Source organism: Phasianus colchicus, chromosome 16 (assembly GCF_987193195.1).
Source record: "Phasianus colchicus chromosome 16, bPhaCol1.hap1.1, whole genome shotgun sequence".
Taxonomy (NCBI): domain Eukaryota; kingdom Metazoa; phylum Chordata; class Aves; order Galliformes; family Phasianidae; genus Phasianus; species Phasianus colchicus.
Genome location: NC_143451.1, coordinates 9356620 through 9427650, shown reverse-complemented (window position 1 = coordinate 9427650; position 71031 = coordinate 9356620). Strand labels below are relative to the sequence as shown.

General features: G+C 50.7%; 1 protein-coding gene across 1 annotated transcript; it reads left to right on the top strand.

Annotated features, from left to right (window-relative positions):
* The first annotated feature begins 24918 nt into the window (after nucleotides 1–24918).
* On the top strand, nucleotides 24919–70133 carry HS3ST4 (heparan sulfate-glucosamine 3-sulfotransferase 4). Its single transcript, XM_031606902.2, has 2 exons — nucleotides 24919–25619; nucleotides 67050–70133. The coding sequence occupies exons 1-2, from the start codon at nucleotides 25006–25008 to the stop codon at nucleotides 67684–67686; spliced, it is 1251 nt and encodes a 416-aa protein (XP_031462762.1). The 5' UTR covers nucleotides 24919–25005; the 3' UTR covers nucleotides 67687–70133.
* The last annotated feature ends 898 nt before the right edge of the window (nucleotides 70134–71031 follow it).

The window sequence follows — 71031 nt, the reverse complement described above, 5'->3', positions numbered from 1 at the left end:
AGGTGGGGAATAAAGGGGGAGGAAGCTTTGGTGCTGCGGCAGCTCCAGCTGAACGCAGAGGGGAAGGCTGGAAGGAAGGCATCTCAGAAAGCAGCAGGGCTGCAGAGCAGCCAGTGCACTAAAACACTGTGGATTCAGACTCCTGATGTTTTAATTGCCAGGTGGGATGGGCACACCTATTTTTAGCCATTATCTCCATAGCTGCCAACATAAAAGCTTTGGAAAATTAATAGTTTTTGCTCAAATATTTGTGTAGTGACATGGTGCTTACTGCACTGGTCCACGAGGAGCAGGGTGCACAGGGATGGGAGGGCAGTGCTGAATCCCCTCCTGCAGCCACACCACAGGGAGTGAGCACAGTGATATGGGCAGGCTGTGCCACAGGTACCCTGGGGATGGTCCTTGGTGAGGAGCCCCTGCAGCCTGCTGCCATCTCTCTGCAGAGCCTCTGCAGGGGGCTGAGCTCCAGTGCAGGCACAGGGCATGGGGTGTCCCTGTGGGTCTCAATGGAGACACATGACTGAGCATCATTCCCAGAGCAGTTCCAGCTCTCTGTCGAGGGCTTAAAGATATCTTTAACGTTTGTATTCAGGTCGGCTCTCACTGCCCCTTCTCACATACAGCAAAAGAGGTGATTTAGAATTTATCAGCAAGTGTCAAGATAACCTATGCAATTCAGAATCAAAGTGCAAAGACCGGCGCAAAATGACAGCTGCAGCATCCATGGAGTCACATGTTTTATACAAGTAAGTACATGAAAATTGCAGTGTGCTTTTCTGCTATTCAGGCTGAAGGGCTCCTTTAACACAGACCATCTCCTGATATCAGAGTGAATGATTTCTTTCATTATTCCTGGTTATGAAACCTATTTTCATGTTATTTGTCATTTGTGAAGCAATTTGGTTTAAAGATGGCTCAAAGCTTTTGTACTGAGCAATCAGAGAGAAAGTAGGGAAGGAATAACTAAGAGGAAGATTGGGATTCTTCATCTGCTCTTGCATAACCAAATGCAGGAGAGCTGCCCTGTTGCAGAGCAGGGATCCATTCCTCACCAGTTGCATTACGTGAGCACTCCTGGCTCCAGTGATTTGCAGGCACACAGGAGAGGGGACTCAGCTGCATGGATCTCAACTTGCTGAGAACTAACAGTGCCTCTGGGAGACGTGGGGGAATTTAAGTGACTTTGGCACCAGCAACTTTCTGTAGCTCACAAAGTTGGACTTGAGAGCCAATCAATTGCGTGGTTGTTTTCACGCCATGAGAAATGGAGCATGGATCTGTCAGAGGAATGTTAGAGGGACTTTTCATCCTCCCCTCTGTGGCTGTTCCTCACGCTGAAAGCCGTCCTGGAGCCCAGCCCTGTGCTGCCACTGGGCTGATATATCGCTCACCAAGGAGCAATACCATGGCACCAACCAGGGGTAGAATCAATTCTCCAGCAAGTGTTCTTTGATTTTGTCATAAAAAACTAATATTCTATATTCCATATATGTTCAGCCTTGAGATGAAAGCAGTGGCACCAAGATGCCACGGAGGGAACCTGCAGGCAGCGAGTGCTGGTCCCTGGGTGCTGCCAAGAAGGCAGGAGCCACATGCAGCACACAGTGCCCTGGCACACAGATGGCACCTCCTCACCTTCCACCTGCAAAACATCACAGCATCACATTGGGTTCTGAGCCCATCTGCCCAAAGGGTCCATGCAGCCAGACCTGGGTTTTGCCCATACATTTTGGCACCAAAGAGCCAGAGGCATTTTGCACCCAACACAGCAGCATGCTCCAGATACAGAAGAAAGGGCTGCGTGGTTTCCAGAAGGATATTTTTGCTGGCCACTTGCAGGAAAGTAGCACTGTGAGTCTAAAATAGCTGCTGATGTAAGAGTGACTGTAGGAAGTTTGCCTGCAGAGGCACCTCCTGGCAGAAACACGGAGCCCATCTGCTCCAGCACCAAACGTGTTTCAGAAGTCTCAGTCCACTTTCAAGGATTTTGTTCTTCTGTACCTCATATTTCCTGACTGCAACAAGACAGGGTGGTATGAGCAGGGCTTTAACATGCTGGGGCAGGGTCAGGCTGAGCCCTGTGCCCAGAGTGCAGCCCTACTGATGCACTCAGTGGGGCCGTGCTCCCAAGCACCCTGGCTGTACCTCATCCCTGAGGGGGCCCATGAGCAGCTATGGGGAGCATGGAGCTATGGGGCTGACCCAGTGCCTTCCCCATCCCAACCTGCAGCCATGGCAGCTGCAGGCAGAGGGGCCCCTCTGCTCCTGATGTGGCTCTCTGCAGCCCCATCTCTCCCCTGACCCTTCACTGTCTGTCCCAACCCCACCTGCAACATTTGCTGAGAGCAACACAAACTTTACGGCCCCTTAGAAATTTGTCAAACTCAGCCTTTTCCCAGCAAATCTGCAATTAATTCTGTGCTGATTAGAAGTCACTGTTAATGAAGGAAGCTGGTGGAGGTGGGCTGGGCTCAGCAGGCAATAGCTGCACCGGAGCGCTCCACAATTAATTGTAAAGGGAGTAGAAAGGTAAAAGAGCTGCAGTAAGCATAACAAGCCAGAGAGCAAAGCACCAGCTCCAGTGCTGCCCCAGTGTTCCCAGTGTGTCCCAGCCTCAACTCCCCAGCACTCACTAGAACCCTGCTGGCCTTGTGGCACCCTGCACCTTGGCACATGTGCTCAATGTTTCCCTTCACATTGGGTCCTTATAACAGCCAAGAGACAGAAAGAAAATCCCATCTGTAGCTGAAAAATAAAGGCACTATTTCCTGATCGTCATAAAATTGACTTCTGGAATAAGATACTTAATTAAATGCATCCATTCTTCTGATACTGCTCAAAAGAGTTAAGTCCAGAAGAGATGCAGAGATACCATGGGATAATATATTCGTGTGGATGGTTATCTGTCTCATAAAGGCATTATGAAAGTAGCAAAAGTAATTGCATTATATTTATGTCAATTCTCTTATTTAACTTGGCTGCAAATGAAGTATTCTGTATTGAACCACAACCCATTTTAATTTACCAAACCAGCCCCGCTTTGCTCAGTAGTATTGCAACTAATGAAAAATGACTCAAAGGAACAGATCTTTTCCATATGAATGCTGGAACGGACCTCCAGCAGGCAGACAGACAGAGGGACCAGGTTCCAAAGGCTGAGGAACAGACCCACACCGAGGGGACACTGCAGTGCCAACCCACTGTGCTCTGTGCTTTGCACCCCACACGTGTGCTGATCCATGCCATGACAGTGAGAGGTGCCATGCCAGCTCCATGCAGCAGCACTAATCCAGCCTGATGTTCCTGCAGCATTTCGCAGTGTGCTCAAACACGGTAATTTCTTGTTATTTGTTTACAAGAGGCAGAAAGCCTTCTGACCTTTGGGTCCCTGCTGGGCTGGCTCTGGAGCAGCTGCTCTAATATCTTCTTGCACATCCAATGAATGCAGAAAGCACCGTCCTGACCACATCCTGCTGGCACCCAAGGGCTGCTGTGTTTGCTGTAGCCAAGTGCAGCGCTCGCCACATGGCCACAGGCAGCTGCTCTCACCCACTACAGGGAATGCTCCACCAATCCAGGCAGCCCTGCTCTCCCCCTACCCAGCTCCTGAGTGCTCCATCCCATCCCTCCATCCCTGGGGTCTCCTCAACCAGCAGTCCCCATGTTTTGATCAATTTCACAGCACTTGGCGTGAGCTGGTGGAGAGCAAACGGCCCTGCGTGCAGCATGGGCTCCCTCTGCCTCAGCCTCTCCAGCACCTGAAATACCTCCCCCCTGAGCAGCTCCATTCCTCATACTGCATCACTTGGTCCTACCCTCCCACAGAAGCAGAGGAAGTGGGTGCACATGTCTCTGGCTCCCTGCAGACTCAGTGCCTTCATCCTCCTCCTTCCCTGTCCTTGTGTGCTCTGCTGATTCCTGACACCTCAGGGATGCTCTGCCATGCTCAGTGCCTTCATTTTGGTGGAGCAGATCATGGTGTGTGGGTGGTATGGGATGGGGCTCTTTGCTCTTGAGCAGCCTTTGCTCAGGTAACCCCAGGACTGCAGCTCAGAGCCTCAAGTAGCTGTGGGTGCTGTGCCAGCTCCCTGCACCCTGCCCAGCCCCATGGGGGTGGCACAGGTAATCCCCATGCATCTCAAGGCACCATATCCCCATCCTGCATGGGATCCTTCTCTCCTGCTCTCGTTGCAGCACAGGATCCTGGGTGCTTATTAAGCACAATTTGAAGGCCACCATTTGCAGACAGATGCACAGATTTTCATTGCCAGTGACAGTATTAATGCTGTGTGATTTACAGTCTCCTAAGTGCCTGCGATTCTGGCAGCAAAGTACCTGTTCCAGACCCGGTTTGGGTGTTTTAGATCTGTCCTTGAGGATGTAATAGAGTTATTGAGAGGGCACAAACACTGATAGATTTGTATTGACTCGTTCGGCAGACAGCCCTGCATGGCTGTGCAGTGGGGAGCAGCTGAACCTGAGCTGGCTGGTTGCTGCCCCACATTCCCACACACAGCAGAGCTGGGGCAGGCAGGGAGCTGGTGGCTGCAGGGCCAGTGTGGGTGTGTGCACTGTCAGCCAGCAGGGAAGGACAACAACTTCCTCCTTCCCTGGGGCAGCCACGTTTTTCCACTCCCTGTCTCTGTGCTCCTCTGGCTACCTAACACTCTGGAGACACTTGGATGAATAGAGATGAGGAGAGGAAAGAGATGTCCACAACAATTCATCCAGCTCAATAAGCTGAAGCAGAGAGACACTGAAATCCATCATCTCACAAAGCCATCTCTATTTTAAACCTCGCAGCATCTTCAGGTATCAAGGCCTGTGGGATGCTGCGCACACTGGGAAGCGGGGCAGGAGGCTTTCAGATGAAAAATTCGTGCAAATCCAGCCAGCCAGCAGGCAGCAGACAGTGAGAAAACCCCTCAGACCAGCCCTGTGCAGACACGTCTCAGAGCTGTGCTGGCACCCTGGGTTGGTCAGCGGGCAATGCCCACACTGTGGGGGTGGGCACTGCACTCCAGGCAGCCCCAGTGCCCATGGTTCTGGGACAGAGTCAGCTCCACCACTTTGCACCCCTGGGCTGACCCCACTCACCCCTGTCCCCACTCTGTGGTGGCTGTCACACCAACCACCCCCTGATTTAGCAGGCTCTGGAGCCACGACTTCTGCCATCCTGGAGGCTCCCTCCAGCCAGGGCTTCTTGGGGAGATTAATGGCCAGGCCCTATTCATTAGGTGTCCCTCCTGTGAACTCTGACAGCCAATCCATCCCCATTTTAATGGCATGCTTTCCATTGTTCCAGCCAGACATCCAAGGCAATTATGGATAAGCCTCCGGTGTGCGAGCTGCAAGGGGCAGCGCTGGAGGAGAGGGAAAGTTGTGAACATATTTCCTGCCAGCACGACTGACTGAATGACAGATGCACCACACATCCTGTTCTCCTGCCAAACAGCCCTAATAACCTCATGCACGCAATGCTGTGGTCGGTGCAGAGCAGCAAAATGGGGGTCGGGGGGCTTCAGTGTTGGAGTTGGCTGCTTGCAGGGGCCCAGTACTGAGCATTGCTGCCCCCAGGGGCCATTGCCCCATGACCCCACTGGGCCCCCCCCCAGCACCTCCACCTGCCTGCCTCCCCTGGGGACCAGGGCCTCGCGGGGCCAGCAGCCAGCCATGCCTCTCCATAGCCCACGCTGGGCACAGCTCTGTGACCCCCCCAGCCCGCAGCTCCACTCCCCTCCTGCCTACCAGTGGCTGCACGCACTGCAGCACCCGGAGACGTAATTGAATTCACACTCTCGGATTTAACTTGTTATCCTGTCAAGATTTTGGCATTTCGAATGATTCACAATTGCTTCGATTACAAGAATTGGGGTGTTGAGACAATCCTGCCTGTCCTGCCTCCCACCCCTCCCTGTGTCTGTTCCAGGCTGACAGCAGTGCCATGCAGGGCTGCCGACAGCTCCCAGCACAGCTCAGCCCCACGGCCGTGGCCCTCTCTGGCCCCACATGGGCACAGTGCAGCGGAGCAATGAGGGCCCCCAGCCCATGCGATGCATCTCACTGCCTGTTCTGAAATGGGTAAAATTTACTTAAGGCAGCATCCATTCTGCCAGCGCCCTGCAGACTCGCAAGGAAATTAATAGCTCTGTTTCCTGCCTTTGTGGTGCAGAATTGTAATTCTTCACGGCGCTGTAAAGAGCTGCTGAGAGTGGCACAGGGAGGGATAAACAGGAGCAAGCCCTGCAAGGGAAATGCAGACCTGACCTCGGAAAAGTGTTTGTTATCACAGTGGGACTGGGCAGAGCAAGGGGCAGCGTGCTGCAGGCACAGGAGCTGTGTGGGGGCAGCGGATGGAAGTGCTCCAGTGATGCTGAGTGCAGAGCCCTCCTTTGCAATAACATCTTCAGACATCCCATATCCGATGAGTACCCAGGTCTGGCTGCCCCAAATAGACATTGAATTGTACCTCTGAAGGCAGTTTTTATGCTAAGGTCTTTTGTTTGGTTCTTTCTTTTCCCTTCTTTTGCATGTTGGCCCTTCCTTTTTGTGCTCTGAAAACATAAAACAGCATTGCAACAGTTGAGTTGTACTCAAAAAATCATCAGTCAAAAGTATGTAAAATTTGTGACAGGAACACCGAATTCATCATATAGCGTGCATTAATATTTCCTATTTTGAGATCCGTGACAAAGCGTGTATCAAGATACATTATGCAAAATGGGCAAGTTAAATCCAATTGGATCCGTGTTAACATGGGCATTACAAACTGAAATTTTGCCTTTTCTAACTTTCTCACATTTCCAATCCATAATTTCACCGTCGAGCTAAGGTTGAAGAGATTGCTTTTGATGCTTGTGTTCCCCGACCACCGCTCAGATCATGCTGAACCATTGCATCAAACGCGTTGCACATCGGCGCCCAGCACTCCCAGCTGTCTGCTTAATGGCACACGCCGCTGTTCTCCATAGGATGCATTTGTTTGGATGTCCCCAGTGGTCGGATACAATGGGGAAGCTTGTGTGGGGCAGGGTGTAGGGGCACAGCGCTGCGTGTGCTGCTTGGAAGGTGCAGCTTTGGGGCGCTGGGGAGGCACAGTGCTGCGAGCACCAAGGACAAATATGTACAATGCAGAGGCAGAGCGTGGCATTCATTTGCTGGGAAGCATGCATTAACTATTAGCTGTATACACACCGTCTCCGCAGAGTTCACTTCAAAGAGTCACGCTCAAGAGAATTGCTCGGAGGCTGTGTGGCCTGTTGGCTTGTGTATAATGTAAGAATCTCTTACGTGCTTATAAATATTTCACTTACTTCCTCATTCTCAGCCCCTTCCCAAAACAGAACAGCACTACAACTGCCTGCTGCCTCACCTGTCCCGCCCCAGGGGGCTCAGCACCCATTTGCAGGTTGGCATCTTGTGCAGAGGGGTCAGCAGAGCCAGGGCACTGTGCCTCCAACCCCCCCAGCCCAGAGCAGCCCTGGCTGTGCCCCTTATGCCCGGCGCCCACGGCTGCCTGCATGCAAGCAGTGCAGAGCTGCACCTGGGCACAGTGTGTGTGCGCCCCTGGGGACTGCAGGGAGGGACCTTCCTCCAGCAGTAAAGCTGCTAACAGATCACAGCTGGGTAATTTGCTCAGAGGTTCCCACAGCTACCAGCTCCTAACCCCTGTCTGTGCCCAGCAGAAATCTGTTTATACCCATGTCTGCTCCTCTGTTCCACCAGCCAGGCTGCTGTTGTATCCTGGGGGGTTTCCAAACGCCGGTCTGCTGAGGACAATGCTCACATACGCCTGCTCATCATTAATGTTCTGCAGGTTCTTTTAAATCACAACTGCAATTGTGGCACAGTGTTGTTTTTCCCCAGCCCCATTCTGGAACACATTGCCTGCAGCATGTTCCATGCAGGAGCACTCAGTGCAGGCCAGCTGCATGCTCACAAGTAGTCTGCAAGGAGGGGCTCCTGAGCAAGTGTCCCTCTGAGTATCTCTGCCAGAGAGCAAAGGGATGGGCAACTATGCAACTCTTCCTATGACCTTCTTCAGATATTTCAATTATCAGCACAAGAACCCAATATCAGTGCCACAGCTCATTACACCAAAGGAAAGAGAAGGCAGATGGTGATCATCTGCAGTTCCTATTCCACAGGCAGCACTTGGATCTTCTGACACTGAGATTCCCCTGCAGCCCGCTGTGCCCAGGGCTGACCCCAAAGAAGCACCCCAAGGCATCAGCTGCTCACAGCAAGATCTCACTGCTGCCCTGCAGAGGAATGCCCACAGGCCTGGCCAACCTTTGTCCTTTTCCATGGCACAAAACATTGGGTTTGTTTTGTTAACCCATGCCAGGGAGTTGTTCTGGGGTTGGGGAATGGCCCTGTTTGCTTTCGGCAGTACCAGGCACTAATTTGCAGCCTATTATTCAGAGGCTTATTCAGTTTGTTTCTCCTGCTAATGAGTCCAGAAATGTGTGCACCTGCAAAGAGCTTTTTCTGCATCAGCTGAAGGACCCCAGGGTCAATGGACGCTTCCCTCCACAGGTCATGTTCTGATGGAGCCATTTGCTTTCCCTCTGCAGCCACGGAGCACCACAGCCACAGAGTAGCAGGAGGTGGCAGGAGAGGGCAGAGAGGGGCAATGTGAGCAGGGCAGGCAGTGGGCACGAGGCCACTGCTGTGTTGGAAGGTCCAAACCCTGGGTTGGGACAGCAGTGCTCCCTGGGCATGGGCCACCCCTGCAGAGTCCATGGCTCAGCCTTTCCGTGGAACCAGCAGATCCTTTGGGTGGTGGGTCTGGCTTTGTGCTGCTTCTGTGACCACTGCAGGTCCCCTCATGTCTGAGGCAGCACACTCTCCCTCCTTCACTAACAGAGAGTGGAGGCTGCTGCAATACATCCCGCTTTACCAGGGAACAGCAGCATCTTAGGAAGTGACTTCCCCAGTCACAAAGGAAAGCTTTCACCTGGAGAATGTTAGCTCAGAGCCCCTGATGTAAGTTTGGTCATTGAAATCCATCTCGACTCTTTAATAGAAAAGGTGGAATTTCCTCCACTATTCATGCCCAGAATTTATATAACTAACCCTGGAGCTGAGGTACTCTCTGAGTACTGATCTCAAACAAATGCTTATTCACGACTAGAGCCTTCATCATTACTTCTGAAAACATAATTGTTATTTTTCTTATTCATATTCCAGAGGTAGAGGCAGAGGCAGTGCAGCAGGTTTCTCAGCCAGACCTGGACCTGTGGCTGTGCCCAGCTGTGCTGCAGGACCCAGGGCTGCCACTGCCACCAGCACCCAGCCCTGCACCCACTGCCAAAGCAATGGGGCACTGTAGCAGTTTCTATTTATTAGGCCTTAAATTGTACCACAGCGCAGACAGGAGCATCACTTGTTTGTTTTTAAACAGGGCACATGTCACTGTAAATGCCAGCAGTCCCAGTGCTTGGAATAATAAATGTGCAAATAGCAATTAACAGTTGCATCTTCTGCTCAAATGCAAAAGACATAATTAGCTGGTTCCATCTGTTAATTATACCTACCACAGTTCAGATATTCATAGGAGGAAGGTGAGCCTGTGCAAGCAAAACTCCTGTATCCAAACACTGGCACCCAGGAGCTGTTTGTCTCCTCTCAGTGTGCTGCAAGGTGCAGAGCAGAGCCTCTCTGCCCCTGTGCCCACAGAGACCCCTGTGCCCTCCCACCGGCACCCCACCAGTGTGGGAATCCCCAGCAATAGGTGCTCACTGGCAACACCAGGAGAGGTCCCAGGAGCAGAGCAGGAGGGATGTTCCCAGGTGAGGACTGACAGCCCTGCCCTGACCCCCGTCCAGAGCCCCCACCCACAGCTGTAGGATTCCTGCACCCCAACCCCACACGATAAACGCATTTAATGGATTCACTGTTAACTTTATTTTACTGCCCCAAGCAGGAGGGCTGTTGCTCTGCAGAGCAGCTGTAAACTTCAGTGCCGGCAGCAGCATTTTTACATCCAATTCCACTGCCCCGATTTGCACTCCTGATGCACAGCCCAGCTCCTAGCACATCTTTTCCCTGTGCTTCCCCAGCCCCAAGGCTTCATTCTTCCATGCCCATCACCACCCACTAGCACCCAGAGACAGCCCCAAGAGAGCCCCTCTGCTAATGGAGCACTGAGCAGCTGCTGTGCCATGAAGGAGTAACTAAATTCAGGCGTGGAAAGTGAGGAATGGAGCCCTGGCGCAGCAGACGTATTGCTGTATGCTAATTTCAAACAGACTTTCAGGATGTGCTCTCCTGGATCTAAGCAAGCAACAGAATCTTAACGATCAGAGTTCCTCGCTGGCTGATAAAATATGGATAAAGGAGCCATCACTTCGTAACAGCGGGAAGAAAAATAATTGCCAAGGTTGGCTCTCATTTGAATATTGTTTAAAATCCTTCTAGCGTGGCTGTTGCAGTCTGGCTCTCCCCGTGTGAGTACCGCTGCCGCACAGCATCCCTGCTCAGTGCAGCACAGTGGGTAACAGGGGGCTCGGTCACAGCCCCGTGTGGGTTGTGGCAATGCTGGCATGGGACAGCCCCAGGGAACTCATAGGAGCTGCATCCCGGCATGGTTGGGTTTGGGGTAACGTGATGTTTTATTTTTTTTCAACACGAGACGCTGCAGAGGCTCGCAAGGACAGTAAAGTGACACTGACTAATTGAATTCTGAACTAGCAGGAGCAATGCAAATATCTGACAAATTGATTTAATTGCGTTCACATACAATAAAGCTGAGATCTAAAAGGTCAGCGAGAAAATGGAAAGGGTCCCCGGAGTGCTAACAGGAGGAAGCTGACTTTAATACACATTCATCACATTTTATCATCTAATTAGTTCACACAATGCCAGACTGATAGACAGAGGCCTAAACAAAAGTATTGATTGATTATTAGCCACATATCTATCATATTGCCTTCAGCTGCTGTCAGAGCGCGCTGGCAACTTCTGCTCCGTGCATCAGCAGAATGGGAGGGCAGCGTGATAAATAGGTTTTCCATAGCAGAATTTGGACTCTGGAAAGTGTTTTACACAGACACTGAATGATAAAGCTCCTGGTGTGAGCTCCCACATGGTCGCAGGCAGAGCCCCAGCAGCCCTGCCTGCACTTGGAATATTGATGGCCCTGTGGGCACCCAGCTCTGCTCTGCAGCCACCATGGGGGGCTGTGCCCCACTGCTCCGTGCCCCATTGCACTGTGCCCCACTGCACCACCCAGGCACAGCTCCCATCCGTGCATCGATGGAGCGAGGTGGGCAGAAGGAAGCCTCCTTGCCAGCCCTCCTGCTAACTGCTGTGCACAGCACCAGTACCAGGGCCCAGCAGCAGAGGTGCAACTCCCCTGAGAAGTGAATCTTAGCAATCCATTGCCTCTGTGCACAGAAAGTTGTGAACCTGCTGTGAGGCTCCTCCTGCAGATGGAGCAGGCTCATGGCACAGCAGCACCAGCCCCACTTGTCCTCAACAAAAGCATTAGCCAAGCTCCTCAGAAAGGCTCCGTGTTTGTTTGGTATCGATTTGTAGGGCAGCAAATGTTATGAACGGGAATTTCATTAAGCACGGAGTGGCTGTGGCTCCCGGCAGCTGTGGGGTGACTGATGCCCAGGGTCAGCCTGCAGTGGGCAGGGAGGGCTGGGGCTGTGGGTACAGCCACAGCGTGCAGCGGGTGCCTGGCACACAGGGAGAAGCTGACTGCTGCCATCTGGCCCTTGCAGTCTCACTGGGTTGGCCACTTCCCATGTGTATTTGCACAGGACTGGGACTGCATCCTTGTTGTGCCTGTATTCAGCCCAGTGCTCAGAGGTTCCTCACACTCTGGAGTTTACCCTGACTCCAATTATCTCTCTGAACAGACTACCACAGCTAATTTATTTTGAACAAAGCTAGAAATAAAGGATAATCAGGTTATCCCAAATGACAGCTGCAACATCTGTATTTTCTGGTACACTGGGCACATTTGATGTACTGAATATTGTAATGAGGCTGAAAAATTTGTCAATGATATTTCCTTTGTCCCTTTCTCAGAGGAGCAGTGGTTAGCTCTCCAAAAGAATATTAATTGCTGCAAAGTGTGAGAAACAGTACTTTCCTGCAGCAGTGTTTGCCGTTTGCTTGTGACTCTGTGCATGGAACCCTCCCACGGCAGCATGCTCCATCCCACACTGGGCTCCCACCCATCGCTGTGCTGCAGGGCACCCTGCATCCCACGAGAGTTTTTGGAAGGCCCCCAGGGCAGCAGAGCCTGCTGAACAATTGCTCATTTTCTGCTCATGCTCATTCTTGCTCGCAGCTTTTTAGCTGTGCTTATTCTGCAGGGGGATTATATGCTGCTCACCATCATGTTATTTAGATTTCTTTTTGAGCTCTCAGCCCCTTTCCTTCTCTCTCCCAGAGAAGGCTGTAGCTAGCACAGGTGCTGCACAGTGCACCAGGCTGCAGTCAGCTCCCATCCCCTCCCTACAGCCTGGACAGGAGGGGTCAAAGCCCTCACAAGGGGATGGTTCTGCCAGGCTGGGGGGTACTCTGCCTGAAACCCAAGGATAAAACCAAGGGCAGAGCTGCCCATCACGTTCTCCTATAACAGCTTTTCTCTTTCCCAAAATTGTTGTTGCTCACACCAAACATTTTAGCACAGGTTTGGCTGCACCTCCTATTAACGCCGGAACCTTTACGGAAGCAAACATGCACTAGGAAATATTTATAGCCACAAGAACTGAGCTGCAATCCTAACAGACAGCCCTAAACAGACCCAGCGCTCCAGCAGCAGAGACACCATCCCAAACTGCACAGGGTGCTGCAGGGAAGGACCTGGCACAGTGCAACCCTGCTTCCCTCTGCCACCCAAACACAGAAACACAGCCAAAGGGAGCATTGCTGTGCTCTTTCTTTCATACTAATTAGCAGTTATTGCTTTCTCTCTGTGCCCAGCTGCTGCTCCTTGGCCTTGATCTAAACTAAAAGCAGGTGGGGAGCGGGATCTCCACTGGTTTTGTGCTGGGAACCGCTGTTCCCCTGGGAGAGGTCTTCCTTGTAGGTTCATATTTTATAGCTATTAAAGGTATTCTGGGACTGCCTGCTGATGTGCATTACCTCTGTGCCAACTGGGGAGATCCCAGATCCAAGGAACTGAAGTGGGAGTGGGCTCCCATAACAGACCATAATTTCCTCATTTTCATTTAAATTGGGCTTTGTGCTGTTTTGATGAAGGGACGTATTAAAGCCACTGTGGCTGACGTTTTTAAAATAAATTCCAAGATGAATTCCATGCATATCCTGCATTAATGTGTAAGGTGGAGATAGAGGCTGGGGTGAGTTGAAGCAGAAAGTATCCTGTAAATTGAAGCTTGGCATTGAATATAAATGGCAAAGGTTGCTGGCTGCCAATAACAGTAAATCAGGTTCGAACACCACAAGGCGATAAGGCTATGAGATGAATTGCGCTTTGCCTGGGGTTTGGGGAATCGCTCAGCGCCCGATGGGCTGCGGTGGCCGTCAGTCACTTGCATATGTTGTCACACCACAGACAGCAAGGCTGGGGCAGCTGAGCCCAGGGTCAGCCCTGAGCAGGAAGGGGCGGTGATGGGCATGGGGCAGTGATGGGGATGGGGCAGTGACAGGAGCAGGGATGCAGCAGTGTCCAAGTCCACCCCACCAGACAGCAGGTGGAGGGGGTAGGTATGGGGCTGCTCCACCCCACAGAGTGGAGCCAGCTGAGATGCCCACCCTGCAACATGGATTCAAGCCCTCTCCTGTTGCTGGAGAGTTCATAATTTTTTGCATGATGCATTGGGTAATTTCTTGAGAGACAACAAAGATAATTAATATTTCCTTCATGCCTGAGACATAACTATGCTGTCAGAGGGATTCCCAGAGCTGCAAGGGAACATGCTGGGAATTTTCCCTATGGGGCAGCAGCCCGCACCTGGAGAGGGCATGGATCATCCAAAATCACTCCCGGGCTGCAGAGCTGTCAGTGCAGTGCTGCAGCAGCTCCTGAACACAGCAGCATGGCTGACAGCTGAAGGGATCTGCAGTTCCAGAGACTGGATGATAATCTATGAGTGAGGGCCTCTCCACACGGCTGGGTTTGCAGTGGGATTGCACAGGCGTTCTTGCAGTGAGCACATCAAATGCACTGGAAGACTTCAAAGCTCCGCAGCTGGGCTTTGTGAGGACAAAACCTAGCGGTGAGCAGAGCAAGGCAGAGAAAGCTCTGAGCCTGCTGGGTGAGGGCGGACGGAACCAAAGGGGCTGTGGGCATCTCACCCCCCCAGTGCCCACCTGCAGGGGCTGTGAGGAGGGGGTGGGGGCTGGGAGCTGCTCACCCCTCCCTGCTGGGAACTGCCCCCCCTGCTGCTGTGACCCCTGTGCCTGGTGGCACGCAGGAGCTGTGGGGATCCCCATGGGCCATGCCGTGCGGAAAGGAGGTGCTGCAGTTTGGAAGCTTCTGAGGCTCTTGGTCAGCAGACCTGCGTGTGAAGGGAAGGTAATTTGTATAAGCAGCGTGAAGTGAGTGGGGAGAAGAAAAGAGATGACCACAGAGAGACAGTTTGAGAAATGAGAAGACAGACCGGAATGTTTTTATAATGAAGAAGGAACTTGTGCTAAATTGTTTTCGATTAATCTGCAGCTAACTGAGCTCATTAAATTGAAATTATTTCATACAGGGCCACGAGAGAGCACCTGAGAACAGCTCTTCTGGAGAACAAGGAGGTACTAAAACCCCGCATTGCTGCCAAAGTTTGGCCTCACGTCCACTCAAGCAGGAGGTGGAGCGAAATCAGCCCCAAGCCCTACCATGGGCGGGTGGGGGACCAGCTGCCTGTTCCTGCCAGCACCACCCATCCCTTCACCACGGCTGAGCACTGGTGCATGCAGTGCAGGTCTCCATGCAGGCAGGAATCTGCCCAGGATGTGCCCAGAGTGGCTCTGGCAGCCCGAGGCAGGGCTGGGATGGATGGCAGCAGGGCAGAATGGCAGTGGGGTGGGATGCAGCTCTGTCAGACAGACCCAGGATCTGAGCTAGCCTCAGGTTCCCCTTGCAGCAGCAACCAGACTGGGGGCTGTGAGAGGCTCCTGCTGCAGCACGCCATCCTTTCAAGCAAAGCAGCTTCAAGGTTACACAGAAGTCTGTGTGTCTCTGTGTAAGTACTAATCCCACATCTGCTGCTCAGGAGCACGCCCTGATTTTGTAAAAGTATCCCCCACGTTGTTGTTGTCTGCACTCTCCTCCCTAACCAGGCTTTGCTCTGACAGCAGCCTGGTGGCTCTGACCTGCAGGATGGTTCCACACTTGTGCTGGGATGTGAGAAAACCAGGACTGAGCAGACCTGGTGGGAACAGCAGAAGGCAAATCCCAGCTGTCTTCCTAACATGTCCCTAATAATTAAAACCTTTTAACATGATAATTTTGCAAATGGATTTATCTCAGAGGGTTCTGACAACCCATCTGCACATGGATTGAGCCTCCCAGCCCCAGTATGGAAGAACCCAAAGCCAGGGAGCTATTACTGCAGGCAGGGTAAGCTCATTGGTGCGGTGGACAGAGCAGCAGGAGGATGTGAGCTGCATTCCTGGGGTGCTGGGAGTGCAGAAGAGCATTTTGGGATGGGAGCCCCAGGCCCACAGCAGGTGGCAGTTCCCCCAGGGAAACGCTGAGCTCCTTGGAAGTACCATTGCCTCTTCTCCTTGAGGATCAATTTCCACTCTTATCACCACAGTAATGCTCTCTGCGAGGCAATATGATTTTCTTCTATGTAAACAGCAATAACTTCGGAATTACTTAGGAAAGACAGAGACCTCAAGAGATGTTTAAATTACTGGCTATCTCATTAATCAAACACAAATGCAAGACTAGCAAAGGCTCTAGTTGCTGAGCTGGAAAATGCTTAAATTCGTTTATCGAGGCAGCAGGGAAAACAAGAGCCCTGCCAGAGGTGGGGGGTCTGAGGGCGGGAGCTGGCTGCTGATGTGCAGCTGCTGCTGTGGATCTTTGTGGGACTCCTGGGGCTGAGCTGGATTGGCATGGCGTTGCCCTGGGCTGGGCTTGGCCCTCAGGGCTGGGTGCAGGCAGCTGCACGGAGCCGTGCCCTGCACTGTCCTGGGTGCAGGTGGGGATTTCAAGCCATGGTTGGGAGCAGCAGGAGCAGAGGAGCCGGGCTGAGCAGCCGACCACACCACACTGCATGCAGATGGGACGAGAGCCACAAGAGCTGCAGCAAGGCTGTGCCGTCTATCCTCCTGGGTTGCCATGCCAACGGAGAGGAGACAAGAACAGATTTAATTTGCAGAATCACCCTCTTGACACAAAATCCAAGCAGCTTGTGAGGAGTAGGGTGAGAGATGTCAAGGGAGCAGGGAGAGATCCCCTGTGCTGCTCTGCATCCAGCACACGACTGTGCCACTGCTCCCGAAGGTCTCTGATGCCTCTGCTTGCAGAGCTGGAAACATGGGAGCCAGGTGCAGCCCGGGGGGAGGTCCCCCCTCTGGGAAGTACTTGGGAACCTCTGGCAATGGCAGCACCAAGCACAACAGAAGCTGAGCACGTGGCCTTGATACGGCGTGGCTACACGACAATTAGGAAGCAATGTCCAAGGCAAGGAGATGTCTTCACCTCAGATTCTGCTTCCCCCTTTCCTCAGACAGAGCCATGTGATGGGCAGAGGGGCTGTCCTGTGCTGCCTGCTCCTCCTGCTCCATCCTGCACTGCCAATGGGCCTGTTCTGTGGCACTGCGAAGTACAAGGGCTTTGTTCTGAAGCACCAGTGGGGATGAAGATGTAAAAAAGAAAAATCTCTTCCTTGAACATCATATAGTGATGCTCTGTCTTCCTCTGCTGTAGCTCCACGCTGCCCTTCCCCCCCCCGTGCATTCAGTCACGCTGTGCCCTGACCCACTGACTGCTCTGACCCACTCCACAAACCCATCAGAAGGACCTCAGCACCAGGTGTGTCCATGAAGAGGCTGAGATCCATCCCATGGTTCTTCCATGCTGATGTGATGGATGTAACCAACAGGAGTAACAGCGGACATAGTGTCCTTAACAGCACAGCTCTTAATTCTGTGTTCCTGACTCTGCTGTGAGATCTGAAGAAATAAGCTTTCCTCTGGGAGGGGCTTTGGAGCTCCCACTGCTATCTCGAGCACCTGGGATCCCTGGAGCTACTGGTATTATCTCAGCATTGCACCATCTTCGTCAGTCAATATCCCAAATCATCTCGTCATATAGAAGGTGCTTTGCTAATTCTCATGGATCCCAGGTGCTTCATGCCCTTGGTGTCCTGTCATGCACTGATAGTTTTAGTCCACAAGCTACAGTGCAATATGCTTATGAGTAATAGCATCTTATTGGAGTGTAAAGATCTTCCTATTTCACTGATTTATCCTGCATTTAAACTAATACAAAATTCACTTACTTCAAAAAGTACAGGAAGCAAAATGCTCTCTGTAAATAGCCTGGCTTTTCTAAACTGATAGCGCTGGAAGGGGAGATGGAATAACTTGCACTATCTATTTTCTCTTGGAGGTAGCATCGCTGTGTTATTTTGACTGTTTTCCATAACGAGGGCCATAGTTAATTCTTTTCTGTGTGAGAGGCTTATGGGCTGGCAAGGACTGTCTGACCTTTATGCCTGAGTCTTTAGAAACCCAGCACAGATTAATGTGAAGTTGGTTTAAGTGGGCAGTGAGGCAGTCCCTTTGCTTTCAGTTCACTGCCTGGTGGATTTCTGGCTCGTGAAATGCCAAACACTGAACCCTATCCCCTCTTATTCATTTTGTGGGGTCTTTTTTGCTCTCCTTTTCCCAATACATTTCAGATACTTTCTCAAGTTTATGAGCTGTCACTGCTCACATCACAGAAGAAAAACGGAACGCAGCCAGGACCGCCCGCATTGCTCAGCTGTGGCAGAAAGCTGCAAAGCCAGAAGTGTGGGAATGGAGCAGGAAACAGTCATGGGAAGATGAGCACCAGAGTGGTCAGGAGGGCCATTCCTGTGACCTGTGGGGTGGTGGGAGGAAAGCAGGGTGGGAAATCCTCACTAGAAGAGTCACAGTGCTGTGGGCCTGCCTGCCTGCCCTCCTGGCCCCAGCCTCTATCCCTCCATCAGTTCCTCCCCAGGTGCTGAGCCCACGTTGGCAGTAAGTTGGTGGCCCGATAATGATGGAGCAACAGACAGGTTTGTGAAACACCATATCACAATGATATTTCTAACCAGAGAGAACAAGCTTTCTGAGAGAGAAGAAGTGACTTCAGACTTTGGTAAATGCCATCCCAGCAATTTTAGCTGCTGCCTCACTCAGAGACTGCTGTCTGGTTGGTCAGATCAGGCTTGGAGGATAGCTCAGGTCCCCACTTGCAATTAGGCATTATTTGTCACACTGGGTTGGGGATACCTCAGCACAAGTTTCTTCTTCTAGACTATGAAACATACCTGACCCAAGGAAGGCAAATATGGTAGCAAAACCCAATAAATGAAGAGTCCTAATCATTTACTGATGCTATTTCAAGCCCAAGAAAGATTATTCAAAATCTTATAAAAGAGTCCCTGAGCATCCAGGAGAGCAGAGCCCATGCGGGAGGTGGCATGGGTGTTTCTGAAGAATAAATCTTAGCAGAACACTCTGGGTACCTCGTTACCAGGCAGAGAGTGATAAATTAGGCAGCTCACGGAAGAGCTACAGAAATGATGAAGGAGGTGGAGGATCCATCTAATGAGCAAAGATTAAATTACTGAAATTGGCAGGGTTTGACTGAGTGGCAAGTGAGGAGAGGAGGAACCGTGCAGGGGAAGGAACGTGTGAGGAAGAACAGAGATGATTTAGGGATTCCCACTGGGCATCGCTCCTGCTGACGAAGAGCAGCGGATCGTGGGCTGCTCAGGGAAGCCTCGTGCATGGGGCCCTGCAGCACCCAATGCTTATTCTGTGGGGGCAGCTTTGCACCCAGCAGCAGTGTCACTGCACCCAGCCGGGCACCTGGCAGCTCCTGGCACCACAAAGAGAGAAGCAGTGGGAGCTGTGCTGGAGGGCACGTGGCTCTCCTCACTGCAAGAGCACAGGTGCCAGGAGCTGAGCTTTGTGCAGGGCAGAGCAGCATCAGGAATGCTGGGGAAGGGGAAGAGTACACAGCCTGGTAGGGAGCAGTGCTGCTTTGAAGCAGAAATCTTTTAAATAGCCTCGGGCAGCTGTGAGCACACCATGCAGCAGCTCCATAGCGGTCACTGAGCATGCACACGGCTCTCACAGTGCTCAAACCCACAGGTCCCTCTGGGGCCTCTTCCTTCAGAGCCATGCTGCAGCTGTGTAAGCCTCACACTGATACTGGGCAGTGCACGTGGGTGGGAGCCATTCTGGCTCCTACGGGCTGCTGAGCTGTGCAAGTACCAAGGATGCTGGCCCTGACTGAAGGTGCCCCGAGCCAGTTCCCTGAAATGAGCTCTGCTCTTCTCTGCTCTGTGCCTCCTCTGGCACTCAGTGCCCTCTGCTCTGTTTTGGTCTGCAGCTCATTAGGGATGAATAAATTATGATTTTTAAAGAAGTGGAGAAGAAGCAGAGCTTCTTGTTTTACGACTGAGATGCAGCCTTCCCAGCTCTAACTGAAGAAATGTTTGAGCTGGCAGCACTGCTGACACCAGAAGTTCTTCTGTGGGGAGGGGATGAGGAAGGTAGGGGACAGACCTTTGCTCTGCGCACCTCAGTAGGTACAGCGCTGGAACAGGGCTCTGGGGGAGCTGCTCCCCGGCACACTGCAAGGACAGACTGCTCATCTCCCCTCCCTGCCTGCCTGATAGCTATGGTACCACAGCCTCACAATGAGAACCTCAGAGCAGTGTGAGCTAAAGCACCTGGGACAGAGCCAGGAAGACAGTGATGATTCAATGGCATCCTGCTTTGGGCAAACATCTCTGGCCATGGGCACGCACCATAGACGTCATGCATTAAAGGAGTGAAGCCGTGAGAGGCTGCAGCCCAGCACACACCTCAGCAGCCAAATCACATTGTTTTCCTGAAGGGAAAGGTGCCACAGGTGAGGGGTGTGCTGAGAAAGCAGAGCGTATGCTGGGGGCAGGCAGGTAACGCCTGTATTCAGCATGGCTTTGCTGTGTCATCCCATGGTGTGATCAGCAAAGGGCTTCCTGTGCAAACCCTGCCCTAATTCTGCAAGAGCCAGGCTTAGAACAGGAGATTATCTTCTGATCGCGTGCAGATAATGCCACTCACCCACTTACTCTGAGTAAGTACATGCCAGATGGGATGGTCCCGCAATGACCTTCCGAAAAAAGCTCCTGCACTGCTGAGTGAGAGCCACGGGGTGATGTGGGGCCTTCAGCCCTGAGCCATGGCCGGGCTGCATCCCTGAATGATGGGCCTTCATGGGGCTAGTGGGGCCCTGGGGGCCATCGAGCTGTGTGTGTGTCACCTTGTGCCTGCCCCTTGTCCAACCTTGTCTGTTTCCTCCTGCCAGCATTCACCTCTCCGACAAAACGGCTTTCCCTCTGGCTACAATGTTTGCAGAACTATTTGCTGTATAAATCATAGACCGCAACGTATTCATTGCACATACACGCTTCCAAGCCTGAGAGATCCAAAGTGTTCCCTCTTTTATAGCAACCGTAACGAGGCACCAGTAAAACCGGGGATTTGGCTTGCCTGGAGATGCTCGTCCTCCACCTTTTGTTAATTTTAGGCAACAAAGACGGATGTAGGCTCCTCAGATTCACAGGAGCCACTGCTAAAAGCCATCAGAATAAACACTCATTTTAAACCTGAAGCTGTCTCCATGAATGGGGAAACGCTTTGACATTGTGGAACGCCACTGAAAAACATTTTGAGTGCCTTCTTGGATGAGAGTTTAAATGACATTGCATTTTTACTGTTTATTTTCTATTCAGCTTATATTTACAGACTTCATTCATTCCCTGGAGGAGGCAGAGCACCGAATGAATTAATCTCCCTCATTTCAAGGTGTTTCACTGCTTCTGCTGACAAGTAAATAATGAAGAAGAATTAAGGGAATTTTGAAGTTTTCTGAAAAAAATATATATTTCCAGGAATGATTATATTTAATGCGTGTTTGTAAACACTGGGAAATAAAGATGACAATCTGTAGAAGTGGTAATTGGGATAGCAGCATGCAGAGATTCACAGGGCAGAGACTTCTGTAGGAATCCTGCCCCACTTTGCAGCTTGGCCCAGTTCAACCATTTCCTGTAAGAGTTCCTGGGCTGCTGTGTAAAGCCTTCAAAGATGGGTAACTGGCATAACACTTCACAAATTATTAAGAGTAAATTATTGTCCCTATTAAAAATGCACACTTTTCCTTTCATTCGTGTCTAATTCCAGTTTGCTATCAAGGAGTCTTGTTTATCCAATAGGTTAAAGACCCCTTTCCATTCACAGGTCTTCTCACTCTGTGAACCACACCAGAAAAATGGAACTGGGAAGGCCAGCGTGGGCCATCGTGTCCCATTCCTTCCCATTGCTGCCAGCCATGCTATCAAGTCCGTTCTGAACTGAATCTTAAATCTAATAGCATGTCTTGCCCTGTGTTCCTCTCAGGAATCTATTCCAGAACAACATTTATTCCAGTTAGGAACAATCTCATTTCCAGCCAAAAACCATTGGTGCCAACTGATACCTATTTGTTTCTGTGCCAGCACTGCCTGCTATCGAGGGTCATCTTCTTCCTTCTCAGTGTTCTCCTGCTCGTGTGCTGGGACAGGCAGGCAGCTCCAAGCCATACTGAGTAGTCGGGGCTGGGAGGGACTGCAGTGAGCAGTGGCTGCACTGCATGCAGGGCTCAATCCATGCCACAGCAGTGAGGGTGAATCTGACAGACTCCAGTTTGATCTGGTAATTCCTGCATGGGGCTGATGGCACCTCGTTGGGTTGGGCACTTCCTGAAGGTCTGGGAAATGCTTCTGCTGCTAATTAATGTGAATCGAAGTGTGTGGGTATGCAGTGTAAATACATGAGCCTTTAAAAGCAGAACTGTCAAATAAAGTGTTACACTCCATCGGCTCCCGCTGCATCCGCTCACCAAACAGCAGCAGCCGCTTGGATAACACTCGGATCTGCTCATGGATGCGTTTGACATCCATACTGGAAAAATACACATTTTATGATGAATAAAAAGAGCCCGAGCCCAGGCAGCAGGTACTGAAGGCTAAACCACTTGTTTTAGAGGGCTTTACATTCCGGTTGTAAAATTTCCTCTGGCTGGAAGCTGGTGCCCAAGAAGAAATATTCTTTCTGTTATGTATGATTTGCCTGCAAATCCTATTAGTCTTCTGCACAGCACATCACAGGAGAAGAGGCACGGGAATGTCAGAGCAGGGCATTTTGCTAAGCGCTGTGGTTTAGATGTGCGCTTGGTACAAGGAAGACCAAAGCACTGTCACTTCAATGAATGGTGCCTATTTTGAGGTTTATATTCTATTTTTGGATTTGAAAACTCCAAACTATTTTAGTTTTTTTTTTTTCTGTGTGGAGGGGGAGGAAGGGAAGTCTTTCATAGTGAGAATGGTGCATCCATTGAACTGAATGTTGGTGCTGACTTTCAGCCAGTGTTGCTCGGTGTGTTCTTCATAACACACCGTAAGAAAGCAGAGCTCTGAACCTGCAGGGCTATTGGCATTGGCATGGGACTGTGAAAATGAGAGCAGCCCTACTGACTTCAGTAAATGCTCAGTGGCTTCTCCAGTTTAGAATGGAGGTGACTGTGCATGAGGAGGACTCATCTCTTGCCAGGAAGACCCACACATACCATAGCACAGATGTGACATTTAGGATAAGGACATACATATGAGCTCAGCAGAGTGCAGAGCAAACCCATGCTGCTCAGGGCTTCCCATCCCAGCTCAGCACCATCTGCTCCTCTCCCCAGTGACCCAAACTTGGGGATCTGGTTTCAGGTCCAGGTCTGACCTCCAGCCTTGCAGAGACCTTTCTGAGGGCTCAGGCTGCCCATGGCAGGAGCTGCACCAGCACACAGAGCCCTTGGGCAACCCAGCACTTGGATGTGCCCCCCAGCTGCTCCTGCTCCCAGTGCTGGGGTGGGAAACAGGCTGAAGGATGCACGACTTTGCTTCTGTCAGTTCAGGTTAGTCCCTCAGCATTCACATTACTGTAATGCAGTTGAAAAGGAATCCACTAGTTACAGGAAATGATTTACAGGACACGAGGCGCAGCATTTCAGAAGTCTCATGTGTACCATAAAAAATATATTATAAAGAAATAATCTCTATCGGAACTGGAGCTGCACAGAGAGAACACATGTCCAGCTGAGAGCAGCATTGAGCTTTTGTTCATTATAGGAAAAGTCTGTGCTCTTCATCTTATTTGATGAATAATTTTTCTCAGAGCTCAGTATCTGGTTAATATTGGCAATCAATATTTTTTTCAATTGTTGCTTTTGCCATGAGATCCAGCTCAGCTGAGATTCCAATGGCATTTGCTCAGAGGTGCTCCCAGTTGAGCATCACAAAGTAACAGTGAGATTCAGTGCTGGGCTGGAGCTCCATGCAGGATGTAACCATGAATGAAGCTCCCAGTGCTGTGGCCACACGGGGCTCGGCATGTGCTCTGTGCTTCTCCAGCATATTCTCAGCAGCTGGAGGTGACCCCGGCGTTGAGTCCATGTGCAGCTCCTCTGTAGTGTATGTCACTAATTTCAGGTGCTGGCTCTGCTAGCAATGTGCAGCACTCAGTCCCAGCTGGAGGTTGGGGACAGCAGGTCAGGTAGTGCTCATTCACCTGTGAGGGCTTTGGCAAAGGACTGAGCGCCTCGGCCACTGTGCATCGCAGCAAGAGCAGAGCTGCACAACTGGGGAGGCATGGAGAGCATGGTGATGTGCCCCAGTGACACAGGGCAATGCCTCTGGGAGAGATACCCAGGAAACACAAGAATGAAAGGCAGGAGCAGCTGAGAAACAGTAAAGCAAAAAATCTTTGCTGAAGCCATAGCTGAGATCTGGAGGTGAGACGTGCTGGGACGTGAGGCTGGGAAGAGATGGTGGGTGCTCTGGAGAGTTGCCATGGGAGGTTTTTGGCCACTGCTCTTTGAGCAGCATGAGGTGCACCCAACCTCAGCTCTTGGTCCCCACGCTGCAAATCCAATACATTGAGAGAGACCCTCAGATCTATTCCACCAGCACAAGAGTTGCCAACAGCCCCTGCTCAGGGGCTGCAGCCTATCTCTCAAACTCCATTGATGGAATCTGCACACTCCACTCCTCATCTGCAGAGGAACAGAGCTGGGGGTCTCTGCCCCCTCTGCACACTGCAGCAGGAGCAGAGATTCCCGGGGGATCTCTTTGGTGTGCTCGTCGGTGGAGGGCTGGAAGACTTGGACAGGAACAGTAGGCTGGGGGCACCGGGGAGTCTGACAATACAGGACGCATTTTGGGGCACCCAAAGGGCAGTAAGCGGTGCTAACGCGTGAAGCAGCTGCCGCACGGCGATTTCTGCCGAGGAACAGAGCAGGCGGTGCAGAGGGCATCGGGCGCGGGGGGGGCAGACGGGGCGGGCGGGGCGCGGGGCCGCGGACCCCAGAGGCGGCCCCGGCCGGGGCGCGCGCTGCCGAGCGCTGCCCGCGGTGAGCTCCTCCCGGCGCCGTCCCCGGTGCTCGCCGCGCTGTCCCCGGTGCTCCCGGCGCTGCCGGCGCGGCGTTCGGCGGGGCCCGGCGCGCTCCCCGCGCTCTGCACCGCGGCCGGGGGCGGGCCCTCCCCGCGCCGGGAGCGCGCTCCCGCCTCCCACCCGGCACAAAGTTTCGCGGCAGGAACTCGGGAGGCAACAGTGCGGAGCCGGCGGCGCTGAGCCCAGGCGCGCCCCGGTGCCCGGCGGGGGCCGGCGCCGAGCGTGCCATGCGGGGCTCCCCCCCGGCGGCGGCGGGGCGGGGGGGCGGCGGCGCCCCATGCGGCCGGGGCGGCCGGGAGGCGGCTGACACCATGTGCGCCCGCTGCCCTGGGCGAGGAGCGGGGAGCAGCCATGGCCCCCCCCGCGCAGCCGGGGGTGCCGGGCGGGCGCGGCTCTAAGGTGCCCCCGGCGCGGAAGCTGCTCTGCATGTGCAGTCTCTCGCTCTGCCTCACCTACCTGTGCTACAGCCTGATGGGGGGCGCGGGCCCGGCCGCCCTGCGCTCCCCGGCCGCGCTCCCCGCCACGGCGGCCCCCGGCGCCCCGCGTTCCCCGGCCGCGCTCCCGGGCACGGCGGCCCCGCGCTCCCCTCCCGGCCCGCCCGGCAGCGCCGCTGCCCCCACCGCCTCCGCGGCTCCGCCGCGGGCCTCCAACGGCAGCCGGGACGCGGGCGCCTGGACGCGGACGCCGCTGGCCCCCGGGGAGGCGATCGCGGCGCAGAGCGGAGCCTTCGAGAGGGACCCGCAGGAGTCCAGCACCACGGACGAGGAGCTGAGCCGCGCCGGGAGCCGCGGCACCACGCCGGACTACGGCGAGAAGCGGCTGCCGCAGGCGCTCATCATCGGGGTGAAGAAGGGCGGGACGCGGGCTCTGCTGGAGGCCATCCGCGCTCACCCCGACGTGAGGGCTGTGGGCACCGAGCCCCACTTCTTCGACCGCAACTACGAGAAGGGGCTGCAGTGGTACAGGTGAGCGCGCGGAGCCGCGCCGGGAGGGGCTGAGTGGGCTCAGAGGTCCCGGCGGGGCGGGAGGTGCCGGGGGGGGCCTCTCCTGCAGCCGCGGTGGTTTAACGCGGTGCACCGATGGCGTGCGGAACCGTCCCCGGCTGCCGCTGGGCGCTGAGCACAGCGCGGCAGTTGAGCTGCACGGCGCCCAAATGGGTCAGAAATGAACAACTGCGGAAAGAAGGAAGGGAGCGCGTTGTTCCAGGTGATGCTGTGGGTTTTCAAGTGGAGAAGGATGCTTCTGTCGCACCGGCTGCAGAGGATTCACCCCACAATTAAGATTTACTCTTTATTCAACAAGTTCCACGTCCGAAAGTTTTTAAAGGTTTCTTTTTTTTCGTTGCAAGATTTAATTAGAAATCTCAAAATGCGTTTGACATCGCGTAACACTTTAAGAGACTCTTATAGTGAGAGTTCTGATTATTAGAAAATGCTGGACCGCAGCGAGGAAGGCTGAGTGCCTCGGCAGGTGTAGCAGAGCAACGAGTTGTGCTGGCTCAGGGGTTGGCGGTGGTGTTTTTTCCCCTTGGTTTCTGCCTTCCTTCCTTTTTCTATCTTTGATCTCAAAGCAAAAAGCATGTAGTGTGTTAAGTGTAGCTTGCAAGTTACTGTGGCTCTTTAGCTCACAGTTACAAGAAACCCGTACTTGTTTCGTTCCAAGAAGCAGTGGCTAAGCAGATGGGTTCTGCATTTTTGTTACACATGTGCTCTGAAAATCAAGGAAAAACAGGGGCAGCAAGTTGGTTACTGCATGCCTCAGCCAGGCACTCTTTATTGAAATAGCACTCAGTGTTTCTATGATAGCAGTGTGTAAATCTGAGGAACTCTAGGCAACTTTGTGTGGATATTGTAAAAGCAGAGTCTTCGCAGCACCCATTCAGTGTGGTCCAATTGGCCTTGTCAAAATGCTGAGGGATTTTCTTGGGGGACTCCAATAAAGTGGAGATCGGTGCTGTGAAAGTATATTTGTCTCTTTTTGGAATGCTGTTGCAACTCAGAGAAGGAATAAAGGATTGGATGCCATTATTTTATTTATACACTTAAGCAAAATAATTTCAGATATGGTCTGTTTTTTAAGATTTTTTTTTTCCCTGTAGGAAAGCTTTGCCACAATAAATAAGTTCAGCACATTTGTTGGAAGAGGCTGGAGAACAGCACAGAAATAAATGGGTTTGGTTTTATTCAAAAAGGGTAAAGAAGATCAAGCACAGGATATGACAAGCTGCTTTTTCATCTCGAAAATCACGCTGCACAAAAAAGGGTTGGAGAGGGGATGGAACTGCTCTCCTGGAGCAAACAGCACACGCGGGTTTTCATTTGCAGAAAGTGCTGTGAAATTTTTCATCCCTGCGGTAGCTCGGTGGCCAGCCCAGCTGGTTCCTGGTGCTGGTGATATGCTGTGCTGGCAGGAGGTGTGAGATGAGAAGATTGGGTCAGAGCTGATTTGTGAGGTCCTGGGCAGAGTAGGATGGAGGATGGATTCTCTGGTCATGGGGTAAATAAATTATTTCACTGTTTAATTAACACTGTGGCCCTGAGCGTTTGCCCCGATGGTTTAACCTAAACCATCTTCCACCTGCCCACCCCAAGCACCATTCTTCTCCTTCCTCTGAGAAGCTTTGCAGCCGTGTAGGAGCGGGGCAGGGGGTCGCACAGCATGCAGTGGGGGACAGCACCATGTGCACCTGTAGGGATCACATCCTGCCCTGCGCTCAGATGAACTGAGATGAACTGACTGCTCCCTGCACGAGTAACTGAGTTTTCCTATCAGCAGATATTTCTGTTTTCTTTTTATTAAAGGAAAAAAAAAAGGCAACCACTGAAGTGTTTATAGCAGCATCTCCTTACAGTGACTTTTATCACTTGTTTACATCTTGCACATAACACTTCCTTTTACAAATGATAAGCTGTTAGTTTTTAATGTGGTCAAGTTTATTTTTTTTCTTCTGCAATGAAATAAGGAAATAGCAGTCTGAGCTCCTTGCTTTGTCACTGACTGCTGAGCACATCTCCCATCGCCCCGTGGGGAGGAGCAGCTCCTCCACGTGCACTGGTGTGAGCTGGGTGTCAGGCCACTCTGGTCTGTACTGCCAGGGTTGCTCTGTGCCTGTGATGTGCTCCTGGCTGCCTGAAGGATGGACTCGGTGATGGAGCTCTCTTAAGCTGCACCCAACACACCATGGTGTGCATTAGCTTCTGTTGATAATTTCCTAGGGATTTTTTCTTTTTCCTCAGTGTTGAATGTAACTCCACTACTGTGAAACATTGTGTTAGAGGGGTAATTGGAAGTGAATTTTAACCTTTTGTTTTGTTAGCAGTGTGGCATTACTTATATCTCACCTTGAGATCTGGGGCCATGATACCCGGCAGCAGGCATTACCTTGGGCAGTGCACCCTTAACCAGTGCTCTGTCTCACCATGGAACAGGTTGTTCTGGCAAGGAACAGGTGTTTGCCTTTCCTTTGGAAGCCACTGGTGACTCTTTCTCATTTTACATTCCTTCCTCAATCACGGGATGTGCTGTTGTTCTCCATTGGAATCATTGCAGTCAGGCAGGCACAGCGTGGCTGCTGCCCTGCAACAGTCGAAGCAGCTTCACACCAGGGCTGGGGGAATCTGGGGGCAGAACTGGGGCTCAACACCTGGGTAAGGAGGAAGAACCTGAACAGAGGACACTCAGCTGGGTTGCTCTGCTCATGAGAGTGACCAGAGCTGTAGGTTTGAGCACTTCCAGCATCTCAGCCACTCTCTGGGCCGAGCGGGACAGCCCAGTGCTATGAGAAGCTGCCTGCGGGCTCAGGAAGGGGAAGTGGTTCCATTCTGTACATTCATGCTTTGAAGGCTGTCTTGACATCTGGTGTTTTAGCAGAAAATTGACGACATGTACCTATATTTTGAAAGCAAATGTATAGTTTTAACAAAAATATCATCTCCATAATGCAAGGAGAGCACCGAATGGAGATTTGAAGTTCACAGGTTTGAAGATTATTCCAAAACCTCACTCCTGGAGTTAAGCTCCATGTACACATGCCAGTTGTTGGCCAAGCCTTCATCTGTAGCAATGTCTCTGCAATCAGACCATGCTGCTGATGCTCTGCCCCAGACCCCCAGGTGCTGAGCAGTTACACGGGCGTAGCGTGATGCACGCAGTGTCCTGCTGCAGGCACTGCAGGGAGCACTCACCATGACAAGCAATGAAACGGTTTGCATGTCTAATGCTATTTTCATGGCCTGTCTGGTTTGTATTTTCTTTCTTTTTTTTTTTTCTTCTTTTTTTTTTTTTTTTTTTTGAGACCTGCATGTTGCTCTGTGAGCCACTGCCTTGGTACAAATAATGCGTACTGCGACCAGGAGCAAAGGCTATTCAGAAAACCAAACCACTTCCGTCAGCTCTGCACTGATGGGCACTATAGGAACACCTACAGTGGAAGGACAGATGGATTTTTTTCCTAACAACAGGCACCACTGCCTGGTAACTGCTGTATTTCTCTGTAAAATGCCTTCCTAGTGGGCTGTGCCCTCTGCACTTCTGGTAACTTGGGAAAAGGGTATTGATTTTTTTCCTGGACCTGCTGTGAGTTGGCTTTTGCTGAAATGTAGTGACTCAGCTGCCCTCCCACCTCTGTGGATCCAATATATTGGGATTTATCTGGTTTGAAGGCTGCAGGAGCATTTCCATGTAACGCAGCTCTTCCAACATCACCTTTCCCAAACCTTGAGGTATGGATCAGGTCCTACCTTTGCATTACTTTTCCTAGCCCAACTCTTCCACGCAATGCAAGCACTCCCATGCACCACTGACCTTCTGCCAGCGCCTGCATCCAGCTGCAGCAAGGCCAGCATGGGTCCTGTGGATGGCTTGCATGGCTGTGAGCACAGGACCAGGCTCTCCTGAGTCTGTGGCTGCGTTTGCCCTTCTGGAGGTTAAGAAGAGGCCACTGAAGCATCAGGTGTGGAATTTCTTTCACACTCAGAGCTGCCATGTGCCAGACCCACAGCCCTACCCCTTCCCTGTGTGCAGAGCCAGGGGAACCCCATCAGCCTCCCTGGCCAGCAGTTTTCTCCAAGCCTTTTCACTCCGTTTCAGATCAAGGATTGGGATGCAGGAATGAATCAGGCCTCTTTGCAGTGTTTTATCACCTGATGATGGTTAACCACAGGCTACTTGACTGTAGCCATGGGAATGGCAGCAGCTTTCAGCACCCCGTGCCTCTTCACGCTGTGCTCGCTCGTTCTTGCAAAGAGTGTGAGATGAGTGTGAGGACAACACGCAGGCAGGGGATTGCTGCAGGAGCCCAGCCTGCAGAGCCCTGTGTGGCCACAGCTTCCTGCTGCTGGGCAAGGCAGCAGTGGGGCTCGGTGGCTTTTGGAGCATCACTTAGAGCACACAGGGAGCCTGCAATAATCTCACTATTACACCATGTCTTCAAGCACATACTTTCTGTAGGATTTTGCTCGATAATCCACTTAAGTAAATGCTACAGTGCTTTGCCTCTAATGGTTTAAGTGTTATTTGTAGTGTCAAAGTTGGTGAGCTTCGCTCTGTGTGTGAATGCAGTATCACTCAAGCATGTAGACACTACAGAAAATCCAAAAATAGGCCTTGGGAAAAACAGCCGCCTTGGAAAAGAGAAAGGCGAAGAGTCAGTTGGTTGTATTCATGGGTTTAAATGATGAGTCTGACCCCGGCTCATTTTTTTGATTTACTGAGGCTTGTTCTGCTCTGCTAGAAGCACCGACTGGCGGCGAAGGAACAACAGGTTCTCAGAGAAAGTTGTGAACAAAGCCTTTTGATTTTCAAAGTAAAAATTCCAGTACAAATTGGTGACACCTTGTATTGAGAGAGGTTTGAGTCCTTTGCTTTTCATGGATTTCTCTTACCTCTTGTTGTCATGGGGACTTCTTTTCCCTGAGTTATTATATCATGCACTTCAGCAGAAATTTTATTGCTTTGGGGGCTGGAGAGGCTCGTGTGGGACATTTCTCACTGCTCATGGTGTAATACACAGAGGTAATTTCTTTCAAATGATTTTTGCTTGAAGTGGTTTCAATGAATTGAGAAGGGTAAGAGTGTGAATGAATGGCTGAAATGTTAGTGCTGAGTTCAGGTAAAGAACATACACCATCAAACTTTCCAGAGCATTAAATGTGGGTATTATAATTTCACTGTGGTATGTAAGTAGGCAGCAGTCCATTTTATCCTTTTATTCACTTTAAAATATATATATATTAGTTAGGATTTGAAGTGGGTTTAAATTGGTTTCCAATCCCTTTAAAAAAGTTTAGATAAAACCCTAAATAAAAGAGTCATCTCAGCTTCAGGGAGGAACTGGGGACCTCGAGAGGCTGGGGCTCTGCTGCCTGCGTGGCCATATGGGGCTGGTGCAGCCATTGTGTGTTGGTTGGCTGGGTGGCCAGTTGGGTGAGTGGATGGGTGGCTGGTTGGGTCGTTGGTTGGGTTGTTAGGTGGTTGTGTGGTTGGGTGGGTGGTTGAGTGGTGGGTTGTGTGGTTGGTTAGGTGTTGGTTGTGAGATTGGCTGAGTGGTTGGTTGGGTGATTGGTTTGCTTGTTTGGGTAGCTGCTGATTCCAGGCTGAGCAAGAGTATTCAAAAGCCATGTGTCTTGAGGCTGTGGGAAGGATTCCTATTTATGGAAAAACTACCAGTATTTTCAGATCTCCCATTTCCATCCCCAGAGTCAACACACCAATTTAGTAAATGTTGCAAGGCGCACTATTTTCCCCCTTGTCATATTATACATCCAAGCATCAAGGATGGATCATAAACTTGCTCTTTATGGCTTTAACATTTCAATTGCTAGTCACATTTTATGTAAATGAAGGTATTTACCTTGACAAGCTCTCCTGTGAAGTACAGTACTTCTTTAAAGAATTTATTTGGCAATATAAACAGGCCAAACGCTGAGGGTGGATGCAAAATTCGCAATTGATTTCCCAGCTACGTACTGCAGGGTCCTCCCAGCTATCCCAGAGACTGCCTGGCCCGATCCCATCAGCACCATGGAGAAACTGAGGAAGGGCAGCTGAGGTCAGAGGAAATAGTGAAGGGACGTCAGTTGGAGCCACCAACTTACTGAACAGCACTGATTTCAGATAAAAATAGCTCCATCTGCCAGACTTTATTTTGTATTATAGTGATCGCTGTGTCACATTTCGGGCAAAAATCTGATTTCCTTTCCCTTCAGAGCCAGACTGGAGTAGGCTTGGCCTCTTCCTTTATTAGCAGGCAATCATTTTGGTTATGAGTAGCTCTGGTAGCCTGAATTTGTAGCTCTCCTTTGTTTTAGAGAATATATCCTTTCATCTTGCATTGAGATGGGTGCAGTAATATAATATACTTTCTATTAGTGTTCATCCACATCTGCAACTAACTTTATTTTAGCCTTAGTTCTGCCCTTTCTGTATTTGTTCTTGATGGACGTTCATATAATTAAGCTGAGCAAGCGAGCACGCTCATGGAGAGCTAACGTCAGAGTCAGGAGCGTGTGTTAAATTCGCATTCGGATTCAGCAGCTGACAGCACAAGCTGAGATCACCCAGTCAAGAAGAAGACAAACACATCTGTGTGAGCTGGGGGAAGGGGCTCCAAGAGGGGACAGTGCTCCTCTGGCCAGCTGCCCCCCAGATCTGGGAGCTCCTGGGTAAAGGAAGGGGATGGAGGAGGCTGGTAGTGGGTACAGGGCTGCACGGCTTGGGCAAGCCGTTAATGAGGAATTTCTCAGCTCCAGTCCCACTTGTTTAAAGATACACCAAGCCTTTTCCATCCAAAGCGCTGACTCATGAGGGGCCGATGACAGACCATGGATCCTGAAGTCGTTGCTGCTGGAGGTCTTTAATTGGCCTTTGGTTCCTCCTCCTTGGTGCTTCCCCCAAGGAGCACAAGCATTGATTCCGCTGCTGCTTGCCTGCACTGTCAGCACTCCACCTCCCGGCTCATTTCTCAGCTATTCATTTGGAGTGCACAAATCCCAGATCAGCAGCTCCCACGGCCGTGTGGGGGCCAGGGGGCTGCACTGGGCTATGGGCCCGGGGGCTCTGAGAGTGAGCAGACACTAAACTGGGGGCCTGGAAATCCTCAGGCAGCATTTTGGGCCACCTCCCGAAAACAGCACCCACTCTGCAGCGTCCTGACCGAGGGTCTGGGTCTGACCCTTTCCTGTGGCTGCTCTTGGGCTGCTCCTCCCCTTTTCTGCTCCTTGGTGGCTGCTGTGTGTGGATCAGCATGGGAAGAGGGAGTGCTGCTGGGTGTGCTGCACATGCCTACATCAAGAACAATAAAGGTTCCTTACTCAGCTCCAAATCCTCTAGAAACCCCCCCAGAAATCAAAGCACAGTGGAAAAACGCCTGAGGCAATAACTTCATTGGTAAACTAACACATTTAGCTGAAAATTTCTAAGACCCAGCAAATCGTAATGAAATTTCCTATGCAAAAAGGGTTTATCTCTATCTAAATATTATTCTGCATCGTTACTCATTGTAGGAAAGCTATTGCTCTCCTAGGTTAACTGATTGAACTTTGGAAATAAAGCAGCAAGCTTATCGTACTGGCGGTAGCTTGACTTTTATTGCTCCTAAATTGTGGTGATATTGTTCGATGTGAGTAAACGCATACTCCATTAGAAAATATTAAAGTTTGGTACTACTTTAGAATTAAAGAGATTAAAAGAGGCATTTCTGCAATCTAGTCCACCATGAAATTGGAGTCTACTCGGTATGTAAAGTGTGTAATACAAATAACCGAACAATTAATGACAAAGGAAGACTGGCATGGATTTAAGGCTCCAACTACCCTGGATTTCTTGAGGCTGGAATGGCAGCAGGGGAAATGTGTTATTAGATCATTACAGGCTGTTCTGCTTGAGCCACTGCTGGTGAAGGTACCTCAAGGTGCTTTATTATTACCCCATTCCCACGTAATATTCCAAAACCCAGGCTGTGGTCGTGTCTGCAGGAGATCATCCACGTCTCTTCCATGGTCTGGATCTGAACAGGTTTCTTTGGGATGCAGATCTGTGTCCTGCAATTGCAGTGATGCCCTACGAATGAACACAAATTGCATTACTAACCCAGCCCTTCTCCAGCACGTTGTGTAGCAGTCATTTTGCATGTTGGTGCCCCTGTGCTTAAACGTACAGCGCAGACTGCATAGTTCCTTCTTCATTAACAGGATTTATATCCTTGGTGTTTCTTGCTGCCTGACTTAGTGTTGTAATGAAGAACACGAATGCTGCCTTAATTAAAATGCAAAACCCCTGCATTTATATATATGTCGCCACTGAAAATTAAGGTTCACTAAAAATTAAGGTTTGCTGAAAACAGTGAGTTTAAAAGCTTGTGGCAGGTTTAGCTGCTGCCTGTGAAATGGGTGGTTTGGGAGGAGCAGCCTCTGAGGCAGGCTCAGCAATCAGCCTGTTTGTCCCCAGGCAGTGGAATGGGGTCATGGGGCTGGGACTTGGTGTGGGCATGTGGGGCTGGGACGTGTGTAGGAATGTGGGGCTGGGACCCAGTATGGAGACACAACGTTTGGATGTGGTGTGGGGTACAGGGGTGCTGGCTCCAGCCCAGTTGCACATTGGCCAAGGATGAGCACTGGTCCTGGCCTGCAGTGCTCGCCGTCAGCCTGCTGTTTTACCAGGGAGGTGCAAAGCAGTTTAATGAACCAGAGAAATTCTTCTATAATATTAATACAGAAAAAGTGAAAATTGTAAATGCAAACATTCCAGACTTTCTCTCTCCGAGCACTGTGCGTGCATTGCCTGTGGCAGTATTATCAGTTATGAAGATATTTTGCATTCAAGGATTTGCAGTTTCCAGGCCCATGAATATTCAGACCCCAATTCGCCCTTTCTGTCTGTGCACTGGACCTATCCTTTCCTTCTCTCCATTTTTTTTTTCCAGCAGATTCAATTAGTTCTATTTGCTGCTTTAGCAATAAAACAATTCCCTTTGTGGCATTAAAATGAGTTTGTTTCATTATTTCATTTGGCTTCTTGTTATATGTTGGAGGAAAGGAGGGGGCCGTGCTCACCGCCTGCCCCTCTGCGGGGGGAGGGCTGCCAAGTGAGGACGCTGGATGCACTTGGGGCAGCATTAAGAATTAATGAAGGGCATTTGCTCGTGTGAGGCGTGGGATCCTCGCTGTCGGAGTCAGTCTCAAAGCTACGGGTAAAATTGGACCAGTCCCAGAGATTTTCAAGATGACTTTGGCATCTGGCTTGCCCAAGAAGCTTTGGGCAGGCTGGTCTGTTGAAAACATTGGAGGAGCTGTTTGTGCTCAGTTCCTAAGCACGCAGACCCTTTGCTTTGGCTGTTAGTAATGAAATGCAAAGGCTGTACCCACGTTTATTTTAGCTAAGGCACAAGTTAATCTGAGCTGAAACATCAATTTAAATCCAGCGTCCCAGTTTATTGAACTGTCGCTCCGTGGTGGCTGGGTGCGCGCTGTGCTGGGGCTGGGGCCAAGGATGCTAGTGGCATTTTCTCCCCAAAATGCACAACACGGCGTAAGGAAAGCACACAAGTGTTGGGAGAGTCGGAATAGCGGTGATTATGTGGGCTGGGTTTATAAATAATTATACAGAGTGCCAGAATTCTTTTAGCAATCTGCTCTTGGAGTGCCCTTTCGGGGTCTGTGATGGCGTCAGGTAGCTGCGCGGTGTTAACAGACCCATAAATCATCCTTGTTTCACACTGTGCTAAACACAAATCATATTAGTTACAACTCTGAGGAGCATCTAAGTAGAGAGAAGAGAAAGGCAAGGTAGAAAGAGGAAAGCAGATTTAAATCTAATCGCTTTCTCACGTGTGTTGGCTGGGACACAATGGAGGGCTGCGGGAAGGGAGGTCAGCACAGGCTGGGTGCTCCACTGCCATTACACTGTTAGCAGCACACGCTGCTATTGGGGGTGGATGAAAAGCCACGGGGCTTTGTGTATTCCTCTTTCTGTGACTAGGATAGTTTGAAACAGTGGCACTGGTTCCAATTCGTTTTTCATTATGAGATTAAATCTAGAATCAAATGAGAATTTCCAGGCCCGTGCATGTGCAGCGAGTTGGGCGGCGCTGGGGGAGGTGGGTGCCTTCCCCTCCATAGGACTCCCATCTCCCCATGGGGAGGTTCTGACGGGTCAGGGAGAGATGTGCCCACACCTTCACTGTAACGGGGAACCGAAGTCCATTGGCTGCTGGGGGAGCTCTGCTGCAGGCTGATGTGATGGGTCGTTAACAGCAGGTCTGAACGGATTGGAGTCCGGGAGCTCAGAAAGGAAATATGTCTATTTGGGGTGGGAAACTCTTTTAAAAGGAAGAAAAATTAGAGAGTCCAGCGGGGTAAGCAGGACTGCAAAGTTAAGTAATTAATCACACGGGTTGTAACTTGGAAAGGAAGTAAACGTGATAAAAGGATTTGTCTGAGTAGATTACAGACAAATTAGAAAAAAAAAGGAGGGGTCATCACCGGCCTGGGAATTGTGCTCTTTAGAAGTCTTCAATCATTCTCACAATCAATTCTGCATTTCCTTAATAGCAGTGTGAAACATGGCTCGCTCTGCATTGTCTTAGATTAACCGCTAACTGCAAACCATACATTAAACGAAGTATTGAATATTTGTCTCTCAACAATACACTTGGAAATTGTTTATTTCCCTACTAGGTCTTCTGCAATGCATTTAGGTACTGTAACCTAAATTGTAAAATATACACTTGCAATATCCGCACTCGATATTCTCCCATGCACCGCTCTGACAGCAGCTGCGCGACGGCCCACAATTACAGCGAGTTTTTTTCTCCTAAACTGATTGTTTGTTTCTGGAGACAATTACGCTGACTTTATTATACAACCTATGTTTCTCTGCAGCAAACAATCAGCTTTATGGGTTTTCTTTGTAAAATACCAAGTCGGTCTGCTCGCTAATATGATTCAATTGTATTGTGTTATCTGACCTTTAAGGAACTTGCAATCTATAACAACATGGTTCTACAGCAGATCCGCTAGTAAAAAGCCATGACTTCTGGGAAATTCAGCCTGCAAACAAGTGCAGCCCGGGTCTAAAAGGAGCAGTGAGGCCTTTTAACCCCTTTGGTGCCAGTCAGTGGGGCTGGTCTGGGCAGTCACAAGGGATGGACACACGGGACGAGGCTGGTGGTCATAACAGGAACCCCCATCCTCATGCTTAGCAGTGGGGGATGCACCTTTCGAAGGTGATCAGGCTGTGATCAGATGAGTGAAGGATGTGAGATGTTGGATATTGCAACAGGTTGGATATTAGGGAGAATTTTGTCTCTGAAAGAGCGGCTGGGCACTGGCACGGGCTGCACGGGGAGCTGGGGGGTCACCATGCCTGGGGGTATTTGAGGGAGGTGTGGGACTTAGGGATGTGGGCAGTACTGGTGGTAGGTGGATGGTTGGACTGGATCTTTCCAACCTGAATGATTGTATGATTCTGTGTTCAGCAGCCAAGGCCCTGGAAACTGGCGGGAGCGTGGGAGCTGCTGACAGAGAGAGAAACACCTCTGAAGTTTTAATGATCGTTTCTCAGAAGCCGGAGGACGATCTGTGCCCGACGCTCAATGTTGTTTTTTTAAGAAAGTTTTCTCAATGCTCTGCATGGACTTTTGGCAGAGATCTTTGTGAAACAACTTTTCCACTGAGGAACCGGAGATCAGAGGACCATTCCCTTTAATGCTCGAGTGTGCGTGAACTCACAGGGTATTATTTGAGGCTCTGCTAACCTTGTTAAAGGTCACCTTTTGATCCCATCAAATACCCTCTTTACCTGGAGATAAGATTTAGAAATGAAAGACGAGAAAGAAAGAGCTTAAGGAAGAAGGAGAACCTGGCAGCTCGCTGCTCCCAGGCAGGGTGTGGGGGTGAAGGCAGTGCTGGGGGTGGGTGGGAGGGGAGCAGCGCTGGATCCCTGCAGCCCCGTGCGCTGCACAGCACCGAGGAAGCTCCAGACTAAGGTCACGGCCGAGGTCAATAAATAATACATGACAATTAATCTTAGAGACCTGCTCCTCAGGGAGAGAGAAGAGGACACTGCGGCGTGCGGGTCCGGGCTTCCAGGCTGCTGCCTTGGCTCTGTGTCAGCCCGGGCGAGTCAATGAAAAATGAGCCTCTGCTGGGAGAGCTGTGCTGGGCACTGGGCTCCATCCCGGCAGCCCTGCACCCTCCCCATGGCCACCCTACCAGGATTTCTGCAATTGTTTGCTTCTTACAATCAATTCCCATTGGAGATGTTTTAAAATGTATAACTGTCTCCTTGAGACTACGGTATCCAGCAGGTGGTAACACTCAAAGCTTTTTCTTTTTAATCGGCAGCAAGGATTTACAAAGGAAACCTTGACTTTTAGATTGATTTTTAAATAAGCATATATTTAGCTGTTAGTGCTTGAAGTACATATTGGATTATATTCTTCTGCAAACAGAATATTCTAATTGATCTTGCTAATAAATAATGAAAGCCAGCCCTGGTACGTATAATTCAAGGTTACGCTGCATTTGTACCAGCTGCACCGGGGAGTTTTTTAATGCTTAAAAGCTTATTTCTTTAAAAAAAAAAAAAAAAGCAGAAAAAAACACCATAGTGTAGATGTGGGGAGGAAGGCGAAATGCTGAGCTTTTCTCTAGAATTTCCTTTTGTCATTTTCTACAATGTAATTAGCAGGTGTCACCATTTGAGATCTTCTTACGTGCACAGAAGCAACATGACGGGAGCGGGCAGCAGCGTGCAGATCAGCCCTGGGTTCCACCTTGTGATGCAGAGAGCCCGACCCTGTGTGCTCACAGAACAGCATCCTTGTTTACCGATCATAATGGGAATTTGTGGAGATCATCAGGCTGGGGGCGCAGGGATGTGAGATTGTCTAGAGGATCAATGTTAACATTCAGCCTCCTATTGATCAGCACCCTGATGGCTGTGGCAGGAGCAGCTGCACCGAGTGTCTGTGCTGGGACACCCCAAGGGTACAGAAGAAGCTGAGAGGTCCTGTGCTGTGCTTTGGGCTGCCCTGAGCTCCCTCCTGGTGCTCCCAGGGCCTGCTGTGTACCTGTGGCCAGGTTCATCATTCAGAGAAGCCACACAGCACAGCCTGGCATCAGTTTGCACTTACCCAGGGGTGGCTCTTGGATTGAGCAGAGCTGCAGCTCCTGGTACTGGTGCAGAATGCACTTTTCTCATAAGCTTCTGTCCTGCTGCAAAAGTTTTCTGGCAAACACAGATTGCTCCCTGTGTTAGCTAAGCAGAGCCCATGAGCAGCCGTGACAGTTGTAACACAATGGAGCTGGGTAACTGCAGTTTGCAAATGTGTGGATTCTCAGCTTGTAGAGCAGGAATTAATCACTCAGTGACATTGCAATTACCATACAAGATAGGGCATTTATTTGGCATTTAACATGTAATTAGGGGAAATAACTGTTTCTTCCCCATGCTAAGGTAGTGTGAATTGCAAATGGCCAGGTTTGACCTGGTGAGCATCTGCAGCTCGGCTGCAGTGGCTTTGCCACAGGGCAAAGAGGTTCTTCGTCCAGCTAAGGTGAAGTGTGCTATTAAAGCTGACATTCGCTGCAGCCATCCACGCTCTGAACAAAATCCTCCCCTGCTGGAGTGACAGCAGTGCCCAGAGCAGTGCACAGAGAGTAGGGCTGCACTGACTGTCATCGTGGGATGGGGTCCCCAAGCCCAGGATTCTGCTTTGTGACAGCAGCTGTGGGCCGATGCCCTGAGGAGAGCAGGACAGGGCAAGCGGGTGTGTTGGAGCCTGGTAATCTCCAAACATCCTCAGCTCGAGGATTAAGACAGGGGCCAGCTCGGGACGTGGCACAGGGCTTCTATTGCTGGCTGCTGGAGAGGGAGGAATCCCTATGGACAGGGCAGCCTCAGCCAGGCAGGGCAGAGGAGACAATGTGGTGCAGTGGTGCAGAAGGCTGTACTCACTGCCACCCCTTGGAGAGCAGCTCTGCTTCTGAGCACCATCCCCCACTGCCATCCTGTTGCCCACACCAAGGAGCTGTTCTTAAGTAAAGAGTGATTCTTGCAGAGCGGCCAGCACAGGTCCTCCAGAAGAGAGGGAACACTGCTGGATGCAGTCTGCGCCTCTCAGTGCAGGGAGAGCTGGGACCCACTCACTGGCTCCTGCTTCCACAGGACTGCTCATGCCCAGGGTGCTCGATGCTCTGGGGCTGCCCAGCACGGGGCTGCTGGCAGCCTCAGGTGGGTGCACCAGGAGAGGAGTGCAGAGGCGATGAGGTCAGGACAGGGGTTGTGGCTGGTGGCTGCCCATCAGCAAAACTGCTCCTCGTGGTTTTGCCTTATGTTTGTTTCAGGAGGTCATCATGAATATGGATGCGAGTATATGAAGAGCTGGGATGGGTAATTAGAGGAGAGCCCTGGAGCTCCTGGACTCCATTGCACTCCACGAGGGAGCTGCTCTTGTGCCAGTGAGGTCCTTGGGGTCGGGCGCAGTCCCTGCACTGCTGTATGGGAACCAGAACTGCTGCTGCCTCTCCCCAGGACCGTGCTGTGCCCGCCTCGCCGGCGCGTGGTGCGCGTCTGAGTCAATTAACGCTCATAACACCACTCCACATCCTTGGAGAAGAGCAGAGTACCAGAGCTGCTGTTATGATTTGTTAGGCAATGCAATTAGTTTAATATCAGAGAGCTCCCAGCTAGCCCGCCCGCTCCCCAGCCTTGCACTGTGCACGGCCGCCCTGTGCTGTCTGGCAGAGATGAGACACATGTGGGTCATGTCTGCTCCTTGCCATCACCTGCCCTGCTCTGGCTCCTGAATCATCCCCTGCTGTCACCCTTCTGTTCCATTAAGGCCTGATGTCATCATGACCTGTGGCTTGGTCATAGCAGCCACCGGTGATATCACGGCCAGATGCAGAGTGTAAGCCATCCCGTTTGTCCTCAGCTGTTTACCTCCATGTCAGCTCTGGGGGTGCCGATCCCTCCTTTCCAAGTGCAGCAGGCTCTGGGGAAATGCGTTGTCCTGGATTTAGCACCACTAGGAGCCCATGCTGAAGATGTGAGCTCCAACTCATCACTGCCCCGGGACACTCTTCTGTGTGCTGCCCTTGGCCACAGGCACACAGCTCTGTCTGCAGGCACAGTGTGAGCTGCACCTGGTGAGCTGGGGGTGGTTGGGGTGCACTCTGCACACCAAGGGATGCCCGGGGACACGTGGAGTGCAGGGGCTGCGTAAGCACTTGTGCACTTCCAGCTGAACCCTCAGCAATGAGGTTGTTCACTCCATTTCCAACTGCTTGAAGAAGGATCCCCAGCCCCTTTTGTTCCACCTGTGTGCCCCCTGCGTGCCTTGTCTCTTCTTAAACCGACCCTTTGCTATCAGACCTCATTTCTCACAGCACATGAGGGCTGGGGGCAGTCGCCTTGCGCTCTTCCCTCGCAGCAGATGAAGACGTCAGACTCCTGACAGGCATTCTGAGAGCTGCCATTACATTTTTCCTCCTCCAATTCTTGAAATCATTTCACAGGGATTCAATTTTCTCTCTCATATTCACTCTTGCAAACAGATTTGAAAAACTCTTTGTTAGTTGAAATAGTCTCTGAAATGTGCTGCTGTATTTCTTTTTGCTATTCTAATTAGCCTTTTAACTCGGTGCTGCTTGTATTTATAAACGGCTAATCCTCCCTCTCCAGTCCTCCTCCTCCTCCACAGCGGAACATTTCCACTGTTTAAAGCCGTTTGCTTTTTCCTGTTTTCTGTTTCCAGGTTCCTTTGCTATTGCTGGTTAAACACTCGAGCTCTCGACGGAGCTCCCTGATCAGACACGGGGTCTCCTTTGCTGCAGCACTTTCCCCGAGCGAGATTCAGCTCCAGGCTGGCACAAGCCTTTGAGCAGCTGCCTCACTTCTCTCCTTCAAGATTATTTCCAGACCGCCTATTTTAGCTGTTCAGCTCCAACCGTGCAGCTCCTGCAGAAATGGGCAACCAGGGAGGGGGGAAGGAGGGTGCACTAAGGCAGATCCAGTTTGCTGGCACTGGTCTAACCATGCCCATGGGGACACAACCCTGCTGGGACGTCCCTTCTCTCCGTGCACAGCCTGTGTCCTGCAGCCCCCGCTGCTGTGCAAGCCGCCAGCATCCCGAGCAGCACCGTGTTCTGAACATCTTGGATCCTTCCGCTCAGAGCAGCTTTTGCGTTTGTGCAAAGGAAGCAATGAAACCAGATTTGTGTCCCTATCCATCATCCTAATTAATCACTGTAGTCTAAAATGCATTTCTACTCTTTGATGCTTTTACATACTTAGGAGCTGGGGTGACCTGGTTTGGGTAGGGTTTCTATAAGCTCCTCAGCTTAATGTTGGTGAGTGCACCACCCCAAGGCTGGGAGTATAAGCATGCACTTATCCCACCAAAGCTGGTGGGAGAGTACCCCATAAGAACATTTTGTTGTGCGCCTCTAACCCTTGACTTAGGAACACTTTCCCCATTAATGCTTTATCTCTGCATTTATGAAGCTTAAGATAACTCAGAGCTCTTCTGGTGCAGTGCCAAATTCTAGCATAAAATATCGAAATGTCTTGTATGGCACAAAGCTTTATCTGCAGGCTGGAGATGTAGGGCTTTCCTTTAAAGTGGCCCCGCTGCCAGAGCATGGTTTCAAAGAGCAAATATGCAGGGATCTGCTGGTTTAGCACAATTCCTAAATGCAGATAAGGCTTAGAGCCCTCATTGCAGGTAGGAAGATTCCAGTGACAGTGAAATGTGTTTGATTGTGCGAATCTCTGGCTGTGGCAAGGAGAGATGGGGAGCACAGACAGATGGTCTGGCACAGAGCACACACTGGGAGCCTGCTAAGCACACTCTCTAAAACACATCCTCATTGCCTTGTGGCAAAGTCCTTTATAGACATGAAGGTGAGAGTGACAGGAGCCCTGACTTGGGCATGCAGGTGGCTGGGCTGTGCTGCTGTAGTCTGTGGGTTCTGTGAGTCCCTTGGTGTGCTGTGTTCCTCTGGAGAGGGAACATCTCCGCCTCCATTGCCTGCACTGCTCTGTGCTGCACTGCCTGCACTGCCTGGGCTCAGAGCTGGGCACTGAGGAGGACGGAAGGAAGGAGGGCTGTGCAGAGATGCAGTGCTGAGTGGAGGTGGAAGCTGTGCTTGTTGGGGGCTCTGCTAAGGAGCAGAAGCCAGGACTTTTGTCCTAATACCACTTTTTAAAATGTGCATATCTGTTACCAGTGAGCTATTTGCTTCACATGAAGTATTAGTCCTTGTCAAGATATATCTTTCCCGTGCATAAACCGCATATTTTGATGCCTTGTTTCGTTATTCAATCTCTCCACTCCCCAAAATTCATCTCCGTTTTGTCATTTGCTCAATTCTTTTCATGTCTGTACGGGGTTTATGAGACAGCAAGAGCATTCATTCTCTGCTCTGGGAATCTTCACCCCAGCAGCATGTGAGCCACCCCAGTCCCTCCCTGTCCTCTCCCCCTCACCCCTGTGCTCCCTGCCCTGCTCTCCAGCACCACACAGCCCTGGAGGATGGGGCATCCCTGCCCCTCCCATCCCCCCCATTTCTCTGGGTTCAGGCTGCTCCCAGCCTTTTTTCCTGCCCCTCCCATTGGCCCTTGGATCTTTTCCCCAGATTGGCATTCCCTCTGCTGGGTGTTTCCTGCTCACAGCCTCCTTAAGACCTTGCGGTAAAACTTTACACATCATTTATCATGAGATGTATTAATGGCACAAACAATCTCCTAGCTTCCTTTTAGCTCAGCATGCCCGCCATGTGGTCTACTCATGACTATTAACAGCACAGATGACAGACCAGGCAGTGAGAGGATGTTTTCTAATTTGCTTTCCTCACCCCATTATGTTAGTGGGGTTCTACCACCCACCCAATTCTGAGAAGCCAGGGAAGACACTCGCAGTACACGAGGGGTTAAAGCTGTGTGTGTCATTATGCACAGAACAGGAAGATTTCTGTCCATTTCCCAGACCAGTCTGTATTTTTTAAGCATCATAAATCTGCCTCCTTGCTGCTAAAGCCAGCAAGAAATCACGCCTCGACGTGTCAGTCTCCAGTCAGTCTCTTGTCCTGATTTAAGCTAAACCATGCAACTGGTTGCTACTGTACGCGAATGCAAAAGTAAATGCCTCATCTGCTATGCTGTCGGTGGTTCTGCAATCATTAATCTAATGAAACTGATAATAACTCTTGGGGATGTGGTTCTGGGTGAAATCTCAACCAGAGATGCTGTGCAGCCCGTACTTTCAGGAGGCGATTTGTCATCTGCAGGATGGAGGCACCTGCAGCGAGCCAAGCGAGTCCTAGAAAATCCAGATGCTGCTTCTTGTATGGAAGAAGAGGCTTTTGTTGTGTTTCTCACATGGAAAGATCTGTTGGTGCCTGAGGATGGTGCACCCAGATTCCCACTGTGGCACCTGCCCTGCTGATGGGCAGAGCAGTGCTCCCATCCCGGGGATGGCAGACAACACTGAGGGTCAGCAGTGCCCGAGCTGCCACGGCGTATCCCAGGGACACAAAGCCAGGAGACCACGCTCTGTTGAACATTTTACCATTTTGTCTTCCTAATGGCGGGAGGCTTTTACAAGAACACGCCGTTTTTGTCTGCGCTCCAGCGAGAGGAAGAAGGATGCTTCTAATCCGGTGCTGGAGAACTTGGCTGAGGATCAGAGATGTGTGCCAGCCCCTTGCTCTCCCAGAATCTTCAGCAGAGACGTCCAGGAATGTTCCTCAGCCATTTTTTCGCAAGAAAAAGACAGCCCCCCTAAGTCAAAGCCTGAGCAGTTTGCAAACTAGAGCTGATTTTGATGAATGTTTGGATTTTAAAGTGTTTTGGGGAAAAGTTTCATTGTTGACAGAACACTTTCTTTCAGCTGCTCTGGTGAACAGGTTTGAAAATGACAGTCAAAATGTGAAGGTTTATTTATTTCAGATCTAGAATATGAAAAAAAAAAAAAACCCACAAAACACCAATAGGGCTGAAATCTGTCATGGTTGCATTTCTATAGACCTCAAACAAAGCACTGAGAGCTCATAACATTTTCCAGGATGTTGCTTTTTCATCAGTGTGGGAAGAGCTTTTGATGTTTCAAAATCTCTTCAGGAGATGAAAACCGCTCCTTGTTGGTCTGTAACCAGCACTTCCTTCCAGACAGCTCTGAGCAGCATCAGTGTGAGCTGGGCAGGTGCTGAAATAGATGGAGAAGGAGCTGACATCCCGCCAGGCAGTCCCACGGATCTGGAGGCCACCTGCTCCCAGCACATACCCAGCCAGGAGCGTTGCCTATGGAGACCTTCCAGGCTGCAGCCGCAGTTGCAGAGAGCCAGGCTGGAAATACATCTAGCAATTGAAAGAGCGTGAAAATTGAGGCCTAGAACTCCCACTGCCAAGAGCTGGAGGGCTGAGGGACCGTCCAGAAGGAAGGCAGAGCAGTGAGATCCCTGTGGGCTGCAGAGTGCTGAGCACTGATGCAAGCTTTGGGGTATGCAGCACCCTTCCAGTGAAGAAATCCGTGCTCCTTCACTTTGCATTTGTCCTTATTTCTCTGCTAAGGCTTGTATAAGGGAGGAGTGGCGAGGCCAGGTCCTGGGCCCCCCCTGAGCCCACCCCATCTCTGTGAGCATTCTGCTGGATCCTCACTGACCGCTTCAGAGAGGCAGAGGGAGGAAAGTTCATGGCTGCATTTATGAGGAGAAAGAGATTATCTGCAAACGCTGAAAAAATCTCAAATGCTGTGTTAAGAAGGGAAAGTACCATCCCTGGCAAATGGAGCAAATTGGTATTAGCCTGCAGTCAAAGAGGATCTTAAATTATTGTCGTCTTTTTTGTATTGCTGCACAGTAGTTTAAAGATAAAAGCCATCTGGGAAGAGTTCAGATAAGTTGTGAGGGAGCTTCGATGCGCTGACTGCAGCACACCGAGGTGAAGCCATTGGCTGTGGGCATTGCTCTGCTGCCGGGCTCGGGCTGATAAAGCTGCAACACCCAGGGGCAGGGCAGGGTGAAGCAGCCTCCCCCTCTCTGCTGTCCCCTGCATCCCAGCTCCGATATCTGCCTTGGCAAAACAGCAGTGCCTCTGCAGATCTGCTGACTTGAGCTGCTGGTGGAAACACCTGCTCATTATGCAGTGCTGGCTATAAATTCACTTTCTTTGCTAAGTGTGTGTTATGTTTCACTCTCCTCAAAGCAGGAGCTGGAAGCACTGGTCAGAGGGCTGACAGCTCGGCTCCAGCAAGTCCCAGTTTCTCTCTGCCAGTGCCCACCCCTGGGCTCTGGGCATGGACCTGTCCTGGTGGCACCCCTGCATGCTGAGTGTCATTGCCGGGTCTGTGCCAGCCGTGCTGGGACTGCATCATTGCCCTGGGACCTGCAGGCTCAAACCAGACAGGACAGGTGTGGGACGAGAGTCTTTGAGGAACTGTTTTACTGATTCCCCATTGGCTTCAAAATCTGTCTTTGTTTGATGCTGCTTTTTCTCAATTGCTTGCATTGCACGGCAGCTTGAGGAGAGTGATAAGGCTCATGAATATGGAAATAACTCTCAAAGGGTGGGAGGGGGCTTTGCTGTGACCTGGGGCGTTTTCCTGTATCGCTCACGGGAACAAGACGCATCTCATGTCCGGCAGCCCCACGGGCAGGGAGCCCACAAGGCACTGCAGGCACCTCCTTCCCCAGGGAGCATCCACAGTGCCCGGTGTGCAGCCACCGCTGTGCCCGGACAGGTGCTCCCGCATGCAGCTCCAGGCTGCTCTGCATACATCCGCCGGTTATTGATCGCTCTAAAAATCTTTAAAGATTAACTTCTGGGAACAAATATAACATCTTTATGGAGCGCCGGGAACAAACTGCTTTCGCATTCGGGTGGCTGCTCTGTTGCACAGAGACATCTGTTTGCAACAGGACGCTCAGAGCAAATGATCTGTCAGCGTTCGAGGGGACGTGTCCTACACACGGCTGCCTCCCCGGCGGTGGCAGGCAGAGGTAACCTTGCCATGTACTGCAGCTGCACGAGTCGCACTCCAAGACGTGTTAGTGACACTTGTTACTACACCGAGTTCTTGGCATTTACTGTAAAATCAGACAATGCATTCTCTGCTTTCAGCATCAGCACAGGCAGGGCACAGCCTTCTGGATGAGTGGAGGAAGCAGCTGGCTGTAGCTAGATAAGTTCCAGGCCTTTGGGTTAATATCTATGAAGAGCTTTGTCAGTCTGCATGGCTGCAGAGCACACCAGGCACAGGGAGCTTCGGTTGTGCCTGCACCACACCTCAGTTTAAGGAGGTTGGGGATGACAGCAGGCATTTGTTGTCACCTGGAAAAATGCACAGAGTGAATGATGTGTGCTGCAAGCAGGCTCTGTGCAGCACCCTCAGTGCTGCTGCAGTTGCCCTGCATAGGGCGGAGATGTGATGCCACAGGCCGTGGATTTCAAAACCTTAGCTGAGAAATGTGAGATCCATGATGAGGGTTTGCTGTATCTACAGGTGAATCCTAAGGGAAGGTCAGTGCAGGTACAGCTCTCACACCACTACAGCGAGTCCAGATTTTTGGAAAATCTGCTGTAGAAACACAATTTATGACTTGTGGTAATCATAGTCCTTCACCTTACAGTTTTTTGCTCTTTCAAAGTCTGGCTGGGGCCCAGCAGCTTGCTCACAGCTGCTGTACCGAAGCAGCCCTGATGTGGGGCTGCACGGTGCTCTGGTAGTGGGCAGGCGTGTGGTTTGACCAGAAACATTTTTCCCATCTCACTTTTCACGAGGCTCAGTGTAACCGCAGTGCAGTCCCAGTGCAGCCCCAGCACGATCATCCCTGCCCTGGGAAGGCACAGACAGGCATGCAGGGACTGCATGCCCAGGAAGCAAATGCTCTCACCAGGGGGAAGACCTCAGTGAGAACATTACTGCTGTGCTGTGAGTGAACAAGCCTTAACTCAGAGCACTGAATCACCGTCAGAAACCACTCAGTGACTGATACGAGGAGACGGAAGCCCGATCTCGGGTTGTCAATCCCATAAGCATCCTGCTGGGTTCTCTGACCTGCACCGTGCACTGAGTTTCCCCTTTTCCCTGGATTGCAATACTCTGATTAACATGGGCTGCTGCCAACAAACTTTCTCCAATATTCAGTCTGTGTTTTCCATATGTTAATTTCTTGCCATTACAGCGCCCTGATTAATTACTCTGTTTATGCCTCTAGAATATTTGCAGGCTGTTGCCATTGATGCAGGAACACTTTATAGAAGAGAAATGTCTGTAGATCTGTAATTGCTTAATAAAATGCTGATAGAAGTCAAGAATGCTCACTATTACCCTAGGTTTTGTAGGACCGATAAATGCCTTTGTTCTGCAGAGGATTCAGATGTGCTCCTGGCAGTGATCACCTCTTGACCAGGCCAGGCTGCTTCCAGCCTGCTGATCCCAGGGCAGTGCTGCTCCACAGCTGTTCCCTCTGGGCATCTCCCTGGCAGTGGGAGCTCTTGGGGCAGAAGCTGCTTCAGCTGATGCTTTCTGAGCCTCAAAGTAAAAGAATGCTCAGAAAGGTCCTCTGACTCCCCCGCAATGCCGCCTTCCTAAGTGACAATGAAAAGGGCCCATTAACATTTAGCTTCATTTCTGTTTATTGGAGAAAAGGAAGCTTTTGTCAAGCATCAAAGCTGGGATTTAGGACACAAAGCAAACTGCTTTGCTCTGGGCTTCTGAGAAACCGGAGGAAGAAACACAGTTGTTTGAAATTCCCAACTAACTGGGTAAATCCAAACCCTGCAATTTGTGCTCAGCCAAACAGAAGGGGCTGAATAAATCACCTGTGTGCCGTAAATCTGATGTCTGGAGCTCCATTCAGGTCTGAAATTGGTGGCCCAGAGCACGAAGTCTGAGACACGCTGGGAGCAGTGCAGGATGCCCATGGGCATGGCATGGAGCAACCCCAGGAGAGCTGCAGCGGAGCAAAGCGACAGCAGGGAAACGTAAAACAAACACATGGCCTGGAGTCCGGATGTGCAGTTTATTTTAAAACCTAATAACTCCAGATAATTGATAGTGGAGTGCAGTATTTCCAACGTGTTGGATTACGAGCGTCTGTCGCTCACAAGAAGCTGTAACCTTGAGCTATGAGACATTATTGGCAGTATTTAACACAAATCTGTTTTCCATCATTGTCAAATCCCACTTCAATATGCACCACAGGAAGAAAGTCGAATACTAAATTGATTTCCTTAATGGGAAGTGTTCTTCAGGAGATACCAACCTGTGTGAAGATGCATTAATAGGATTACAGTGAAACCTCTTTATTTTGTTTTACTTTTTATGGAGATATTTTATGGAGATTTTCTGTCCTGAGATGCCTGCGATGCATTGCTCCATGGCACACGCTGCAAGGAGAGCCTGCTGCAGGAGCTGTGTGCCTCTGGAGATGGAGCTCCTGAACTTGGGACTGTTTCTGTGCTCAGTCTGTCAGCCCACCAGGGCACTGAACCCAGAGGGAGCACAGCAGTGAGGCCGGGTGTTAAGTGTCAGGCAGTAATTTGTGGTGCAACTAGAGGAGCAATGTTTGCCTTCTCTGAGTGTGGGAGTACCGTAAGTGATAAGGTAATTACCTACTCCAGTGTAAGCTAATTGACAGAGAGCTAATTGACTTTTTAAAAGTTGCTGTTTCCCTTCACGGTGTAGGGTGAAAGCCCCTTGAGCTCCTCTCTGCTGCTCTCCTGGGAGCAGACAGCAAACCTGGAGCTCTGATGGGAGCCGAAGGCACACAGCAGCACCCGGCCGGGCACAGCAATGGTGTGGAGCGTGGTGTGTGTGTGTTGGGGCTGCTCTGGTTTGAGGACACAGCAGGGTGTATGTGGGAGCTGCCGACAGCCTGAACATCAGGAGCAGAAGTGGTGCTGTGTTAAAGCATCCGTGGCAAAACGGTGGGCTGTCACCAAGCTCTTGCCTAGCAGAGCTGTAGTTTCCCTTGTGATGCACTGAGGATTGATACCTGTAAGCTGCCAGGAATGCAGGGAGGGCATGGCTGGCATCGGGCAGTGCTGCAAGGCAGAGGGAGGTGACACAGCATGGCAAGGGGCTGGGCATGCTGTGCTGCCTGCGTGCACCTGTTAGCACATGTTGGGCTCTCATTAGAGATGGAGGCACACAGAGATCTGCAAACATTTTTCCCCGATGAGGATTCTAAAGCCTAATCCCTGTATCAGAGCAGTTTGCTGCTCCCTTGGGGCAGCATGTCTCTCTGCACGTGTTGAGGTCAGAAGCTGATGTAAAACCTCTTTGGCATTCCCATACCTGTCCCAGAATCCAGGCACAGCCCTTTCCCAGGCACACAGTTGCAGTGTAACCCCCCAAGAGAGGTGATAGATGCCCCCGGCACAGACACTGAGATTCAGAAAGCTGAGCACAGCATTTCTGATTGCACGCTAGCTAACATACGGGAATGTGTAGACTCACAGGAGAGCACTGCATCTTCCAAAGTAGTGCCCTCTCTGGAGGTAATGTGGAGCAAGGCATGGCACTGAGGGACACTTTGTCCCAGGTTTCATTGACAAAGAAGGGATGAGCAGCAGTGGAGTTGTGCTGGGTGCCCATGTCTGCAGCAGGGCAGCGCTGCTCAGACCTTGTTCACCTGCCTGGGTCCTGTGCCACAGCCCAGGCTGCTCCCCTGCAAACACTACATGCTGCAGGGCACAGCAAACTGCTTGGAATGGGAGGAAACACAGAGCTGTGGCTCAGCAGTGCTGGGCTGCTGGGATGGCAAGGCTGCAGTCCATGCTGAGCATTGCTACCTGGAGCCAGCAAAGGCATCTTGTCCTTACAGAGGAGTATTCGCGACTGGCCAGATAGCACAGAAACACCTAATGGGATTACCTGTGATGCTGAGATGTGCAACATGCAGATAGCTTTGTCCCATGCAAAGCACAGCAAGAAGAGGGTACATCTAACCAGAGGCAGAGGCTCTCAGAGGGCAGGGAATCAGCCAGATCTGGTGGCCCCAGTGGAAGAGTGGGCACTGTCAGGGTTTACATTCCCTGGCAATGAGAACAACTTCCCTTGGCACCTGGCTAATTCCCAGCAGAAGCTGCATGGGGAGCACAGTGCGGATAAGTGATGGCAGCAGGGCAGGTGCTTAGCCACCACGGGGCTGGAAGCAGCCCTATCCTTGAATTACCAGTGACATGTGGGTAATTCATCTGCTAAAAAACACCCTCACTGCTGAGCAGGAGCACTCTCTCTCTGTGTTCTCTGCACAGAAGTTGGGCACTTCAAATATTCAGCAGTGCCCCGAGGCCCCAGGAATGGGCTGACGTGAAGTGCATCACCTGCTAGACAGAATTGATTCAGACTCTGTCTTATCTGAAATAGCACTGGCCCAGACCAAGTGAGAGAAAGACACTCCACTTAACAAGCACAATTAGGGCTGCATGGCTGTGTAATACAGTGGTAGGAAAGGAGCTTAGCAAGAGTGATTAATTTCCTTGTAATGCCACGTGCTGTGGCTGGACTCAATGTCTGCCTCTGGCACAGCGCAAGCTGACCCCAGCTGTGTTTTATTATAACCCCAATTTGCTGGAAACTTTCTGGAAACTTTCAGGTACATCAGGGTGATGTTTCCACTGTGGTTTTTTTGTGACTTGTGGGAATGCAGTGCAGCTGCCAGGCTCAGCCCTGGGCACTCTGTGCATGGCACCCAGCACCAGGTGGGCACAGAGCCATGGGGGTCCCCTGCACCAGAGCAGTGCTGGGTGTGCATCAGGCAGGGATGGTGGTGGTGTGGCCCTGGTGCTTTCTGGGTTTGAATTAAGCTGTTCACAGAAAGGAATTAATTTTCTGCTGGGGCCATGGTGGTTTCCTTCCACACAGCTTTGGGGCTGTTCCCTCTCCTTTTCACTGTGCTCCCTTGGCACCATGCACTGAGCCCCCTCCAAGGCACAGAGATGCACTTGATCTCTGCAGTGCTGGATCCCTCCTTCTCTTGGCAAGTGCAGGAAATTTTATTGGCTGTTTGCTAACGGAGATGGAAATTAACATGATTATTTTGCATCGTAATTGGTAGCATGTGTGGTGAAGAGATCAAAATGCAGAGAAATGGAGAGTGGTGGGATTTAGCAAAGTGAAGCTGAGGTCGGGGTCCTGGTGGTCCTGGTGCGACCCCATGGCCACATGCTGTGTTTGTGCTGTAGATGAGCACTGGGTGCTGGCCCAGCAGACAGTGGCAGTGGAAGCCTTCCCTCCCATGGCCATACAGAAGGGTTCTGTCACTGTGCTGTGATGGGGAGAAGGATTTGAAAGGTAAAGGTGGGTTCATCTGAACTTTGTCCAACCTACTCACCTCAGAATAGCCTCACTTCAGGGGGTGATTGGTTTTCACCCTCCCCCTTTCACACGTTTATAGCACTCTTGGTTCTCCTTCTGACTGTCCCAAAGCTGCATCTGTTACCAGAAGCAGTGATGGCTGGTGATCAATGCAAGCAGTGATTGGCTGTGATTTACGCCTTGGAGTCACGCAGAGCGTGGTTCTCATCCTCCAGCTCAAACCTACAGCTCTTCTGCATGGAAGCAGAAGTCCCAGATTTATTCACCTGCTTCTGTCCCTTGTTTATAGCAGGCCCTCTGCCTTCCTGTCACACCTGGCTATATTAGTTTTTATCAGATCATAAACCTGGCTCAGCAAAGCTGGGCTTTGTGTCAAACACACTGTAATATTCTCAAAACACAGCCCTGGCAGTGCACATCCTAATGCCAAATGTACGGATCTCAGGATTACGTGGCAGAGCCCCTAATGTTCTGTCAGTCAGGATGCAGCAAATCCTGTAAGTGCAGGCACGGGTGAGCTTTTGTTCGGAGCATCACAATGGCAGGAAGCTTTCTCTCGTGTTTACTTTCCATTGCAGACATTTACATTTGGACCAATGAGCTGGGGATGTTTTCTTGCTGATTATAAGCAAGGCATTAGTATGCAGATAAAAATGCAAATCGGCCTAGATGAGACTTCCTGGATGGCAGTGGAAGTCAAGGATTTCATCTAGCGTGATCTTGGACATAGTTTAAGCTCCTCATAAACAAGAACACATAACCCGATGCAAAGACTTCACCTCAATAAACCTCCCTGTCAACAAATGCCGGGAGCCGATGTTTGCTTTAGCAATTGGTTCAGGTGCTGTGTAGTGCAGGACGTGTCTGACGCCCAAGCCTCACCTCCACAATCTCCTGCTGGGAGGGTTCCAGGCATCCCACAGTGTCCCAGGGTTTGGATGTCTGTGTGGGCTTTTCTTGCAGTCATCCAGGAGTCTGACCTCGGACTGCTTGGCCACAACCCTCCAAGTTATTGTTTCATGGTAAGGAACGAATTGTCTTCTCTGTGCTGGGTACAGGGATTGCTGGCAGCCCCTGCTGCTTTCCGTCAGTGCAGTGGCCGAAAGAGCACAGGAGCACACAGCCCCCAGTTCTGAGAGGAGCTCACAGTGCCTCATGTTGTCGGGTTCCAGTCTCCAAACCCATCAAGCACTCAGGAGCTGTGAATCCCATGATGTGAAGGCACGTGAGCCGGGTGCCAGCCATGCAGTGTTTGGGGGACACAGCCCCATCCCACCACAGCCTTGAGGGGGCAGAGGATGGCTGTCCCCTGCCCCTCTGCTCCCCAGGCATCTTTCTAAGGCCTTGCCTCCAGAGATGGTATATCCCATGCAGCAGTGCCCTGGTGCCATCAGGCTGCTGCTCTGGGGCAGGCAGTAGGGTCTCAGGCACAGAGTTGCAGCAGAACAGCAGCAGCAGCAGCAGAGCAGCCTCTTGATGTGTGAGCACTTAATTAGCCTCTGTGTTCATGGCCCAGTCCCCAGGAGCCTTATGTAGGAGTTGTGGGAACCAGAAAACTTCTTCAGCAACAACAAGCAAGGAGGCTGTGCACTCCCCAGCCTTCCTTCCAGCTCTGGAAAGCCTTCAGAACGAGAGTGTGAGCCAAGGAATGCTGGCAGCACCAGGCAGCTGAGCGCAGACCTCGCTGCTCCATCCTTGCGCATAAATTACCTCTGGGCTCTGAGCTAAACAAAGGGACCTGAAATAATTCTGCATTTTAATAAAGTCAGCATTCGTGCCTCTGTTGTCCTTATAGAATGAGAATTTGCATTTCTTCCTGCCAGCTCGCTCTGCACAGCCTGCTGGTACTGGAGATCAGCTGCATGCTCCTGCGCTCCCCACATGGACTGAGTTACATTTTATTGCTTAATCACTGTTACAACAGAAATACAGGGTAGAGCTGCTCTAAAACCCCCAGAATGGAGATCCTGTGAATGTATTAAAAGTCTTCCAATGGGCAAGTTCCTCTAAAAGGTGGCAGTCCCCAGAACAGTTCTGCTAGTGACCTCCATGTCCCCCACCTCCTCACGCTGCTCTCCCCCTGTGCCCAGAGCTGCAGGCAAGCCTGCACCCAATTCACCCAGCCCCTTCTCTCCAAACGTCTCTTTCTGTTCAGATCTCTGCAGTTTTGGCACAGTTTCCTGCCATGACGAAGCCGATGCCACTGCATCAGCTCAGTACTGGGGATGGCACAGAAGGGCTCTGCCTTTCTCAGTGGGATGCGGGACTGCGGTTACAGCACCAATATGTCCCACCAAAGGCCGTAGGGCTGCGTTGCATTGAGGGGCACCCTGCGTGCTCCCAGGATGATTCCCTTCCCATCACAGTGTGCTGGCAGCCTGCAGAGCCCCATCCACCAATCCCACATTCCTGTGCCCCTCTGCTGCACAGCCGCCCCGGGGCCTCTGCTGCAAGGAGAGCCCCAATGGTGGCTTTCAGCATGTTCAATTACTGTCAGTTAATGATGATTAATTTACAATTAAGGGTCTCCAAAGGGTAGTGCATATGTTAAATAAATATTGATCTTTCATTTGTGGTCACAGATATATTACCCCAGTTACAGGAAATGCAGCGGTGGTGGGAGCGTGGCTCGCAGCTCCGCAGAGGAAGGTGCCCGAAGGCAGCCAGAAGTTCTGGGCCTGTGTGCAAGGAGCGTCCCTGGGACACATCACCAGCTGCTGTGTGGGAAACCCCAGTGGGGTCAGGCCTGGGCTGGGACTCCTTGGGGTGAGGCTGCAGTGGGGCTGCATGATGCACGGCCGCTTGGCGGGGCACCCAGAGGCCTTGTTACCAGCAGCCTCCCGCTGCCTGGGGTCGTTAGGAAAAGATCAATTACTCCCTGACTCGTTTTCCCAGAACAGGAACAAAGAATTCAGTTTGTCTTTAAAGAGCCCCAAAACATCATTAAATAACCCAGAGAGCAGACTGCAGACCCCCAGGCTGCACATCTGACGTTGCTTCCTCACAAGAAATAACTGGGTTGAAGACATTTTCCCAGCTGAAAGGCAGTGCCCGGCTGAGCCATGTCCTCTTTAGCCTCTGCTCTGTGCAGGCAGTTCCAGATGCAGCTCAGAGTGTCTCTGGTCAGATACTTGAATTTCCCTCAATATGGAATGCATTTTTCAACCTGGTTTTGGCTTTTGGTCGGCACTGCAGCTGGCTGAGCTGCTGCCACCAGTCCAGAACGCTGTCATCTCCTCATCCTGTCAGACATGTTTGCAAAGCTTTCTTTATGCCACTGTTTTCTGACATCTTTCTGACTTTCCTGTCTGTAATGAGCACATTCTCCAAGATGCATTTTTCTAAAAATCTTTTATCAGTGAGTTGTTAGCTACACCGCTCTCCACATTTTCCAATTCCATCCCTATTTTTAACTCGTGCCTTTGAAGCATTTGTGACTGCTTTGTTGGTTTAGCAACGCATATCGGTGTGCTATCAATATTTCCATCAAAATCTGCCCATGCTTCTCATGAGCCCTTCCTGCAGCGTGTCACAGGCCCAGCATGGATCGGAGCACGATGGGACGAAGCTGCAGCATGGCAGAGTCCTGCCTGGAGCCACCGCAGCAGGAGGGCTGAGCAGCACGGTGCAGTGCTGCACAGGGATGGGCACAACGACAGCACTGATGGAGGGAGGGCATAAAGGCCGGGTGCAGCAGTGACTGGGAACATTGGCAAGAAATAGAGTCATCTCTTTTGTATTATTTTCCTCTGGAGACACAGGGTTTTTTTGCGGTTGCTGCATCTCTTACAATAGCTGCATGGATACAGCCTTGCATGCAGACGGCTTTGCAGCACATCCGTGTATGAGCACAAATCTGGAGGCTCTGCACATCTTCTCACACACAAGGAGCGATGTCCACAATGACCACATGTTTATTTTCCTGTAAGTTCCCTCTGATTCCTCAACAAGTGATACTCAGCAGTCTATGCAAACACTTAAACGTGGTGCAAATCTATCCGAAATAATCACAGCCCATCGCTCTGCTCTTCTCCCAGCACATTCCCCACTGCCACCCCATTGCCAGGAGCTGGGCTCCCTTCTCAGCAGTGTGTTTCTTGGAAGCAGGCTTGCGAGAAGAATATTGTCTCTGGTTTTCTCTTTCATTTGAGGCATGTATTTAAAACGATGCTTTTGTTCCAAATGAATGAGTTGATTCATTCAGAAGTGCAGTTTCTGTTTTTGAATCAGCAGAGCTGTTTATGCTCACAGTGTCCATAAAACTGTTATTTTCGTCCTGACACTGATGCTTATGAATAAAATTTAGATCTCATTCAGAAGTACATTAGCTGTAGCTATTTGGCTTCTTGTTAAAGCATTAATTTTTATTGAGAAGACTACATAGCCAAGCAGTTCCTTCTCCATCTTACAGCAAACTAAGTACCTCAAAGTACAGAGTGCAACAAGACAAAATTGCAGCGCGTGCCTCCCTCACTGCTGCTGCTGCTCTAAGGCTTCAATGCGTGTTTCTGCTCCAGGACCTCCCCAGCTGTGCCGTGCCAACAGGAGGGGCTGGAGCAGCCACATGGAGGTGAGGAGGGGCTCGCAGGGCTGGCACTGTGTCCCCATGCTGAGTGCTGGGTGTGCCGAAGCCAATTAGCCATCCTGTGTATTTATTGCACTTATTTTGCTTGAAGCAAGCTGTTAAATGTCAAAAATACTTCATCATTTTAGCAGAAAGATAATTTTTAATAGATTCCACCTACAAAAAGGAGCTGACTGGCGGAATCTTAAACTCGGGGAGATTTATTTTTAATTCACATCTCCAAACATCTCGCAATAACCACTTGTTGCATTGCTCCTGGCTGAGTAATGCTGCTGTCCCTCACCTGTCCTCCTCACTTCGTTCAGTGGCAGCCGTGGCCTCTCAGATCCTATTAACCTCCTTTGCAAAGGGACATCTGGCCAAACCTGAGGGGTCACCAGCAGTTAGTGCTGTTTGCTGGGACGGCGTGGTGAGTTCTGAACTCCTTCTTAGAGGAGCTGATGAATGTTTGTGTCTGTTGTGTGTGGTTTGTGTCTGACACCAGAGGAGCAGTGCTACTCCTGATCGTGGCAGTGCGTGCCTTCTGGACCTGCAGCCTGCCAGCGTAACACCAGGCTGCTGTGCCAAGTGCTTCTGCAGCAAAGTCAGCACAGAGATGTGCTCTTGGCACCTTTGCCTCTGGTTCCCCTAGGTTCATTCTATAGCAGAATCAGCAGTAACTTCCTGGTGCTGGGTGGAGCAATCAAGTGCTGTTCATAATGCAGCAGCTTCTGAAAATTAAGGTGATGTCCTTTTTTTCCCCTCAATAATTTGATGAGTTATTTTGAGTGATGCTAGATTTAATGGCTAAATCAATATGTGTATTTAGTGTTAGGCTTTATTTTAGTACTAAGTGACACGAGATAAGCAGACTTAGTGTTAATTGGTTTGTATTTAGCATTTATACTAATCAGAGTATGCAGTGCTGCCCAGGGCTCTTCAGCACTGGTAATTCTGTTTATCCAAACCAGGCGTTGTTTACTCTATTGACTGGAGTGGATTCAGTCTGTTTTTCCACCTACTTGAATGTTATACTGCATGTGTGAACTCAAGAAGGAATCCTGGCTAAGCCTGAGCTGTGCTGCACGCGCTGTGTATTGGAAGAAATGGCTGAGCAAACCCTGAAGAAACCAACACGTTAACGTGCACCGGTGCTGACAAAGTCACTACACGGTGACTTCAGTGTTGCAAGTAAACAGCATTTATTTTCCCTTCCGGAGTATTTCTCTGCCTCTCCCCCAAAGCCCACAGGAGGTGTGATGAGCCATGCTCCCCTTCCAAACTCACTGCCTGCCACAATCAAGACAGAGCTGCTGTCACCCCATGCATTGGGTAAATCCACAGCCGCAGCCAAGCTCTGCTTGACAGGGTTACAGTGCTCTGTTTTCATGAACCATCAACAGGAGATGGCCTTTATCCATAAGGCTCGGAGCACAGCTTCTTGCTGCTGCCCGAGCTCCGGCTTCCTGGGGCAGTGCTAAGCACCTGGAAATGGGGGCAGTGCCAGCAGCCCCAGCAGCTGTATCCCGAGCCCTTCTCAGGGTCTGTATGTGCTGCACACCCCACACACCTCACAGAGGGACACGCAGATTTATGGGCGGCAGCAGCGTAAGCAGAGCCCGCAGCGCTGCTCGCCCAGCAGAGCTGGTTTTTGGGAGGGAGGTCAGGTGCACCGCAGACAATTCAATCTGCTCGCTGCTTGGAGCTGTGCTGAGAGGCAGAACAAGATGAAACCGCTTTTATTTTGCAAAGTGTGATTTTATTGATTTTAGCCAAACAAGCCCTAGCCTGGTGGCGGTGCCCCTCCGGCACCCTTTGCTCAGAAAGGTCCGTGCACATCTGCAGAGCAGGGAAACCCAGAGCCGCCCATGTGAGAGCTGCAGCAGCATTCTGACAGTCCCGAGATGGACGGTACATCACTGCTGTGAGGACAGTGTGGGGACGTCGCTCAGTGAGGGGAGGAAGCTCTGCTGCACCATTCGCACTGACTGTGTGATCTGAGTCAGAATGAGAATCATAAATCTTGATTATTCTCTGTCTCAGCTGATTTGAACCAAATGCCTTGGACAGGGATATAGTTCACATCTCGCTGAAAACTGCAAAAAAACTGATTAAATGTACAAACTGATATAAATAGCACTCTATCTGCGTTAATGCCCAAACTGTCACTGCTTGGGGAGAAGATACTGCGTGGACGGGGCTTTCTGTCCTGGCCAAGAACAGCTCCATGAGTATTTTTGGAAGCGGCTTTCTCCCTGCTTCCATTTATTTTGGTACTTTGTTCCTGTGATGCTGGCTGTTATTATGGTGCTGTCAATTACAGATGGCATCTCTGATTCTGATTGCACTTTGCTTACAATTAAGCATCCTATAGAAAAATGGAAATGCCGGGTCATTAACATAAAGTAATAATAAGGTAAACCATTCAATTATGGAGGGAAAAACATTTTGAATAATAAGGATATTGTATGCCTAAAAGACATTCAGATGCCAGTGTATTATCATTTTTGCATACATAATAAATGAACTGAAACCCCAAAATAATCGACACGAGCACATCAATGGCTGTGCACTCGGCAGCAGCCCAGCTGGCATCGCTCCCTCACAGGTCAGAAGAGCAGCGCCCGGGTGGGAGCAGTGCAATCCCAGATCTGTACAGTCCTTGGCAGTGCTATGGGAGGACTCAGTCACCGTGGGGCTCACCTGTTTCCTGACCAGCACAGGGTATGCTGGCTGCAGGAGCTGGATGCATTGTGCCTGCACGTGCCTCACTGCGCACATTAACAAGTGGAAAGTTGTTTGTTTTGGAACAAGTGAGAGGTTAATGCAAGAAGGGGGGTCTGGCCTCAGTGTTTAAATAGAAGGGTTTGGGACTGGCTCTGCCTCTTCCACATCTGTTGTTACCTCAGCCACTGTAATGCAGGAGCCCGTCCTGCCATCCACATGGCCAGGGCATTCAGTACTGCTGGACCTGCACTGATCCATCTCACCTAAACTAGAAATCAAACCCATAATCACACAGAGCTAGATGTTCCTGCCTTGCCTCTGAAAAGCCCGGTGCTTCTGTGACAGCATTTGGCAGCTGTTTTGTGTCAAACCTCTCTGTGTCAGTGGAGTGGGAGCCCTTCTTTCCACGTGGCTCATCAGCTTGGCACAGGGTGTGTACAATCACTGCTGTTATTCAGCCTCTTCTGCAGATATTGCTGCTCTTGTTGTCCTTCCATAACAATTCCATCCTTTTAGTTGTTGATGGCTCTCCTATTACTCTGGCACTGTGTTAGGATAACATCCAGATACATCTGAAAAGTGGAATTTATTTACTGTTTGTTTTCTTTTTTTTTTTTCCTGCAAAGCTTTTAGCATGATATAGCAGCAGTGCTTGCACTTAAGCAGCCATTATTTTCAGGATCTTTTTTTCCTGGTAGAAGTAAATTTTTCCAGAAGATGAAATTCCTCATGTATAGATCTATATTAATACATCTTCATGTTCTACTTTCGTGATCTTCCTTCTCAGGAAGGGCCCATCTCTGGTAAACAGGAAAGATCTCCCACTTTTGTTCCATCAGCATTCAGAGTGATTTGGACATGTGTCTTTTGAGCAGATGGGGGAACAGCAGTGAGGAGGAGCACCCCGGTCCCCAGAGGGTTGCAGTGCTGGTGACACTGCTGTGTGCTGCTGCCCTGCTGCACCGCTTTCCTTCTCCACCGTGGGAAGAACATCATCAACATCCAGGTCTTCTCTCTTCCTCGTGTGACGATGTAAAACAGATGAGGTGGCATGGAAGGGACTTGCACTGAGGAGAGGCCCTGTCTAACAGGGAAAGCACAGAGCCAGCCCCAGTGCAGCAGATAATCTATCACCAGCAGTGGCAGCACCTTCACTCTTCCAGCAGTCCGTGTTTGTGGCATGTGCAAGAGGGGGCATTCATGCTCCTTCTTCTTTGCTATGGCTGTGATTAATACAGTAATTAAACCTGATAGACAGTGCTGACATATTCCCCGTGAATCGCATTGCTACACTTCTGTAAGGAACAGCAGCGAGAATCAAAACAGTTATGACTGCAGTGGGGTTTGCAATATGTGTGTTTCCAGGCTTCTTCACTACCTGCTTTGTGACTGAGTAATGACCAACAGTAAGTCAGACATGAAAATTGGAGAGATCAGGTCGAATTCATCCTTGATAAAACAATTGTGCTGAACGTGCATCTTCACCTGCAGAATTGAGATTGCTTTGCAGAGCTGAAGCTGAGTGATGCTGAGGGCCGTGGTTCTGCAAAGCATCTGCCAGCAGCTTGCAGAGTGTTGATGAGTGTTTATAAGGCGGGCAGCTCGTGGGGACAGCAGTTTGCCATGGCTTTGGTGAGGAGGTCTGCAGCTGGGGGCACTCTCCATAGGAAGGCACTGAAATTGTGGCAATGCTTCTCTGGAACTCTGTGATTTCTGTGTGAGCTGTGCTGTCAGATGGGCGAGGGATTTCAGAACAAGGCAACAGCCATGTCCCCAAGGAGATCCACTTGAGGAAAGAACAGAAGAAAGCAAGATTTAGCATTAAGATCATAATTTCAGATTACATTGTGCTCACATCAACCATCTATATACATAAGAGTCTTTGAGGAACACAAGGCAGTAATAGCTATCCAAGCCAGCCTGAACAGTGAGGGTTATTTTTAATTGCAACTGAATGCATCTAACCTTGTGATGTCTGCTCATAAAGCATTGCTGGATTAATATGGGTTCCATAGTCGCTTCTGCTTAAAAGACTTTAATGGATCAGCTTAGTTCTCTGCTCCACGATTATAGCGTCCTTACCCGCCTATCATGCATGAGCCAGATGGTCCTGGTGAAATCAGAGTGTATTTATATTTTTGTCTGCTCTCAGCCAGCTGCCCACTGATTTTGGTGCTCAGTGGTAGGAGGAGAGGAGCATCCCTGGGTGAGGTTCGCATCCTTTCCCACACTCCCAGCATTTCCTCCCCAGGAGGAGCCAGGCTCTGTCTGTCTCCTGAAGTGGGTTCAGCCGCTTCCCAGTGTGCGGGGGGATGCTTTCAGTTCTGTTGGTGGTGAGATCCATTAAGATGGTACAAGCACTGTGGAGATCCCTAGCGATGCCTATAAACCTCTGAATCCCTGACAGAATCAATAGTGGCTCTCAGGAGTCACTCCTTATCCAGGCCAACACCAGCACATGCCAATGAGCCGTTAAAGATTTTGCGTTTTGCAGAAACACAAAATTTGTTTCCTTGCATCTGTTAGGCTCTGGACTGTGCTGGCCAATGAATTGTGGCATTGGAAATAGTCCCCACTCCAATGTCATTGCCCTCTGCCACTGAGGGATGCAGGGATGGGCTGGCAGTGTTGTGTGTGTGGGCATGGCCCCGAGGGCAGCTCCACCAGCCTGGCAGCAGCACGCAGTGCCCACTGGCTCTGCGCAGTGCCCCGGGGCCAGGCTCAGGCCTTGACCCCACTGTTTATGTTTGGTTCCTCTTTGATAACTTTGCTATTGACACAGTTTCAAATTTGGCATTTCGGTTACCATAGCAACTCGATACTTCCATTCTCCGATCAGATCGGCTTGCAGTTAGTCAACACGATGTTAGCACCTCTGTTGTTATGGCAACCGGAGACCATTCTCCGTCGCTCCGCTGCCGTGGTGCAGGAGGGGGCTTGGTGGGCACACACGGATGGTGGGAGCGATGCTGGGGGTGGTGCCATGCCCTGGGTGCCTCCAACACACACAGCCCAGGAGGTGCTGGGGGGAGGCTCAGTGGGGAAATGATTGGCATGAAGAGAGCATCCTTGGGCTTGCACACGTGGGCTTTTTCCAACTGCCCCTCATGAGAACACTTTGCATGGGCTCCAAATGGCTTGATGAACTCTGGGACAAAGGAAAGCTGCTCGTTTGCTGCAAAAAGCACAGTCCCAGGCTTTTTCTGGGTGTTACATCTGCAGGTGCAGGGCTGGGGTCTCCCCATTCTCTCACATGGCTCCCAGGTCATGCAGCTGACACAGAGCATCTCCCAGGGATGTTTTGTTTCCCTCTGTGCTGGCACTCGATTTTCTGAAAGCGCCTCGCAATTCGTTGGATGTTTTTTATTAAAACACATGTGCAAGCCATTTGAATTAGAGCAGCATGAATCTATTAGGCAGCGACAGATGCAAGTTTTGTGTCTCTTATTAGAAGGGATTGGATTCTGAGGTTTAGTGATGTGCAGAGGATTGGACTTTGGAGAGATTAAAATTATTTTCAGTGTTAAGCACAATATTTCTAAGCTAATGCACTCAGTCTTGAATATAGATTCACAGACCAAAAAGATTATAAAACATTAAACCTATGTAAATTCAGCTGTAAATTTATGTTTGAACGAATTCAACAAGAGATTTGACTTGGGGGCTTACAGCAAATAGGTTCTGCTTTTAATGCGTGCTGCAGCCCTTGGTTGCAATGCCGTTCTCCCCTTGAAAGTCCCACGCCTGCTGAATTACTGGCAGGTCACAGTTGACAGCTCAAGCAATTATACCAGAATGTGTTAATAATAAAATGGAAAATGACTTCGTGTTTGTCTTTTGAAAGACAAAAGCAGATGTTTGCTCTGTGCAGAGGAGCTGCGGAGATGAGCTCCATGTGCAGGTGCCCCGTGGCAGCCCCTGGCCATTGCCTGCTTCAGAGAGCATCATGCAGGTCCGTGTCCTTCTCTGTGGTCCTCTGAGCCCTGGGAGCTGCCGTGAGCTTTTTTTTCTCTTGTTGGGAACATGAAAATGCCGTTAACAAAGACTCCTTTTGAGTGGGATTGCAGGAAACCTGCAACATCGTGCACAAGCTGCCTACACAGAGATAAATGACAGCTGTGACTGAAGGAATAAACAAGATAATCTGGATTTAAATAAACCACAAGGGGATTTTGGCAACATGCAAATTCACAAATTTATAAAATGTATCCTTTGAAAATAAAGAGCTTTCTGAAGGCAGCAGTTAAGAACAATTACTGCAGCAGCCTTTTGCGAGGAGAGCTTACAGCTGCCCTTTGCCACCAACCACCAGGGACGGGGCAGCAGATGCACTTTGTGCCCACTGCCACACAGCAGCCAGAGGGTCTCTGGGAGGAGTGGGAGCTGCAGGTCCCTCACAGGGCTGTGGGGTGCTTGCCCTGTGACTTGCTGCCAGTGTATAGTCTGGAGCATCCTCGCTGTGGAGAGAAAGCTTAGAGGCTTTTATTTTTTTGTTGTTGTTGCAACAGTTTATTGAAACTGTAATTTAAAGTAAGAGCAAAGTAAGTATAATACTAAGGCTCCCTCCTGGCTCCAGAGCAGAGGGAAGCAAAATTCTTGTTTACAAAACTGCCCATGAAGGGGTTTTGCCACTGTGTCGCATTGGTGGGGAGGGGGGAAGGGGGAGCTCCACTGCTGGCTGATACCCAGCGCCACAGGCAGTGGATGCTCCAGAATGACGGCGTGGGTGCAGGAGAGCAGCAGTGCTTCCTCTGAATTCAGATTAATTTTCGTCTGTTGTAAAGCACTGTCATCTAAGAACCCACAAATAACAGTCACATTCCGTAATATGAAGCAAACAAATCTAATGCTGGACCCCACTGCCCAGGTAAATGTGGCAGAGCTGCAGAGTGCTGGTGGTGTTGGAGCAAATGCAGTGCAGCTGCTGTCAGCAGCCCCTGCTGCCTGTCTGCACAGCATCAGCACAGGGTGCAGGGCCCAGCCAACTCTTGCTTCTCAGAGCTTTCAGTTCCAGCATCCGCAGACATTTGCAGAACAGCATCTTGTCAGATAGGAGCCGAGATACAAAGATGTATTACTCCGAAACAATCATTTAGTGGTTGTGGCCGCACTGATTTGTGTTGTAGTGGAGATGCCAAGCGGCCGTGAGCGATGTGAAGCAGTGCTGGGAGCTCCCCAGGGCCCCACAGCTCCGTGCTGCAGAGCAGATTGGGGTGGCAGGGAGAGCTCTGCCCCTGCCACACCAGGGTCATACCAGGCGGTGGCAGTGGGCCCCTCGAGCACTATTGTCTGAGTGCCCGTCGCTTACAGGCCAGCAGAGCTTTTAACATCTCATAATTGCCACATTTTGACATTTGACAGCCTGCTGCTTGCTGCCAGAGTGTCTGACTCAGAGGAGCCTACAGCAGCCAAGTCTGTCTGTGCAGGCCCCTCCGTATGCTCAGACAATTGCATAGGAAAACAGCTTATCCTGTCTGAGAAAGCATAAACAAGTGTGCACGGGTTAGAGTTAATGGAACACCGTGGGGTAATGGTGTTCTCTACCTGTCTGGCAGTCCATTTGCACCATAAAAGGACTTGTGCACACTGCTGCTTCTATTAGTGACCCGCTGGCCAAAGCCAGGGGACCCAGGAAGGACACCTCCCAGCAACTGCCTGGTTTCAGACCCCAGTTGCCCCCAGATCAGCTGTAGTTAATTTGCACTGTACACAGAACAGCCAGAAGCAGTGAGCTGTGGTTAACTTGTGATAGAATCAGTTAAAAAGGAAACACAGAGAGATTGCTAGCTGTACATGATGATAAAATAACTATTTTGTAGAGGAAGGAACAGAAAAGCAACACATCAATTTTGATAATTAATGGTTCAATAGAAATCTGTTGTTGGACAAAGTCACAGGGTTGGAAGAGTCTTTATTCCCTGGTTCCATTTCTTCCCCTTGCTCCCCTCCCTGTTCCTGAGGCTGCTCCCAGCTCCCAGCTCAGCCCCAGCCATTCACTCCTGTGCCATTTGGCTGCTGCCCCTCCTGCAGGTGTGGGCTCTTCTGGAAGCGTGTTGGTCTGTTAGAGCAGTGTTATCTCCCTGGGCTGCAGACTGCTGCCAGGCACTGCTGACATGGCTGCAAGTGGCAGGTGCTGTCCTGAGGGCTGCAGACTGGAAGTTGCATCACACCAGAGCCATGCTCCTTTCCTGCGGGGATGTTTGTCTATCTAGGTGCTGGATCCCTCTAGGAATGCCACCCTCTGGTTCTGCAGCATCTCCAGTCTCCTGCTGCTGGCTTCCTGTTAATCCCTTCTGGCTTTTCTTAAAGGAAAACATCTTGAGATGCATCGCTGCACTGCTGTGGTCACCGCCACTGCAGGGGCGGGGTGGGATGGGATGAGGCGCAGGGCAGCTGCTGGCATTCAGCAGGTACAGTCATGAGGCACAGTGACAGAAATATGCGGCTGGGCCTCGTCTGGCAGAAAGCTCTGCTTGGAGCCCTCAGCTGTGTAATTCCATGAACTGACTGCTTCCGAGTGCTCTGCTGCTTGACGTCAGCATCGCTGCGGCCGCCGGTGCCCAAGGTGCTCTCGCTGAACCAGTCGCAGCCATTCACATTGTTCCCTCAGCATATGTTTGAACTAAAAATAGTGAGAATGCAAAGGGATTATCCTGCAAGACCCCGAGCGCCTCCTTCTGTGCTGCTGCCTCACACCTGCTCAGTGCTGCGGGATCCAGTGGGTCACACAGCCAGACTGCATCCCCCCACCCTGCTTTATCCCTTCATCCCGCTGCATCCTCCCACACTACTGCATCCCATGCCCAGCATCCCCACAAGGCAGAGGGTGCTCGGGACAAATTAGCAAACAACGTGTTAAACAAACTGCACTTGGTGTGGGTGTGCATATGCACAAGTATTCAGAAATATTGTTGGAGCACACTTAAAAAGCAATCGATACTTGTGCTTGTGAAACCTTTAAGCATACAGGCTGTGGTACTGAATGCTTGCACAGTGAGACTGTGACAGCTGCCAGGGCTGGGAAGGGGCTGCAGCACTCTTGCAGGGACATCGCTTCACGTCTTCTGCCTTGCTATGGGGGCAGCTGGGACAAGTATTTACCTCTTTGTTTTCTTAGATATAACTGCTATCTTGTTGCAGTTTCATTTTACAGTATGGTAATGTGCTATCCAGGAAAGTCTTGCTACATGCTAATTTATCCAGTAGGCAAATTCCTTTTGGCTAATAAAAGTGCTTGCACAGGAAGCTCAAAACCCAGCAGCAATTAATTATTGACAGAGCATGTGAATTAGAGATAAAAGAAAAGTCATTCTTTCTCACACACAAGATAGTAAATAAATTTAATTATTGTACTAGAAGCAGGGGATCTTACTCTGTATTAAGTTTTATTAGCTGAGACATTTAAAAGCATGTCATCATAACAAAAAGGTCTTGTGTAATCCTAACTGCACCACTCTGGTACAAGGCTCTGAAGTGAATAGACTTAATTGAGCAAATGGAAGCAGATGGCTTGCTGAACAGACAGGTATTGTACAGGTTTATTGTCAATTAACTTTTGTCTACACATGCCTATGGCGAACTGACTGTATAATGTGTTACCAAGGCTAATTTAACACTTCGGGTGCCCACCATATATGGGGTCCAAGGGAGGACAAAAGCAGAAGCGCTTTGGTCCCCAGGCTCATGGGTTGGGTGGTTTCCCCATCATCATGCATGGGGCAGGAGGAGCTGCCGGTGTCCACCCTCAGTTACTAACCCCCTCCCTCTGCTTCTGCTCAGGGACGTGATGCCCAAGACGTTGGAAGGCCAGATCACCATGGAGAAGACCCCCAGCTACTTTGTGACCAACGAGGCCCCCAGGCGCATCCACTCCATGGCCAAGGACACCAAGCTGATCGTGGTGGTGCGCAACCCCGTCACCCGCGCCATCTCGGACTACACGCAGACGCTCTCCAAGAAGCCAGAGATCCCCACCTTTGAGGTGTTGGCCTTCAAGAACCGGACCCTGGGGCTGATTGACGCTTCCTGGAGCGCCATCCGCATCGGCATCTACGCGCTGCACCTGGAGAACTGGCTGCAGTACTTCCCCCTCTCCCAGATCCTCTTTGTCAGTGGTGAGAGGCTCATCACAGACCCAGCTGGGGAGATGGCCAAGGTCCAGGACTTCTTAGGCCTCAAGAGGATTGTGACAGAGAAACATTTTTATTTTAATAAAACCAAGGGGTTCCCCTGTCTAAAGAAGCCGGAGGACAGCAGTGCTCCCCGGTGCTTGGGCAAGTCCAAGGGCCGGACTCACCCCAAAATAGACCCTGACGTCATCCACAGACTGCGGAAGTTTTACAAACCATTCAATGTCATGTTTTACCAAATGACAGGTCAAGATTTCGAGTGGGAGCGGGAAGAAAGTGAGAAGTAGAACCACGAAATCGGGAAGAGAGCTCTTTCCTGTTAAGATGTGAATCATCCTTAGAGACCCAGAACTCATGCAGGGCTGAAGGCTCGGGCTCGTAAGCACAACACTCGTGTGGTTGGGGCTGCAGCTGGAGGTGAACAGCGTGGCCAGCTCTGAAACCTTGGTGATGTGTCACCTCTGGGGTGTTTGGCCTGGGCTCTATCCTCCTGAGGGATCAGGGAATGGGCAGGAGGAGAAGGTGGTGGGAGTGCAGCTGTGGGTGATGGGCGCTTCGTGTCCACGTTCTGCTGCTGGCGAGTCCCTGTGCCATGCAGCAGCAGCAGGAGGCGGTGTGCAGAACCCAGCAGCACCACAAACCAAGAGGTCTGATTTCCCCTGCCCCGGCTTAAAGTTTTGCTCACGCAGCAGCATGAGATCTGGTGAATTCAGGCCATGCATTCACAAGCACCTTGGCATTTGTATGTGGAAGGAATAAAGCCAGTTATGCTGCAAAGGAACTCTGTACGGAAACATAATTTGCACCAGATGTTCCAGTTACTTGTTGCACTAAAACTCGTACTTACCAAGTGCCACAAATCCTGGGCACGATTCTCCTCTCACTGGTGACCGCTGCTCCACTGATGGAAGAGAGTTGTTCTGATGTATGGGGAGAGAACCTTTCTAATTTATAGGGCTGCTCAGTGAGACCAGAATCGGGGCCTTTCCCCCACATCCCAAGGCCTCACTGCAGGTCCTGGGCACTGCCGGGGGACTGGGCACTCTCCATAGGATCCCGGCCATGGGGACAGCTCTCCCACCATGGCCCTGGGACTGTGGCTCACGTGCACCTTGTGGACCTGCTCCTGCTGCTGGCTGCTGCCAACGGGCTGCACGAGGTCCTGAAGCAGCCTTTGTCTTTACTTCAAATCCGTTACAAAAAAGCAATTAATTCCCAGGGTGAGCACTGCTCCACAAACATATGTGTGTGTTCTAGTGGAAATGACCGAGTCATATGCTTAGCCAAATTTGCAAATCTTGGTAGAAGCTATGGAGCAAACCCATATCTGAATCCTCAGCAGTGCATTGAGAGCTGCGTGCTGGGACCGGCAGAGAGCAAGGCAGCAGCACTTTGCAACAGCTGCTGCTTTCCTGACCATTATTGAGAGAAAAACAGAGAGAGAGCAAAAGGAAAGTGCAGAGCTATTGCTGCGGAAATGCTCCCCTTGTACGGGTGATTCTAACACATGTGTTGCTTCTGCCCTCCTGTAGGACTGCGGCTGCTGCACAGCTCCTGGTGCCTCACGGGAGCAGCAGAGATGCAGTGTGAGGTGGCTTTGGGAGGACCAGGACTCAGTTCTGATTAAGGTGGGAAGAAAACCCCACTAGTCCAACTAACCAAATGAAATCAGTGTTTCATTAGCTAAAAAGCTGAACCTGCTCTGGGTTTCATGGTCTGTCATGTGGTTCATTACACTAAAAGCAGAGCTGGTGCCTTGGACTGGGAGAAGAAAGAGCTGGATTCATTCTGAAAATCTGCACTGTGGTCCGTGCACAGCTCTGTGCTGAGCAGCTCCCTGCTGAAGTCACATCAGCTTCTATCAGTCTGGATTAGGTTTCAAAGCAGCTCCTGTCCTGGCATAACAGTTTTTTACTGATCCTGCACCTACACCCAAATTATTGCGTGATAATTGGAAGTATGTAAGAGGAATAACCTCATGGTGTGTCACATGCTGTTAAATGTCGTACCTTCTCCTGAGCGTGGGCTGCCCCAGTGCCACACGGTGTGAGTACTCAGCAGGAGGACAAGGGCTGGGGCACTGCATCACACATCCCCTCCGTGACAACACCTGGACTCTCCAGGAGACCCACACCCGCGTCCTGCCACCCTCCTGGTCCACACTTTTTGCCATAATTGCAGAGTTTTATTTTTTATACCGGCCACGACCTCGAGCCCAAGGCTGGGAGCACACGTGGCACTGAGGGGTCGTGCTGTGGGGCTGTGCTCTGCTGGCTGAGACGTCGCTGCTCTGCACCCCAAACGCGTGCGGCTGCATCGCCAATGTGGAGCTTTGACAGAGGAGTTATTTGGCCAGAGAGCGGCCTGCCAAAAGAGAGAGTCAGGTTAATAATACCTTTTTAAAAAACCTATTCAAATGTCAGCATTACAATACACAGGAAATTGAATTTTGTATTTGATTTCAATTAGCAAAGCATAAATTATATTTAATTTTATACACAGACGGGTGATTCATTGTTCTGGAGGGCTGGTGCTGCGTGGTGCAGAGACTGAAAACGGAGCGTTGTTGGTCTTTTCTGAGCCCCAACCACTGTGCTCTCACCCCTCCCAAATGCGTCTCTGTCTGTCCGTGTCCCTCTGTACTGCACAGTGTGAACATCTCCAACCGCACACTGGAACCCGCAGCACTAAATAATAAAACGGTGTAGCAGCTGCATCTCTGTGCTCTGTTCCTCCTCAGACCCACACTGAGCCTGGGGGGACCCCAGCTGTGAACCCCCCCCCCAGTAAGCCAGGCCCCAGGACTGCATGGCTCCTGCGGGTGTGGACCCCTCAGTGCTGAGCAGGCAGCAGAAAGTCCCATCTGCAGCCCTGCAGTGGGGTGTCCCCGTGGGCAGGGGGTGTCCCTGTGGGTGTCCCTGCATGGGGGGCTGCCCTCCTTGCACGCTCGCTGTTCTCCCTGCTCAGGAGGCATTGCCAAGGTCATGGGGCTCAGATCCCTCGGCAGCACCTGGGAGGTTTCCCTCGCTGCTGATGGAGGATAAAGCAGTTTGTAATGAAAGCAGGGAGAGGGCTGGCAGCCAGGCAAAGAAATTAGGGGGAATTTTTTTTTAATCCTATTTTGTGTGCACAATTTCCTGCTCGCTTGAAAAAAAAAGGAGCTATTTTGCAGCACGGCCTTCTTGTGTCATCTGATAAAACCGCTAGAAAACTTTTATCAACAAAATTAGGAAGTAGTGAACTATAAAATTGCTAATTATTTTCTAGTAAATTTACTTTTAAATAACTTTAGACACCAATTACAGGCACCATTAGGCACCATTAACACTGGATGTATTTACCAAACAACAGCGGAATGCTTATTATTGAAATCAAGACCATTTTGGTGCAGATTTTGCTGTTTGGAAAGCAGTCCCATCTCAGCAGATGTTTAAAGAGTCATCAAAACATCAATCACACCTGAGGGGTGCTCAGATGCACAACACCTGGGCTGTGGGTGCACACAGTCCAACCCTTGGGAGAACCCCTGTGTGACCGCTGCTGCGTCTCAGAGCTGCAGCTTTCCATTCCCATGGGGAGAGGCTCTGGGTGAACCTATGCAGCTTTGCTAAGTGCCATGCAGCTCTGCTAAG

Coding starts and splice junctions, on each gene's coding strand:
- HS3ST4 (XM_031606902.2), top strand. CDS start 25,006: ATGGCCCCCCCCGCGCAGCCGGGGGTGCCGGGCGGGCGCGGCTCTAAG. Junction 25,620..67,049: donor AAGGGGCTGCAGTGGTACAG/GTGAGCGCGCGG, acceptor GCTTCTGCTCAG/GGACGTGATGCCCAAGACGT.